Below are 71,547 nucleotides of genomic sequence, written 5' to 3'. Positions count from 1 at the left end.
CTGGCCGAGTCTCCTGTCAGAGAGATCTTTAACTCCCACCTCCGGCAGAGCTTCGACTGGATCCCGAGGGAGGTTGGAGATATTGAGTCCGAGTGGACCATGTTCTCCACTGCCATTGTCGAAGCGGCCGCTCGGAGCTGTGGCCGTAAGGTCTCCGGTGCCTGTCGAGGCGGCAATCCCCGAACCCGGTGGTGGACACCGGAAGTAAGGGATGCCGTCAAGCTGAAGAAGGAGTCCTATCAGGCCTGGTTGGCTTGTGGGACTCCTGACGCAGCTGACGGGTACCGACAGGCCAAGCGGGCTGCAGCCCGGGTGGTTGTGGAGGCAAAAACTCGGGCCTGGGAGGAGTTCGGTGAGGCCATGGAGAAGGACTATCGGCTGGCCTCGAAGAGATTCTGGCAAACCATCCGGCGCCTCAGGAGAGGGAAACAGTGCCCTACCAACGCTGTTTACAGTAGAGGTGGGCAGCTGTTGACCTCAACTGAGGATGTCGTCGGGCGGTGGAAGGAATACTTCGAGGATCTCCTCAATCCCGCTGTCACTTCTTCCATTGAGGAAGCAGAGGATGAGGGCTCAGAGGTGGACTCGTCCATCACCCGGGCTGAAGTCACTGAGGTGGTCAAGAAACTCCTCGGTGGCAAGGCACCGGGGGTGGATGAGATCCGCCCTGAGTACCTCAAGTCTCTGGATGTTGTGGGGCTGTCTTGGTTGACACGCCTATGCAACATCGCGTGGCGGTCGGGGACAGTGCCTCTGGGATGGCAGACCGGTGTGGTGGTCCCTCTTTTTAAGAAGGGGGACCGGAGGGTGTGTTCCAACTATAGGGGGATCACACTTCTCAGCCTCCCCGGGAAAGTCTATGCCAGGGTACTGGAGAGGAGAATACGGCCGATAGTAGAACCTCGGATTCAGGAGGAACAGTGTGGTTTTCGTCCGGGCCGTGGAACACTGGACCAGCTCTATACCCTCTACGGGGTGTTGGAGGGTTCATGGGAGTTTGCCCAACCAATCCACATGTGTTTTGTGGATTTGGAGAAGGCATTCGACTGTGTCCCTCGCGGCATCTTGTGGAGGGTGCTTGGGGAATATGGGGTCCTGGGTCCTTTGCTAAGGGCTGTCAGGTCCCTGTACAACCGAAGCAGGAGCTTGGTCCGCATTGCCGGCAGTAAGTCAGACTTGTTCCCAGTGCATGTTGGACTCCGGCAGGGCTGCCCTTTGTCACCGGTTCTGTTCGTAATTTTTATGGACAGAATTTCTAGGCGCAGCCAGGGGCCGGAGGGTGTCAGGTTTGGGGACCACACAATTTCGTCTCTGCTTTTTGCAGATGATGTTGTCGTGTTGGCCCCTTCTAACCAGGACCTTCAGCATGCGCTGGGACGGTTTGCAGCCGAGTGTGAAGCGGTGGGGATGAAAATCAGTACCTCCAAATCCGAGGCCATGGTCCTCAGTCGGAAAAGGGTGGCTTGCCCGCTTCAGGTTGGTGGAGAGTGCCTGCCTCAAGTGGAGGAGTTTAAGTATCTAGGGGTCTTGTTCACGAGTGAGGGAAGGATGGAACGGGAGATTGACAGACGGATCGGTGCAGCTTCTGCAGTAATGCAGTCGATGTATCGGTCTGTCGTGGTGAAGAAAGAGCTGAGCCGCAAGGCGAAGCTCTCGATGTACCAGTCAATCTACGTTCCTACTCTCACCTATGGTCATGAGCTTTGGGTCATGACCGAAAGGACAAGATCCCGGATACAGGCGGCCGAAATGAGCTTTCTCCGCAGGGTGGCCGGGCGATCCCTTAGAGATAGGGTGAGAAGCTCGGTCACCCGGGAGGAGCTCAGAGTAGAGCCGCTGCTCCTCCACATCGAGAGGGGTCAGCTGAGGTGGCTTGGGCATCTTTTTCGGATGCCTCCGGAACGCCTTCCTGGGAAGGTGTTCCGGTCCCGTCCCACCGGGAGGAGACCCCGGGAAAGACCTAGGACTCGCTGGAGGGACTATGTCTCCCGGCTGGCCTGGGAACGCCTCGGTGTCCCCCCGGAAGAGCTAGAGGAAGTGTCTGGGGAGAGGGAAGTCTGGGCATCCCTGCTTAGACTGCTGCCCCCGCGACCCGGCCCCGGATAAGCGGAAGAAGATGACATGACTAGCCTATATTATAGCCCCACATGTATAAACAACCCAATGAAAGTGGAAATATTAAAACCCTTTATAGCCTAGATTAGCAATATACACTGCTCCAAATAAAAAATCAGGAAACACTTTATCTTCAAAGTATAATACCAAGCCAATTAAACTTGAAATATCAGTTTGTCCAGTCAGGAAGCATAAGTGATTCTGAATCAATGTCAGCTGTTTTGGTACAAATGTAAGTGACAACAGGTACACTGGTTAGGCAACAGCAAGACAACCCACAAAAAGGGAATGATTTTGCAGTTGCTCTCTCCTTAACCTTCCTGACTGATTCTTCTCTAATTTAGCATTTTGCTAGTGTCCTTGTCACTACTGGTAGCATGAGGCGGTACCTGCAGCCCATTCAGGTTGCACAGGCACTCTAGCTACTCCAGCATGGCACATCCATACATGCCATCGCAAGAAGGTCTGCTTTGTCTCCCAGTACAGTCTCAAGCATGGAGGAGATACTCCTGTTTTACGAGGAGAGCTGGACAGGGCCATAGAAAGGCATCAACCCAGTAGCAGGACCGGTATCTGCTCCTTTGTGTGAGGAGGAACAGGAGGAGCACTGTCAGAGTCCTACAAAATAACCTCCAGCGGGCTACTGGTGTGCATGTTTCTAACCAAACTGTCAGAAACAGACAATGAGGGTGGCATGAGGGCCCAACGTCTTCTGGTTGGACTTGTACTCACAGTCCAGCACTGTGCAGCTCGATTGGCATTCGCCAGAGAACACCAGAATTGGCAAGTCCACCATTGGCATCCCGTTCCCTTCACAGAGGAGAGCAGGTTCACACTGAGCATGTGACAGACGTGAAAGAGTCTGGAGATGCCGTGGTGAACGTTATACTGCCTGCAACATCATGCTGCATGACCAATTTGGCGGTGGGTTAGTGATGGTCTGGGAAGGCCTATCCTTGGAGGTTCACACATACCTCAACATGCTAGCCAACGGTACCCTGATTGCTGATATGTACCGGGATGAAATCCTCAAACCCATCATCAGACCTTACGCTGGTGCAGTGGGCCCTGGGTTCCCCCTGGTGCAGGACAATGCCCGTCCTCATGTGGCCAGGGTTTAGGCAGTTCCTGGATGACGAAGGCATCAATGCCATTTATCAATGTTGCGTATGAACCAATGTTCGTAAACAATGCATGCAATCATTTCTAAGCAAAGTGTGGGATTTATCAATTTTTACTTATACTTGAGAATATGCGTAAAATTAAGCACACCTTTTACCATGTATATGGACGGCACCTAGTCGTAGAGAGTGTAACTTCTAACAAAATACCATCCACCAACTGGAGAAAGGATTGGCATACTGGACCAAATGATAAACTATGAGGAAAAAGACAATACATTAATAGTTTATTCATGTATTGCTTTTACAGACACTTAAGCTAATAATAGTTGTCTCAGGGTGCTATCAAATTCATAAACATGAAATCATTTAAGCCTAATTGAATAATCAAGTCAATTAGAAATATAATGGAATGTAAGGTTGGAGGCAATTAAGTTAAACCAGTTAAATAATATAAAAGGCAATGCTGATGATTTAGTTTTTTGCTGTGGCAGTTCACAAGACCTTTGCCTAAACAGAAAAAAGAACTAAACGAAAACTATTTCATTTTGTTTGACAAAAACGAGACTAAATTATGTTTGTGACAAAAGACTTATACAACTACCGTAGTTGGATAGGAGGAATTTATTTTCATGATGTGCTTTCAGATGTCATCCAACAGTGTGAGAAGTGGGTATACTCTAATATGTTAACTATCTTTAAGTTTTAGAATTTTCTGTTTTCCCTCGTACATTCCTAAGTGATATTTCCATCCATGTCAATTGCTTGAACAATAATGTGGGTGCAGTACACATTTTGTACTCTCTGAATATATTTTGGAAATGTCACCTGTATCTATAGCCTACTGTGCACAACGCTGTGCTTAAAATATCAATAAATATTAGTCGGCTATAAGAACATTTTAAGCTGGACTGTCAGGTCCTGGCTGGGGTGCCTCTAAGCATCTGCCTGGAGGACACAGTCAAGGCCTGACTGAAGAGGTGCCTCTTGGCATCTCTGCGCTCATGTTTCATTATTCCCAATTGGAGGCAGATACTCCCTATTGTCTCTGATTGAGGATGCTATTTAAGTTGCTTTAGTTGTGCTTTCATTTGTTGGTCATTGTTTGTAGTTAGCGTTGTGTTTTGCTGCTCCTCAGTTCACGGTCATATTCTCCTTTTGTTATTTTTGTTTATTGGAAGAAAGTTAAGAAAAGTACGTTCTACAGCTCTATACCTCATGTCCTGCCTACACTGAACTGTGGCATAGACATTATATGTTCCATCAGACTTCGGGTAACGTGGGACAAGATGCATTGATTCCTGAACCTAGACCTGCCCCATAATCTCCTTTTCATTATGGAGGTGGAAGAGCTATGACCGTCATCCCCATGAGGATGTCACCCTCCTACAGCTCATGGATAAGCCATGTCATGACATCACTGTTAACCAATGTCACGTTTGGATTTGCCATGCCCAAAAATTATTCCCACAGTGCAGATATTCATTGGGACATCTACATGATATTATGGTCAAATCCCGATAGATTGATAAGATAGAATTGATGCAAATTGGTGTAGTCTATGCTAAAAACTGACATTTCCTTCATTTCTGATGGACTATTACAGTTGACAAGACAAAAAAAACTAAAATATGTCTTCACTGATCACACTTTTGATTATGGGATAGAAAGTATGGAAATAATTTTTTGTCAATTGTGATGGGTAATGTACAGTACATGTTTTGCCTAATGTGAAAACACTGAAATAAACTGTAACAGATTACCACTTGGAGTCATTTTAAAACTCATGTTTCTTGGAATAACTGATTATTAAAATGATTTAATTTAAATAAATTGAGTTTTGATGACTTCACAAATGTACCTGTTGGGTTTTAACCCTATAAATGCTGGATAGTGTGCATATTGGCCGCTTCAGGGCTCCTATCAGTCACCAGACAGAGTTCAACTTTTTACTCTGTAATGCATTACAGGCAGTCATAAGCTGTACATTGTTGCACGTTTGAAGGAATTAAGTTTCTGAAATAACCCCAAAAAAGGTACGTTAACTATTATAACTATTATAATCTGACATAACAGTGGGTTATTAATCACTTAGTAACAAATGCTGAACAAACATGTACTATTCCCATCACACCGTAGAAGTAAGAATAAACATCCTCTTCAGTACAGATTAATTTTGTCCCCCAAAACGTAAACACTAAAACAGAGCAAGCTAGCTGTTAAGAATTTACGTGTATCAGAATCTATGAAGAAGGACGAGGCTTCGGTCCGAATGAAGATTTAACAAAGTAGATTTATTAATAGAAAATGATAAGTCAGAATAATTGAAATACACTGCAGCGGTCAAATACTTGTTTTAACCCTCAAGCTTCCACAAATAATCGCCCCGAATCAAGATTAACCATTGGTTTTGTTTCTCCCGCCACAGGGGCGGTTACTTTTCACGCTCGTGGGTAAAACCCATCCTTATTGGCTCTTCGTTGGCATGGTGACATGTTGGACGAATCTCTGTTTTCCCTGTCCAATAAAGAAGGGCATGCTTTAAACTCTTTCCCCTTGGGGTTATTTTCAGTCACAGATCAACAGGTTCTTGCATACAGATGTAAAATCTTAACAAGGTTACAGTAATTTACATTCTATTGTCCTAACCTAGACTCGAACATCAGGGGGTGGGAGACAGCAAGTTTCTTCCTGCTGTATGAGAGGCAGTTTCATTTGTATGTTAATTGTTAGGTTTTAATCCTGTCCCTCTAAATAAGACAAAGGACAATCAAGGTGAGTGTGAGACAGAAGGCTGTTCAGACCTATTAGCTAGACAGGGACAAGGAGTGAGAATTACAAAAGCATGGAGTTTTAAACTTTGATGGTTATTGTATCCAATCATATTTTCTAACCTGGCTGCAGCATACAATTTAATAAAACAAAAACAGAAATACATGGTTATTAAATCAGCATTATTAAAACGTCATTTATCTCAACGTAGCACATCAAGTTAGCAAGCTAGCGAACACAGATAATATAGCAGCTTCACATCAAAGCGTAAACATTTACAATTCGGTACTCATTTCAGGCTGAAAACAACTCAGGGATAGCTTAACCTGCTGCCACAATAACAAAACAAAAACTACCAACTTACATCGTCTCTGACTTCTGAACAAGCAACTGCCGTAATGGGAGAAACACGAGGCGATCGTGGCGATTTATTACGCAACTAACGTAGCCGTAACTATACACACGGTAGCCTCTGCAGCGAGAGGAATTCACAACAGTACCCATTGTATTTCATCAAAAGCATAGTGGTTGAATCATTGATCTTGTGGTTAAAAATGTTTGCAAACCAAATTAAAGCAAGATTTAATGATTTAGTATGATCTATTTGGAGACTTGCACTTTTGAAACACTGCACCAAACTATTGACTCCAAATCGACTGAAAAAACTTAATTCTATAGCCCTACTACAAGATTAATGATGAAACTAGCTACATAACTAATATGTTGTGGGAGTTATATTCACACAACAAATGTATTTTTTCCCCTTCTGATTCCCAGTCAATGTTGTCATAACTGATTTAAAAAACAAAGCATTTGAGTAGTTTCAAATGTTTTAGTTGTTAAAATAAATTCCATTTCACGGTCAGTGAATGTTTTTGCATTAATTGTTGCCCTTAATCTGCTGCGGATGAATGTGCTCTTCAACCAATTTGAATCATCCAATATTTATGCAGAAAAATGTGTTGGTATAACAAGGCTATGTATGTTTGTGTACATGAAAATCTGTGATATTTTTACTATAGGTTACAGAGGCAGTTATTTTGTTTATACTAAAATGTGACTAAACCATAAGGGCATTTTGTTGACATAAATGCCTCACTGTTTTTGTCATTTTGACAATAACTAGGCTAAATCATTATTCAAATGATATTGTGACTAAAACATTAAGCTATTTTGGAATAATCAAAAAAGGGTGCCCAAATAGACATGTTAAGTATTTAGACCCTATAATGTTTTTTTGCTTAAGCTTCAAAACTTTCCAGGAACACAATGGGCTCCATCATGGTGAAATGTAGGAAGTTTGGAACCACTAAGACTTTTCCTAAAGCTGCAATCCAGCAAATCTGATTGGGTGTGAAGGGCCTTGGTCAGGGAGGTGGTCACTGTAGCTTCAATGGTCACTCTAGCTTCAGTGTCTCTGCAGAGGTTGTAGAAGCTGCCAGTAGCCCAGACTTGAATCCAAATGAACACCTCTGTGGAAACCTGAAGATTGCAGTCCATTGACGCTCCCCATTCAATTGGACAGAGCTTGAGAAGAAGTTATGAAAAAGCTGGTGGAGGCACACCTAAGAAGATTCAAAGCTGTATAATACAACAAAATGTGTAGAAAGTGAAGAGGTCTGAATACTTTCCGAAGTCAGTGCATTTGTATGTTATTGTCAAAGGTTTTAGAACACCTCAATTTTTACTTAAGTTCACACAGTTTAATGTCTTAATGTACTCAAAAATTGAAGTAAAGAACAAAAACAACTGGAGAATGTTTTAAAATTATTGTTTAATGAAATGTAATCTACATTTTTGACTGAAAGTAGCCAACCTTTGCAGACATAACAGCCAAACATATTTGTAGCATTCTTTCTACAAGGGAAATCAAATATTGTTCAGAAAGTTCTTCTCCCAACACTGTTGCAGAAGTTCACACAAATGTGTGTCACTTGTAGATTTCTTCTTCCTGTCTTCAGTAGTCCACTGGCCTATCTTCAAGGCCCAGGCAAGCCTCTTATTTTGCCATCTTAGTAATGGTTTTCTAACTGCCACTCGACCTGTCAAACCTGAGGCTCGAAGTCTTGTCTTCACAGTTGAAACTAAGACTTGATTGCTTCGAAGCTGTGCTTGAAGCTGTTTTCCTGTGAGCCAGGCAAGCTGTTGATTCTCAGAAACATATCTTCTGATTCCTTTGTGGCTTTGGATCTGCCAGACCTCTTCCTGTCAGGACCTCTTCCTCTTCCTGTTAATAAAATATGGAGCACAATTATGCATAGTGGAAGTCAGGATTTTGAGGGTGGAAAAAGTGACACTAGATGAAAGGATAAGGGAGTTAAAAAAGCTGACATTGACCAAAAACACAAAAATAACACATTTAAATTGTATAAATGATCAAAAAAAATTAGAAAGATTGAGGAAGTGTGATATGAACTAGTTTTTAATGGACATCAAATGTTGGTTACTATGTTGCTTGGTAAAACTTTGTAAATGACAAACCACTAGCTTTGAAGATAGAAGCTCCATTTCCCAGCTTGTGTGAGGAGATCGGTATTGCTCACCAAAATCTTCATGCACTTGCACTAACCTACCCATATCTTACCTTTAACTTCTTTCAAACTGGACACAGAGAAATACAAATTGTAATTCTGAGTCACCGGAATCTGGGTAAGTAGGAAATCCAGATTCATCCCTTCAGAATGAATGGTGTAAAAATTCAGCCATCTGGGCTGTAGACCATTGCTCCTTTAAATATATATATATTTTTTATTAGCTTTGCTATGGCTTCAAAAAGAATACTTATGTAAATATGATTTAAGTTTTTTCTTCATTATAAATGAATAAGTGTCCAAAAACCAGTTTTTGTATGTCTATTTGGGGGATTGTGTAGATTGATGAGTTAAAATTATTTAATTAATTTTAGAATACAGCTTCCACATAAAATATGGCAACAGTGAATACCTCCCTAATACACTGTACAACATTATTAAATTCAGTCAATGTGCACAATGTCTCCCTTATTCTTCCCAGGTTTAACAACCTACCATCACACAGAGACAAGACCTGCTCTCATAATGACTTTTGATGACTCAACAAATGCTGCTGTATTTTGAGGGGAAAATGCAAATAACATTTGTAAGGATTATTCTGTGCATGCATTTACTCTCCCTAATCATCTATGTTGAGAGAGTTCTACAGTGTAGAACCTACATCCACAATAACTGGAACTCACCAGCACAGATGCTGTTTGCATCCTCAAGCGTTGCTCTGCTGGAATCCGCCAGTGCTACTGACATGCTGTAGATAGGGTCCATTTCTAGATGTGAAATGAAAGCATTTCTCTATTAGTGCCAGTGTATTCACCCCCTTTGTACATTTTCCAAATTTGTTAACATACAAACTGGGATCACAAATTACTTTTGATTGATAACTATGCAGCACAACAACACAGAGTAACCACTTATAAATACTAGGTTTTTTTATAGACTGTGTATAGTGTCTCACTTGTAATTCGTTTCCTACCGTTGTGCCTGAAATCCAGTATGGTTATACCTTGTACAATGGAGGTAATCAACTCTGGCCCTCAAAGCCAGTTCCATTCCATTTCTTTATAGCAAACCTCTAATCAGGGACTTATTTAGACCTGAGACACCAGGCAGGTCCAATTAACGATGAGGTAGAACAGGAAACCCGCAGGCCCCGGTCCTCATAGCCTAAGAGTTGATGATCCCTGTAATGTACATGGATGCCCCAATGGCCTCATTACGTATGCTGGACCCTGTGCATCATGGGGTGTTGAGGTTTGTCACAAACTCTAAAATTCTCACCCATCACTGTACCCTTTACATGAGAGCGGGCTGGCCTTCGCTAGTTCTACGGATATAGTCACTGGTACAATTTCATTTACAAGTGAATTCTTAGGTGACTCCCATTTTACCTGTAAAACCCAGCCGACTAATAATGAATATTGCCTACACTCCCAAAAAGGAATTTTTTTGAAAGCCTGTACTGAACAGGAGGAAAAACATACATGTACGGTGCTCCCTCTACCTGAAGTGACATACAAAAAATCTATGAAATTAAATTATTTAAAATCTATTATTGATAATGATAATGGCTGTAAACACTTACATCTTGAGCTCTACACAATGTATGCATAATTAGGAACTGTGTTAATCTGGGTTTTAACATTGTGATTGTATGTAACATCTGGAAATTCTGTGGACATTTTAAGTGACTGGGCAAGATGAAGATTAATGCAGTCGAAAACAAAAAAGCTATCTGTATCTGATGAAAAGTACTTAAAGGTCACTTCAAAGGACAGAGAAAAATCCAGTGAAATTCTTGCTGAGCATCTGGTATCAAGTACACGTTTCACTTGAGAGATGAAGCATGTTGGAGAAGCTTTTCCACAAGCCATTCTTGTGAGAAATGCAACAACCAAAACAGAGTGAAAAACGCAAAAGACAAAGTATTGAATGATAAGCAATGGCAGAAAGTTTTATGGACCAACTATTTAATGTTTGGTTATCAATGAAGCCAGACCATCAGAAGCGGTACCAAGAACGTCAGTAATACCTGCCTGCAGACGTCTGTGAGGCACACTGGCGGCTCTCCTATCGTCTGGTGGTGCATGTCAGATAATGGCGTGGGGATCTGTAAGAATACAATGGAAATATGAATGCAGAGAAATATAAATGTATTATAATTAATCACGCAGCACCGTAGGGAAAACGACTGATTGGCTTTCAGCTCAATTTCCCCTAAAAACATGCAAATATGATTAAAGGGATATTTAATATTTTTGTTGCTCTATTTACATACATCCTATATCCGTTAATACGGGATTAACATATCTGCAACCAAAACGTTGGACTCGTCTTGTAATGAGGAATGATCAGAAGCAGACACTGTTACAAAATCTCGGAAAGATTAGCCAGTGAGCTCAAGGGGATCTGTGAAAAGTATTACCACCACAACTGGACAAGGAAGTAGGGATCCTGTAGGCTGTAGTACAGAGAAAATGAATCAACCTGGCTATCCTGCTATCATGTCATCGCCGATAGGAACATTGTTGCTAACAACTCAATTTACTGCAGGTGGCAAGATAATGAACTTGAATGTGCATGAGCACCCACACGGAGGTGTTATATATAGACATATCTTTCGAAAACATTTTTAATATATGCCTATATATTTGTTAAACATATACTAATATGTTTATATGTATTACTAATGTATGACCGTGTGTCATACATATATTTACATATTTGATTTTGGCCATTTTCAAATATGTCTTAAATAAATTACAAAATTATAATCGGTAATATGCATTTAGCATTTACATCTAACTGACATATTTACATATTTGTATAATTTCCTGTCATGTGTTTATGTTTTCTTGTAATTTCTTTGAAGTACGTTTACAGAGAGGAATAGCATTCATGATACTGTGTTAAAATGTATGCAAATTGTGTTCAGAATGAGTCTTTTTCTATTGAAAATAATGAAAAGCTTAATGTACTGCATATTCATATATTTCATTATTTAAACACAATATTCAATGTTAAAATATATGACATGCATTGTATTATGATAAGCGCAAGTTATATACAGTGGGGAGAACAAGTATTTGATACACTGCCGATTTTGCAGGTTTTCCCACTTACAAAGCATGTAGAGGTCATTCATTTTTATCATAGGTACACATCAACTGTGAGAGACGGAATCTAAAACAAAAATCCAGAAAATCACATTGTATGATTGCTGTTCATCAACTTTTTCCCTACATTCAGCGTAGAGTTTAGACATAGGGAGCACGTACCTGGGGTCAATTAAATTGATAAGCTTTTTGAAACCTTCCTTTTCAACTGTGCTAATTGGTAGCATGTCCTTAGCAATGCAATGCATAATAGCGTTTGTGATGTCTTTTCAATGTTTGCTCATAGGGCATAAACGCTTTTTATCAATAATGTCTTCAATGGAAGCTGCTCCTTCTCCATGGCTATCACTGCCACTGTATTCGCCTACATTACAAATGTTTCGTGGTTAATAGAGGCTATTCCATCACTCAAGGTCCTAAGTGGTTTTAGGGGGAGTATCTCTCTCCACATGCATATTGTCACTTCTCCGCACGTACCTGCTGCATCACAGATGTGAACTGGACTGCTCTACCTAATTATTTTATATCGACATCATAGAAAATGTATCTAAATGCTTTCATATTGTTATTGAGGGAAGTAATTACCTCGATAATTATTGATATTGATTAATCGCCCAGCCCTAATTGATTATACCAGAGATTAATTGCACACATCAAAGGATTATTGCAAACCTTTACAGGAAGGACAGAAAAAGTCACTTTCATCAACAGTGCCAAGTGCCATACCTCAAGTAGTCTCTCAATAACCTGCTAGTTGACAAATAACAACATGAGTGCAGTACATTTTAACAGTATCATGAATGCTATTCCTTTCTGAAAAGTACTTCAAAGAAACGACTAGATAACATAACCACATGACAGGGAACAATACAAACACAGAAATAGAAAAGGAGAAAAAGAAGGCTAAAGTCAAAAGTAGAGTAAAATCCTGAAAGAATCAATGAAAAAATTTAGCAAATTAGAAATGTTGTAAATTCTGAGTAACACACCATCAGGGCTTTGAGGTACTCACTTCTGAACCTTTCAATTGTAGAATTGAAAGGTTGGCAAAACTTTCTGCTTCTGAGATTCACACCTAGCAGCTAGACATGACAACACAGCACCTGGGAAGAAATGTGTATATGGTTACCACAACAGGGCAGGGTCCAACAACTTGGCTAACTCATAAACCAGTTAATAGATAGAAATGGCTAGGTGCAGATAATATGATTAAAACTCAGACTAGCCAAGCAGATGCTAGAGCTACATTATTACAGTGCAGAGACAACAAATAATTTCTAATCCTAAGGTTGAGGGTTTATCCTGGGTAAGGACCAGGCTTTAACAAATACATTCAAGAGTTGAACTTAAGAACGTAACTTACATCCAAACAAACACCACATTATATCTAACTGAAAGAGCAAAGAGTTCAAATAGGCTAATAAACAGTACAAAATGCATACATACGTACCTTTTGATCCAAGGAGACTTATATATACACACACAACACAGTGTGTTATACATCATTGAAGGATATCCACCAGTGGGAGAATTATGAAGACATTATAAAAAAGTTTCTTATTGTCCCAGCCTCGCCAAAAATGAAAAACATCTCATCAGAAAAATTATTTATTGTTAGTGTGGTCTAACCTACTGCCTCCAGTGCACATCTACCCGTGCAACGTGGATTTGAGTCTGGCTTTCTTTTCACATCTGCCTCTAATAATAAAGTATAAAAAAAATCTCCTAAAGAACATACTTATTTAAAAATATATATATAAATGTAAGGATTTATTCATGAGCTATTTTTACTGGGAAAATAAAAGACAAATCACCAGTTATTTAAAAAATGTAAAACAAAAAGGCTGATGTCAGGCAAGTGACATATACACGTTTTAATTGTAGATGCTCTATTCAGTGCAGTATTTGCAGTATTTATTTTGAAAAGAAGACTTTACATGAAATTAAATGAATGCTAAAGGAATTATCAGATATAATTAAGATTTATTTTATTGTCTTAATTTACTGAACTTTGAAAAGACCGATCTTGTTAAAAATTACTGGGGATAAAGGCCAGTCATTTTCTTTACTGTGTAGACTTATTGCATGAAAAAACAGCAATTCATATTCCCATCCATACATGAAGTTAATTGAAGCAATTCTTAAAAATTACTTTTTGAATACCATTATATTAAATTTGCAAGGTGTGTGTTGTTATTTTGTGCCAAGTACTCTAATATAATAAAGATTTAGGTCAATAGTATGGATGAAAATAAATATAATGAACATCTGAAGTGTCACAGTGATCAAAGCAGATGTACTGCTGCACCATGGGTTCAAATTTGGTTTACTGTGCCTTCAGCAAAGTCTCTCACTACCTTTCCCTACTGTCACCATCTAATTAAGCATATAATGCCTAGAAATATATAATTTAAACAATAAAAAGGGTCATAGATTTCCTCTAAACATTAAAATGTCCTGGAAATGATTTTTTTTAAATTCCTCACTAGATCATGCAAGTTCAATGCCCTGCCTGCAACTGAGGTGTTCAATAAACCTTGGTCATTTTTTGCCCCAAGAACATGCCTATGAAACAAGAGTTGGCATATCACTGCAGAGTATCTTTCTTCTTTACCTAAGGAGGTCAACATTCGATCAACATCTTTTACTTTTTTCCACAAACCACGGTACCGTTTCAACTCATTGCACAAGTACTTTTCCATTACAAGAACCATTCCATCATCCTTTAACTTATTTTTGGAAAACAAAGTTTTGCTTTTAAATTTTCCCAATGTCCTCTTTTGACTCACTGATGTTGTTGGTTTATGTTGTTCTGAGTATGCTATTTTTGAAGACTGTCTAAATGAATACTGGGTCTGGATTCCTTTCGCATTTGGCTTTATCTTTGCCTTACCAAGTGTTTTTTTATTTCTCTGCGGTGGCAAAGAGTTGTATTTGGTCTGGAGTGTGAACTTATTCAAAGATTGACGTTTCCTTAAGTTCCTATTAACGTCTGGTTTTATTTCCAATTGTTTAGCTAACACCCTGTAATTGTCTGGCTCATCTAGTGTCTGCTGTTTATCCACAGTAGGAATGTACAGTGTCTCAGATGTTAGGTCAGACAAAGCGTTTGGGTTAGCTTTTTTTGTTTTACCAACTGAATCTGGTTCCATTTCAACTCCATCATCCTGTAACCCCTTTTTGGCAAATGAAGTTATGCCGTCTTGCTCTTTAAATGTCCTCTTTTGATTCTCTAATATTTTAGGTTCATGTTTTTCAGAATGAGAATTCTTTACTATTCTTAGAGAAAGTGATTGTGGGGGCAGTATTTCTTTCATCTCAGGCTTCATCTTTGCCTTTTCTGGAGTTTTCATATTTCTCTGAAGAGCACATGATAGGTCTGTGGTCTTGAGTGTCAAAGCTTCAGGTTTCCTTAGTTTCCCTGGTTTCATTTCCATTGATTTAGCTAACACTGCCTCACTTTCTGGTTCATCCAGTGTCTGCTGCCAGGTCATAAGCGGAGTGGAATGTCCAGGCATATTATGATCTTTTGAATACTGAGATAGTGTCTTGGTTGTTTCCTCAGACAAAGCTTTGGACTTTGTTTTTCCATCCGACTCATTGCACAAATGCCTCTCTCTTTCAACATCCTTATCATCCCTATCACCTTGTTCTTGATTTGTCCTCTTTCGAGTCACAGATTTTGTAGTTTTATGGTTTTCTGCATGAGCTTTTCTTAAAGATGGTCTAGGTGAAAGCTGGTGCTGTATTTCTTTTGCCTTAGGTTTCATCTTTGCCTTTTTTTGTGTTTTTGTATTTCTCTGCTGAGCCAAAGAGGTGTATTTAGTGTTTAGTGTACGCTTAGCTAATGTTTGAGGTTTCCTTAAATTTCTATCAATCTCCAATTTCCTTTCTATTGATTTAGCCAATGCTGTGCGGTTTGTTTTTCTTTGGCCAGCCAATACTCCATGCTGCTTCACTGCTTGCTGTAATTCTTTTAACAAACACATTTTCTTTTGTTTGTCAAAAGAGAGAAGCCATTCCAAAGTGCGATTCCTTTTAAACATGCCAGTGGCTTCCAGTGCAATACTGATTGCATTTGACTTTACCTTTTGCAGATGTTTCAAGACAAACAAATCTTTCTTGAAGCAGACATTTTTTACTACTTCTGATGCTAGTCCTTGATTGCCAGACAGTGCTTTACAACATACTTTCAGAAAGCTGGCAGAGAGTAATTCAACAATTTGAACTGTCAATTCAAAAAAGTCTGTGTCTGTACACATGGTAAGCCGGTCAAGCACAAGGTCTTTGGTAACCTTGATGTCATCAAACAACTGTGCAGTTCCTTCAACAATGTCTCTTCCATTATCCTGCCATTTCTTGAGCTTGGCAATAAGTGTTTGGTATCTTATTTCCATTTCCAAAACATTTCCCTCCCAAGACAAGGCTCTCCAGAGAGGATCAATGACTAGCTTTGAAATAAGGCCCAGAGCCCGGCATCCTGCTTTGAATAGTGGAACCTGCAAATCAGCAGTAAATTCTGCCAGCACGTTCTTTCCAGTTCTCCACTTTTTTGAAAACTCTAACACATCATCATGGATGCTGTAAGTCACTGCTCCATCATTAAACAGACTGTCAAATCTATTTCCACTGGATGGAGAAAATTGTGGCAATTTCAGTTCTCGGATGGCAACGTTGACAGTATTTACCAAACGCACAGTTTCAGCCTTCAACTCTGTTTTTCCAGTGCTAGGGGCATTGCCTAATATAATCCTCTCCCAGATTAAAAGAGTTGTTTTTGCCTGGTGAGCCAAGCAATCAATCAAATGTAAACCACAAAATAGCTCATTCACAAGTGACATCATTTGTTTGTCAGAGTAACTAAAGTTACTATATTCTTCAACAATATATGGTAGTATGTCTGATTTGTATTTCGCAAGAATTTGTTTCAATTTGTTTTCAGGAGCAAAATATTCAGCTACTTTGGAAAATATTGGCAATTGCTGCAGATCACCAGTCTTTAAAATTTTATGGATCATTTTTCGGCAAATATCTACATGGCTCTTCTCTGAGTCTTGCTCTACAACAGTGGCAGCTACCTGAGAAAGATTATGTTGCTGCATCGATGCTACTGCAAGTTGAACATTAGCCTCTTGCCTTCTTTTGCAAATGTACTGATTTTTAAAAATATTCCTTATTTTTTTCCCAATACTGGTGGTGAAGCACAAACTGTTAAGACTTTGCAGATTCATATTAAAATTATATTCTAAGATATCACAGAGGCTGCATGCATAGATTTCTTCACTTAAATGTGTTCTTGCAAATTTATGAACCTCATACATCACACCATCAGTAAGAAGCACCAAGTCAATTTTCTGTTTGGCTTTTGACTGCCTATTCATATCAAGGTCTACACCAATTGCCTTGCATCGTGGGTAAAGATCCAACATTTCTTGAGAAATTGAAACATCTGTTTTCTTGGGAAATTCTAGGAATACTTTCTTTGAGAACTCAAGACTCTCTTGGGATGATGAGATTTGTTTATGTTCCAAAATTATTTTCATCAAATCTGACATAATATTTAAAGACAACTGAGTTTTCCCACTTTGCAAATCCAGTTCAAAATTGTGCTGTAGAACATCACAGACAATTTCCTTGTAAGAGCCGCACACTTTTGTGGCAAAATTATCCACTTCAATCATTACATCTTTGCTTAGCAAGTCCAAGCTAAGTTTCTTCTTGGTCCTAGATTTTGATTTCAAGTTAAAGTCAATATCTATTTTTTTACAGCAGGTGTAATAGTCATTTGACACTTTGTTCATTGTAGACCCCAAGGGGGAATGGTTGATAACAAGGCTGTGAGTTGTTCTGTCATCACACAGTGTAACTTCTTTCTTTTGAGAGATCATGGCACACTGAAGAGATGGGTCTAGATCAGGCTTGTCCATTATACAAGTATTAACAGGTCCATTCTCCTGACCAGCTTTAACAGATTCATTGTCAAATGATGGTGATAAGACCAGTGGACAATCTTCAACCCTCATGGCAATGTCAGCACATTCACCCACCAAACCAAGGGTCGGCCTGCTGATTTCATCAGCGTTAAGTGTTACTTCTGGAAGTTCAAAGACTTCTGCTAACAAATCAGTTTTTTCTTGCACAGACATAGATTGTCTAATCATTTCTATTAATCTTATTGACATAGTGTGACCTGTAAATGCATGCTGTTGCTCATGTTGCAAATTGAGTTCAAAGTTGTAATCTAAAATATCAAAGACAACTTGCTGGTGACATTTATTCATTTCTTTGGCAAAATCATAAACCTCAAACATTACACCATTAGTTAGTAACTCCAAATTTAGTTTCTGTTTTTCCTCAGATCCAACATTGAAACTTAAACCTATTCTCTTACAATCTAAGTATTTAAAATAACTTCCAGAAGTTTTTAAAGCTAAACTGCTACGCCACTGCCACAAATGTTGATGCTCTGACTGAGCAGACTGATCATTCAGCGCTTGACATTTGTCTGTAACTATAATAGGTTGAGTCTGAATATGACAAGGATGAAGCACTGGAGTTGAACTACAGTTATTTGTTGTAGCAGGTGAGCTTGGCCGAGAGTGGATGGCAATACTCGGGCCTGAAGAATCATCTTTACTAGCCAGTACTTCCTGATTGAGTGGGGCATGTACTTGAAAGGTTTTCATCGCATGTGTAATTGTTTGTGTGGTTTGATCTTTACAAAACATACTTACTGTGTCTGATGTAAATATGCTTCCTATTGAAATATCACACAACTCCTCTTTGACTAAATTAACTACCTCAGGGAATGGGTTACCTTGAGGAGTTTTAACAAAAACACTTTTAGCTTCTTTACCACTCAAGTTCCCAGTTGGTCTTTGAAACTGGTCTACGCCCGGTGATACTGCGTTAATACTCGATAGGTTCTGTGTAATTTTCAGGTCCTGAGCACCAATAATTGTTGCTTTAATCACCCCATCACCAGCCCCAGTACCTTCGGCCATGTCTGGCGACGTTTCTTTCAACATCAGTCCGACAAGCGTGACTGAGAAATCGCCTCTCTCTTTGAGTTGTGAGTTAGCCCATTTAGCTATCTAGCTAACTAACAGTAAGGTTTTGCTTGCAAGGCACTTGAAAGTTGATGTAAGTAGCAGACAACGTTTTAACTTCCTGTTATAGATGGGAATATAAATGCAAATGGATAGATAAAAATACGAAACGTATTCAATATTAATGCTTCTATGTAGCTTTTTACGACAACTACCTAGAGTAGCTAATCGTTGGGTTGATGTTAAGTCGGTTAACTTCTGTAACCAAAGTGAAGTTTATCTGACCTTACAGCTACTGTCGGTTGATAGATGGAAATGCACCTACGTTCTCCTGCGCAGCATTTGATAAAGCGAAAAAAATCACCGAAAATAGTTTCTTGGTAAAAGTATTTTGGACTCAACAAAGCAACGAGATTACATATGAACACGATGCATCAGCGTCTTGTTAACAACATTTAAAAAAACACTTCCGGGTCTTCTTATTCTTCTCTTAAATGAATGGCTGATCGCATCAATTGAAGGTGCATATACCGCCACCTACCGTACCGGAGTGTGAGGCCGCTCAAGGCCTGCCTTTCCTATATCAATCAATCAAATGTATTTATAAAGCCCATCAGCAGTTGTCACAAAGTGCTTTTACAAAACACCCGGCCTTAAACCCCAAGGAGCAAACAACAGTAGCATTGAATTTCAGTGGCTAGGAAAAACTCCCTAAGAAGGCCGAAGTTTAGGAAGAAACCTAGAGAGGGACCAGGCTCACAGGGGTGACCAGTCCTCTTCTGGCTGTGCCGGGTGAACATATTAAGAGTAAACAAGCCTTTCAAGCCTGGTACTCCTCAGGTGTGGGCCAAGACCTCATGTCCTCCTAAGTTTAAAACAGCAGGAGACACAGAAAATTAAGAAAATTGATTCCTTAGATCTACAAATATTTATAGTGGAGGGGGAGAACTGACCCTACTACCCCAGCACAATAATGTAGCAGCATAAGACCTGAGACAGGGACATTCCAAGAGCAAAATTCAGACAATGCCAATGACTGAAAATTGAATACATATTGCCTCGTAGCTCATAAACTATTGAATACTCCACAGAGAAAGCAATGTAGGAAATGTTCAGGAGAGTGTGTAGAGTAAGACAAACCTGTATAATCATGTGGAATGGCAACACAATATTTTCCACACCCTCTTTAGGCCCCAATGCAAAACACTATAATAGACAATACATGTACATATTGCTCTATACAGAAAAAAACTGTTCTATACGCTGTAGAGTATGTATTGTAGGAAATGTTCAGGAGAGGGGATAGAGTAATTATATGCAAAGACATCAAGGCGCAGTTTGTATTTGCAATTGTTGCTAGCATTTTACTCCACCCATACCATTGGCCACAAAGCAAATGTATATTGCCCTATACAGATAAAATAGGTTTCCCGTGTACAGTATATTATAATGTGTTGCAATGGGGGAGGGTTGCTGGATTTAGCGCAAAGAGCCCATATATAACTAAAGAACACCAGCAAATTAACAAGAATAACATCAATAATTCATCAACTCTTTTTTTAAATATGAAATGTTTACAACAATAGTTTACTCCATCTTCATTTCTCAATGTTCTCCACCGTAGAATATTATTCATCCTTTGTGAAGTACTATTTAAACAAACCTCTCTTTTTTATATGTATATTTTCCTCTTATTATCTATAGATTTACAAAATACACTAAGCAAAGCGTAAAAGTAGATTAATTTAATATTATTAATATTGCGTTTTGCCCCAGACTTGTATTTTGAAGGCAAAATCTAAAAACTGGAAGAATTGAAGATGGGTCGTGACTGGATCTTCCAGCATGACAACAACCTGAAACACACAGCCAGGGCAACTAAGAGTGGCTCCGTAAGAAGCATCTAATGGTCCTGGAGTGGCCTAGCCAGTCTCCAGACCTGAACCCAATAGAAAATCTTTGGAGGGAGCTGAAAGTCCGTATTGCCCAGTGACAGGCCCAAAACCTGAAGGATCTGGAGACGGTCTGTATGGAGGAGTGGGCCAAAATCCCTGCTGCATTGTGTGCAAACCTGGTCAAGGACTACAGGAAACATATGATCTCTGTAATTGCAAACAAAGGTTTCTGTACCAAATATTGAGTTCTGTTTTTCTGATGTATCAAATACTTATGTCATGCAATAAAATGCAAATTAAGTACTTAAAAATCATACAATGTGATTTTCTGGATTTTATTTTTGATTCCGTCACTCACAGCGGAAGAGTATCTATGATAAAAATGACAGACCTCTACATGCTTTGTAAGTGGGAAAACCTGCAAAATCGGCAGTGTATCAAATACTTGTTCTTCCTACTGTAAAAGGAAGACTGCTATTATGCATTTTAATACATTTGACTAGTTCTTATGCGAGTGTAGGTATTCATATTATAAATAAATAAATATTCGGGGGGTGCCCTGTTAGACTCGCAAACGTAACAACATCCCGCAAACATAATAAATCCACAAATGTAATACAAATCTATAGCTTTTAATGTAACAAACCCACTTACACAGTGGTTCCCAACTCCGGTTCTCGAGTACCCCCAACAGCACACATTTTTGTTATAGCCCTGGACAAGCACGCCCAATTCAACTTAAAAAGAGCCTGATAATTAGTAGACAAGTTGAATCAGCTGTGCTTGGCTGGGGCTACAATGAAGATGTGTACTGTTGGGGGTACTTGAGGACCATGGTTGAAAACCAGTGCACTAATGTAATATGTTTCCCACAAACGTAATAGAAGTTGCCTACCACAAATTTAACACCTCATAACTATTACGTTGGCAGGGATTCGTTACGTTTGCAGGAACATCTTCAGCTCTCAAAATTGTAATTACTTCCCACAAATAATAAGTAATAAATTACTAATATAATCAATATGTATCTTAGCCTATGCAAATTGCTAACATTAACATTATTCATTAACATTACGCCAAGTTTGAATATTTCGCTAGACACCAAACTGACTAACGTTTCTTATTAAGTTTTCCTCCACCACAAATAGCATATGAATTTTATGGCTTTTGCCACTGGCTGTTTTAACAGCTTATTAGCAGGCTTACTAGAATCTACTCACTAACGAATTGGAATAATCATAAGAATTGAGCAATTACCAACAAGACTTTACACTGCCAAAGCTATTTCATTTCATAGCACAACTTTCATTCGTGAATGACATTGATATAATAAATATCAATATAGGTGACTTTTTCATCAAGTGAAAAGACGAGAGAATCGTGGAAACCCCTACTCTTTTACTGCCCAAGGGGGTGATCTAGCCTATATTACCTCAAAGAGAATGCATGGATGCGTACTTCAAAAGTCCACCACAAATACTCGCAATATAAATGTCAACAGTTTTATTTTAGGCTTACTATAACCTAGCAACTGAAGGTTGTAGCCAGCAAGGTTTTAGTCTATCCTGACCCAAAAAGCATGCACAGACGCGTACTTCGGAAATGCACCAGACATAGTTGCAAAATAACTATAAACAGTTATTTTAGGCTTAGTATAACATAGCAACTGAAGGTTGTAGCGAGCAAAGTTTTTGTTCATCCTGAACAAATCCTAATACATAATTTGTTTCGCCTGTGTTGAGGCTCGAACGCCAAGCTTAATGGGTGAAAGCCCAAGTCCTTAACCACTACGCTATTTAACAAGGGGTAGTCAGTCAGATTAGCGTCATGCTGGCAACATTAGAGATTCCGTAGCAACAATAAGACTTCCGGTTTTCGGATTTTGCCTTCAAAATAGAAGTCCGCGGTAAAACGCGGACTTCTATTTTGACACTTTGCTTAGTGTATATTGTAAATATTTATTCTAGGAAATGTTCAGGAGACTCCATAGAATAATTATATGCAAAGAAATCAAGGGGCACTATGTATTTGCAATTGTTGCTGGCATTTTACTTCACCCATCCTAGATCCTATTGGCCACAATGTAACTCAATGGATATGAAATATATATTGGCCTATAGAAAAAAAAACTATTCTATACGCCGCAGTGAATGTATTGTAGGAAATGTTAAGGAGACTCTATAGAATGATTATATGCAAAGAAATCAAGGGGCACTCTGTATTTGCAATTGTTGCTGGTTTTTTACTCCGCCCACCCCATTGGCAACAATGGAACTCAATGGATATGAAATACATATTGGCCTATAAAAAAAAAAACTATTCTACACGCCGCAGTGAATGTATTGTAGGAAATGTCAAGGAAGGTGGATAGAGTAATTATATGCAAAGAAATCAAGGGGCACTCTGTATTTGCAATTGTTGCTGGTGTTTTACTCCGCCCACCCCATTGGCCACAATGCAACTCAATGGATATGAAATACATATTGGCCTATAAAAAAAATAACTATTCTACACGCCGCAGTGAATGTATTGTAGGAAATGTCAAGGAAGGTGGATAGAGTAATTATATGCAAAGAAATCAAGGGGCACTCTGTATTTGCAATTGTTGCTGGTGTTTTACTCCGCCCACCCCATTGGCCACAATGCAACTCAATGGATATGAAATACATATTGGCCTATAAAAAATAAACTATTCTACACGCCGCAGTGAATGTATTGTAGGAAATGTCAAGGAAGGTGGATAGAGTAATTATATGCAAAGAAATCAAGGGGCACTCTGTATTTGCAATTGTTGCTGGTGTTTTACTCCGCCCACCCCATTGGCCACAATGCAACTCAATGGATATGAAATACATATTGGCCTATAAAAAAAAAAACTATTCTACACGCCGCAGTGAATGTATTGTAGGAAATGTCAAGGAAGGTGGATAGAGTAATTATATGCAAAGAAATCAAGGGGCACTCTGTATTTGCAATTGTTGCTGGTGTTTTACTCCGCCCACCCCATTGGCCACAATGCAACTCAATGGATATGAAATACATATTGGCCTATAAAAAATAAACTATTCTACACGCCGCGGTGAATGTATTGTAGGAAATGTTCAGGAGACTATAGAATGATTATATGCAAAGAAATCAAGGGGCACTCTGAAATCAAGGGGCACTCTCTGATTTGGCATGGGGACAATGTTATCCACTAAGGCACGGAGATGAGAATTACCAATGATCAGGACAAATTATAAGGAAAGAAAGTTAGAGATTTATCCCAATAATTACATTTTTTTTTAAATATATATATATATATATATATATATATTTGAAAATTTGTGCACATCCTAAAACCTTCATAGTAAATTCTGAATGTGGGCTGTTAGGTTTTATCTAAATACAACAAATATGGGGCATTACAACTCCAAACTTACATCAAACCACTTGCAATATAAAAGATGATGTACTAAATGATAACAGGATAGGGTACACAGTACATATAGTTAATCAAACCAGTTACTCAACATTCTACCCAAGTTTATCTCCTTCCGTCTTGGCTGTCTTAGAGTTTATGATGCTTAGGATGGGCATTGTATTACGAATGTTGCCAATTCTTTGTAGTCATGACATTCCTGTCATGACTGAAAAGTCTATATTATTTCCGGCTGTCTAGAACGAGAACATTTGCTTGGAGACAAAATGTTGCAAAATGTTGGTCCTGGAAGGGCAAAACACTTTTCTGTTTTGTTTCTTAGAGGAAGTTAGCACTCAGACCAATTCAACTGTACTCAGATGGTATCCCCGGTCAAAATAAGTCAGTAATGTGAAAATGAAGACCTGGGTTTTGGCCCTACGCGACCAACATTCAGGGCAGACATATGCTATAAATTTGTTAACATAGAGATATCCATGGTGCTTTAAAGACCTCTCTGGGAATATTGCTATGAATACTTTAAGAGTTTTATTGTAAATAATCTAAATAAGCCAATAAGGAGAAGCTGTGTGTATTGATTTTCTGTCTCTACATTTGGCTATAAAAATCCTTCAATCAATCAGAATTTTGCTCAGGCAAATGAAATTAACAACATATGCATACCAACATGAATCAAACAGCAAAACCAACAAACTGAGAAGAAATTGCCAACCTGATGAAGAAACAAAGCCTCTTAAAAAAAATGTAACAGTGATTCAGAACAAATGTAATCTGAAACATTTGCAGACAGTCCCCAAACAAGGACTGTCTGCAAATGGGGTTGGTCCTACTAACCTGGTTATATATTACAGGCCTATCAAATGAGAGATTTGTGAACGAGATGCTACCTGGCAACTAAAAGGACGATTGGGATAACTATAGCACAAGTTCATTTTATAGTCGCTGGACAACACAGACTTTCAACTCCCTCCAAAGATTTTCTATGGGGTTGAGATCTGGTGACTGGCTAGGCCACTCCAGGACCTTGAAATGCTTCTTACGAAACCACTCCTTCGTTGCCCGGGCGGTGTGTTTGGGATCATTGTCATGCTGAAAGACCCAGCAATGTTTCATCTTCAATGCCCTTGCTGATGGAAGGAGGTTTTCACTCAAAATCTCACGATACATGACGACAAAAAAAATCATTCTTTCCTTTATACGGATCAGTCGTCCTGGTCCCTTTGCAGAAAAACAGCTCCAAAGCATAATGTTTCCACCCCCATGCTTCACAGTAGGTATGGTGTTCTTTGGATGCAACTCAGCATTCTTTCTCCTCCAAACACGAGTTGAGTTTTTACCAAAAAGTTATAATTTGGTTTCATCTGACCATATGATATTCGCCCAATCCTCTTCTGGATCATCCACATGCTCTCCAGCAAACCTCAGACAGCCTGGACATGTACTGGCTTAAGCAGGGGGACACATCTGGCACTGCAGGATTTGAGTCCCTGGCGGCGTAGTGTGTTACTGATGGTAGCCTTTGTTACTTTTGGTGAGATCTTGCGTGGAGCCCCGGATTGAGGGAGATTATCAGTCGTCTTGTATGTCTTCCATTTTCTTATAATTGCTCCCACAGTTGTTTTCCTCACACCAAGCTGCTTACCTATAGCAGATTCAGTCTTCCCAGCCTGGTGCAGGTCTACAATTTTGTTTCTGGTGTCCTTTGGACGCTCTTTTGTCTTGGCCATAGTGGAGTTTGGAGGGTGACTGTTTGAGGTTGTGGACAGGTGTCTTTTATACTGATTACAAGTTCAAACAAGTGCCATTAATACAGGTAACGAGTGGAGGACAGAGAAGCCTCTTAAAGAAGAAGTTACAGGTCTGTGAGAGCCAGAAATCTTGCTTGTTTGTAGGAGACCAAAAACATATTTTTGGTAAAGGAATTTACCAATACTTTCATAAAAAAATCCTACAATGTGATTTTCTGGATTTTTTTTTCTCATTCTGTCTCTCATAGTTGAAGTATACCTACAGGTCTCTCTCATCTTTTTAAGTGGGAAAACTTGCACAATTGGTGGCTAACTAAATACTTTTTTCCCCCCACTGTAATTACATGTTGGTGTTTTCAGTAGTAAAAACATTTTGTACTGTTCTGATGGAGCTAAAAGCTGGAACAAAAACTTCTTACAGAGAAAGTATGCAAACATAACCTTTCTTTTCAGTATCACATTCACACATTAAACATTAATTTTATATTATTACAGATAAAATCCTACAGCTACATCTCTAAAGGTAATACAGCAGGCTAATGGCCAGTTAATATAAGTAATTGACAACTACATTAGATCATTGGCTGAATTGTTAAGTAATCACCAAGTGGTGATAATCACCTCCATTAACAAAAGGAATAATGGATCTAAAGGCTATTCAGCAATTTGGAATGTGGCCAATGGAATGGGTGGAGTAAAACACCAGCAAAAATTGCAAATACAGAGTGCCCCTTGATTTCTTTGCATATAATCATTCTATAGAGTCTCCTGAACATTTCCTACAATACATTCACCGCGGCGTGTAGAATAGTTTTTTTTTTTATGAGTCAATATGTATTTGATATCCATTAAGTTACATTGTGGAAAAAGAGGGTGTGGAAATATTGTGTTGCTAGATGTAGCACACTGTTCCCTATGATTTGACAGGTTTGTCTTACGCTACACATTCTCCTGGACATTTCCTACACTGCTTTCTCTGTGGAATATTCAATAGTTTATTAGTTATGAGGCAATATGTATTCCATATTCTGTCATTGGCATTGTCTGAATTTTACCCTTGGAACGTGTTTTAACACCCACTAACACCCACTTTTTATCGAAATTACACGAAATGACCCGGAAGTGTTTCTTTAATGTTGCTCACAAGACGCAGATGTCAGTCAGTCACTCTCTCATTAAGAGACATTCGCTCATCTTGGCCGGCTCCACTTATATGCCATCCGGCAAACACTGTCCTTTCACTTTTGTAATGAAAGGTTTAGAATCACTCCTAGTTAGTGGGATTATTACATTAAAAGCTGCAGATTTGTATTACGTTTGTGCGATTTTGTTTCGTTTACGGGTCTGTTAAATTAACACGTACATTTGCGCCTGTTAATCCAACACCTACAAATGTTACCAACCCCTGCTAGATAAACGTTTGTCTGATTTAATATGCAAAATGTACCACCGAAGCATGCTCCACCTTTTATTATGTAAATATAGTACTCACTCTTTACTATTCAAGACTCTGAAGAAAGCTCGCTAGTTTGTTAGTCTTCTTCTGAGAAAAAACGAGACGATTTAACTCGGTTAAAGTAGCTAGCGTCTATTAACCAGATAACAGCATAACGCATAGGTCTTCAACCTTCTCCTGGTGACCCCAGCCATTGCATCTATTAAATGTATCCTAGAGCAACCACACCTGAATCAACCTATTAACTAATTAACAAACCCTTACCTGTTGAATTAGGTGAGCAAGTTCAGGGTTAAACTAAACTGTGAGGGGTCCCCGAGGAGAGGGATGAAGACATATGGCATAACGTGTACAGGCTAATGCATGCTATCACATTAACTAGGGAAGGTCCGACCAAAAGTTCTTATAGGCAGAAAAGGGGAATGACTCTGTGGCAGAGGCCAGGAACAGACTGGGAGATGCATCTGGTGGAATTCCTGCTGGAATAGGGTGTTGGGTTGGGAGGTTTCAGGTCGTTTGGGCCAAGCTTCTTGTCTCAACTGTCCTATCCCACAATGGCTTTGAGGCACCAGAGTTCTCTTCCGCTGCGAATCTCCCGAAACCAAATTAGTTCAAGCTTTTAGGTTACCCCATAGGCAAGATCAAGAAATTATTATATAACATGCTTAATATTTTGGTCATTTTATTTTTATTGATGCAAATGTCTGATTTTGTTTTTTATGTATTTCACTGTACTTGACTTTGATTAATGTAAAACACTTTGAGCTGCATTGCCTGTATGATAGGTGATATATAGATAAAGGTTATTATCGTTATTATTAATGTATATGATTTCATACTATAAGCGTGTAACAAGCCATTGTGATATTTCACCTGCAGGTGTCACAACTGTGCAGTGGGTTTAAAAAACACTTTTTTACGCCTTTTTTACGGCCAGTTTGACAAAAGCCCCAAATGCTTTTGTCACAAGGAAAAAATCATTTATAAAAATAAATGTCTTGCTTACTCTCTCCTTCTGTCTCCTTAAAAGATGAAGTTGAGAAACCTAATTGATAAATGACGCTTATGGCGTAAATTCATAGTGATTATATAGATGTTTAATTAATCAGATTACTTTCTATCTCTGGTAAAAATCTAATGTCATGTTAGGCACGGTGCAGCAGACCATGTTGTTTTACAAAATTCGAGACTCATTTACAATGAGCAATTCCATCTACATAAAAAAATACATTAATAAAAAACCGAGGTATTGTGGGCGGGACGTAAACTGTGGATCCAATCCACGCATTTGTGCCTCGTCGTATCCAGGAAGTTGAGGCCAAAAGGTTTAGCAAGAAAACGTTTCCTTGTATCTTGAGACTTAACGTTTCTGGCTTTCTAATATGGACTGGAATGGAGATAACGATGTAAGCAGTTTTACAGTGATTGTTCGATCTTTGATGAAGTCAATAGGAATATACTAATTAATGTATATTACATGGTTGCTAAAGTATCAATATATCGTAGTAGCTACCTAGCATTTCTGCAACTTACTGCTTAACTGGCAAGTTTGAGGAAATGCCATTGACAAAACGCAGTACACTGTACTGTAGTCGTGCAAGCCTGAGAAAATATGGTCAAGGCTATCTAGCTAGCTAGTGAGCCAACTAAACCAGCCTTAGGTCGTATGATCACTACAATTTTTCAAATTGTCGAAAATGTATCGGATAACAATCATCATCACCTATACAGCTGGCGTTGTTTTATTAGTATATATACTCTAGCTAACTAACGCGTGTGAACTGGGGAACAAACTAGCTTACTATTTAACATCAGCTATGTGAAACCAAAGCCTAGTCTAGAACCAGGTTTAACGTTACGGGTTGTTATCATTAACTGCAGCAGTTAGTAGCAGAAATGGACAATTAGCTATTGCTAACTTTAAAATATAGTAACGTAGTTAATCGCTAAGATTAGTACTACAATACTCAGTTTTTTGTTTATCAATGGAAAAATATTCTCGGAGTATGCTCAGTTTACCTGATTTCCTTGAATGCAGTATGTCCTTTTCTGGAAATTCGGTTTTTATTTGTATGTTTTCCTGCCCAGAGGACCAACCACAGAGCATGCTCATCTTTACGAAAATGTTGCCCATAGCAATAGGTCAACACTTAATGTATATCACTCCATACCGCCTATTTTGCAAGTGTATACTCACCAGAATAACTTATCCATAGATTAATGTTTTGGGGGTATTACAGGGTAAGAACCACGACAGTTGCCATGGCCACGGCGGCCATTCCCATGGGCCTGCGGTGCATGGATTCGGGGGTCACGGTGGTGGGATGGCGCACGGGTTCATGCCTGCTTTCCATGGCCAATTTGGCCCAAGAGCTGAGCAGATGATGGACCCCACACAGCAGCCTAAGAAACGGTCACATATGGACGACAGCAGCAGCTGGGACATTGTCAAGGCAACACAGTAAGATATATACATTTTGTCACATGAACTATGTCGACCAGGTAGTGTAGTCCTGGCCCTTAAATTAAAACTAAATGGCACAAGATGGGAAGTTTTGGGGTGGTGGGGGGATGCATTCAAGTCAATGCCATGGACATAATTGTGCTTAAGCTACAATTTATTCTATAGAATAGTCTCTCAGTACACCAAATAACATGAGTCATGCCTGATAAGGTAGACACCAGTTGACAATGTAAGGTGCTAGCATAACCTCTTGAGCTTTAGGCTGATGTATATATTGTCTGTAGTCAAGCACAGCTAGTAACTGAATCCCATGTATGCGTTAGGCTAGAGTAACTAAATTCACAGATTTTAAATAGGATGGTCCTGTGGTCTAAGCTGCTGCCTCTTATGTACATGTACTGCTGCAGCATGGGTATAAACCTGGCCCACTAATCTTTCACCACTGTCATTATCTGATAAAGCATAAAATGCCAGAAAATATTGATTTATGAATGACTAAATTTAAACAAAAAGAAAAAGGTGCAGTGGTCTCAAATTTTTTTCCGGAGCTGTAGTTAAACTTGTTAATGTAACATAATAGGCTAGTTTTTATTTTCAAATGCTATTGGGGAATAACATTGCAGTCACCAAACCGATGTTTTGTGTCTTGGGGTAACAGGTCATTCTAGAGCAATATATGTGCAATAATCAATCTGTGTTGAAATATCCAAAGAACAGAGCATGTCCTAATCCCAACAAATTACTGGATGCATTTATTTTTTTCCTTGTTTATAACCTGCAGGATGATAGTCGGGCTTTTTCAAATGGTTTTCATTCAATGAAAATACACTGCAAAATCCATAATCACTTCTGACCGGCAAGTTTGGTCTTTTGGGAAAATGTGTTAATTTTATTCTCCCAAACAATTCCATGATTTAAAGCAGTTATATTAAATAAACATAACAGTGGAAAGCACTTTAATAAAAAATCTTTAAAGTTTTCCTCCTCTACCAATTTCTTGATGTCCAATTTGATTTAATGTCCTCTGATGCTCATCTCATTAAGCTGTGCTGCTTCACTTGTGCATTCACCTGCTGACAATAACAAAGACAACAACATTTCAGGGTTCAACAATAATGATGGCCCGCTGGCCCGGGGCCAGTAAGACCTAAAGTTGGGCCAGTGCTCAATTTCCCCATTAAAATTCAGAGTGTTTATTAAAACATATTCTTGTCATCTTTGTCCTTCTTCCCGCCTTGATTTTTGCTTGTTCTCGCATTAAAATGCGTATTTGGCGCTTCTTCCCCTGGGTTTGGTAACAAAAGTACAGCTGTCGTCTTTTTGACCAATAATATTGTTGGCTTGTCTGTTTTGACCAGTCATAGTTCATAGTGCATTCTAGAGCAGGACCCAAATGTGGCATCCTATGAGCCAAAGCAAATGCAATATATCGTATTTTTTTGGGAAAGAACAGGTTCCATGGGTCGAAAACGATAATGGCAAGGGACACATACTGCCGTTCATATTGTGCGTTCCTGACGAAAGCCGATAATGCAGGGTCATTTATGTAGAGAACGAACAACTACTTAAAACCTGCTCTTAAATCCCTGTAGCATGTCGCGTGTGTCGTGGCAAAACGGGCTGTTGACAACCCTGCGTCTGCACCAGTGAATGTCTGCCGGCTCTTAATGAATAAGGTGGTTTGTACCCAAATTGAAAAACTAATTACGGCCACCTAGCATGTTGTGAAGAGGGAGAAACCATTAATGGACTACGGCCATGACAGACAGAAACCATACGGACATGGCTTGTCGACAGTAAGTGTCATGTTAACTACGCCTTGTTAACTAAGCGCTTGCTAGCAGTGACACACAAGAAGTCAGTCAACCAACTAGTGCAGTGGTTCCCAACCAGGGGTACTAGGACCCCTGGGGGTACTTGGCCTCTCCACAGGGGGTACTTGAAAACACTCATGACACCATAGACTTACTAGTGAAATGAACATGAGGGGGTATTTCAGGGTTACTGAAAGCAGTGCAAAAAATGTTGGGAGACACTGATCTACTGCAAGTACTGTATTGCACCATATTTATATTACCATAGATATATTAACAACATTTTTTTTTTTCATGTTTTGTCACATCAAATAAGCAAGCATCGTCATGAAAAGATGATAATGTTATTTAAAGTAGCTAATATTTTGATAACCATTTATTAAAAAGTAATGATGTGTGTTTCATCATATTTATGTAAACATCAATTGCTTGAATCAGCTCTCATACCACATGCAAATCTTTGGTATAAATCAATATTCTGATGATATATTTCCATACTATATATCTGTAAAATACAATTATACTATGTATTTTTTATTCAGTTCTGGCTAGTAAAGATACAGTCTGGGCCAGTAGAATTTAGGACCAAGAAAAAAAGTGACTTGAACCCTGCAGTTGAGCTTGCAATCGCTCAAAACAACAAACGTTACAAGGCAGCTCTTTCCAACGTCCACTTCACCAGCTCCAACTGATGCTGAGACCGTTTTCACTACCCTATGCAAGACTAGTGTTAAATAAAGATATTCCTGTGGCCGGCTGCACCCACCGCTATCTTCACTCTTGTTACTAAGCAAACAGAGCATTCTGGAAGTGTACCAAAGGTCATGACTACATGGCTTAGCAAACTGCATTGTGGGTCAGGTTCCACAACAACTAATGAGTGTTAAAGTGCGATGCTCGACGTTTCTGCAATTTTGAGGTGTACACCTTAGGCATGACAGGGATACCATACTGTATCGATTCACTTGGCAACAATTCAATGTATTGTTGCTGCTTCCAAATGTTGCTTCTATGTGGTACGATTCGATAAAACATTACGATATGCTGTACAAAAACCTGTCCCTGATACGCCTCTACTCATTATAATGCCTGTTATTTTCCTTCAGAATCAGAGAATTTTATTGCCCAGTAAGTTTCACAACAAACTAGGAATTTGTTCTGATCCGTTGGTGCACCAATTTTTTATCAAAGAAATCAAACCAAATAAGAGTAGTGCACAGAGCATTTGTAGTGGACTGAGAATAGTGAACAAAAAATTATACCAAAAAATACCTAAGGTGCTATAATTGTCCAGTTGAGGGTTGTTCATGTATGTGGGGAGGGGTTATAGATTGGTCCAGTTGAGGGTTGTGTGTATATGTGGGGAGGAGGGGTCAAAGATTTGTCTAGTTGGGGGTTGTGTGTGTATGTGGGGAGTGGGCTGTAGTCAGTTTGGCTCCGGGGGCATGTTCTTGAGGCCTACTGCTGTACGAAAGAAACTGTTCTTGTGGCGAGAGGTTTAGGTCCTGATATACCTCAACCTTCTACCAGAGAGGAGACTTCTAAAAAGTCAATTTCCAGAGTGAGAGGGATCAGTCCCAATCTTTGCCGCTCACCTTCACGCTGTTATGCAGTGTATATCACCGCGCCTACTTTGCATTTGGCTGGAATACAGTCAGAAAGATCTGTATGTCATTGTGTAAGTCAATTCTAATCAACGTCCTTCAGATACCCTGACATGTACACGCCCATCCCTCACACTCTCAGTCCCTCACACTCTCAGTCCCTCACACTCTCAGTCCCTCACACTCTCAGTCCCTCACACTCTCAGTCCCTCACACTCTCAGTCCCTCACACTCACAGTCCCTCACACTCACAGTCTCTCACACTCTCAGTCCCTCACATTCTCAGTCCCTCACACTTTCAGTCCCTCACTCTTTCAGTCCCTCACACTTTCAGTCCCTCACATTCTCAGTCCCTCACATTCTCAGTCCCTCACATTCTCAGTCCCTCACACTCTCAGTCCCTCACACTCTCAGTCCCTCACACTCTCAGTCCCTCACACTCTCAGTCCCTCACACTCTCAGTCCCTCACACACTCTGTCCCTCACACACTCAGTCCCTCACACACTCAGTCCCTCACACTCACAGTCTGAGGGAAGCAGTGTTGTTTTTCCGCTGTGGCTGAGTCTACCCAACATCAAATAATACACTGCTGGCCTGTACTCAAATAGCTTACAGGTGAATTGAATTGTGCTCTCATTCAGCGGATGAGTCTTGCTGGTGCAAATTGAGCCTGTTTATGGGGTGAGGTTTGAGGACTTGTGTCGAACAACGAGTCATTCATTTACTTTGTAGTGTTGGTGTGCCATAGTAGATTTGCCAGTGTTTTTGGCAATTAAGTTTTGTTCCCATATGCTCGCTGGCTACCCACCAAAGTGGCTGGTAAAGTTAACTGATTTGCTCGCATTTGGCGGATGACAGTTAATAATTTGATTCCCTCTTCTCAACCCTTGTTCTCACGAAGCACTGTCTTACGAAGCGTTCATCTCAGTATCTGTGTATACTGTCTACAGAAATGTTTTCCTGTAAAGACACTGCATTCCCCAGGCAACCTGCGAACAAATACATGCATATTCTTTGCACTGTCACTTGCTCAATTCTAAAACGAATCTAGAGCGTTTGACTGATGTTATCATTTGAGGTAGTTGAGGAGACTAAACTGCTATGTGTTGATATTTTTTTTTTTCAATGGTTGCTTCTAAAGGGTGCATCTATCCATGATAAAGCATTGCTCTGCTTTAGTAACATCACAATCAACCAAACAAGTCTTACTGGTTTTAGTTGTCTCAACCGGAAATATGCCCGGCGCTGCTAAGGACAAGTCTGGTCAGTTGCTGCTGTGGACAAGTTGACAGATCAGAGCAGCATGTACAGTACCAGTCAATTGTATGGACACACTTATTCAGTCAAGGATTTTTTTCTTTCTGGTACTGTACTGCCTCTCAATATCTCTGTTTTCTAACCCGCTTTTGTAAATGCCTTGGCAGTCATGCATGATAATAACTAGCTTAACATTTACCAAATGCAGAGAAGACAATGGGGTCAATTAGCAAAGTAGTTCCCAACCTTTTTCAGTTACTGTACCACCAAGTTTAGCTCTGTAGTACCCCCTCATGAGCATTGTTCCAGTAAGCCTTTGGTCTTGCGAGTCTTCTCAAGGTCCCTTTCTGAATGGACCAAGTACTCTCAGGGGTCCTAGTACCCTTGTTATGGAAACACTTTAATGAACAGGACCAATGTTTATTCCTATCTAGATTTGGTGTCCTTGAACGGTGTAAGGAACTGGTGGAGGCTGGTTACGATGTGAGACAACCTGACAAGGAGAACGTCTCCCTTTTGCACTGGGCAGCCATCAACAACCGTACAGAGGTGGTCAAGTAAGAGCCCTACATCAGACAAGTTTGCTTAGGACTCCCGGCATCTCAATTATATTTTAGCTTTTCATTTAAAATTGTAAGACTTTTGTATTTCGAGCACTGATCAATCTAACTTCTTCCCTAAGGCAGAAAATGTTAAGCTGAAGGTTTCTGTTCAAAGACATAATCGTTTTTAAACCATGTAAACCTATCTTGACAGTGTCATTTTATTGCCTTAGGTATTATATGTCGAAAGGGGCCGTCATAGACCAGCTTGGTGGTGACCTGAACTCTACACCCCTGCATTGGGCCATAAGGTAATTATTGGTAGCCAAAGACACACCTCTCCTTTGGAATCAAATTACCCAACGTTTACTAACATTTAGTCATGTGTCACAATGACATTACAGCAGTTTTGCAAAAAAAAGCGGCACACTACTCCGTTGACCTTTTGCGGGATAAAATAGAGTACGCGATAGAGGCAGTCCTAGGAAGGTCTTCAAGCATGTGATTGAATGTGCTTAAGGGCTAATTGTGGTTTGGTGATTTCTGTTCGGTCGTCCGTGGACAGGCAAGGCCACCTCTCCATGGTGATCCAGTTGCTGCGGTACGGAGCCGACCCGTCGGTGTCTGACGGCGAGGGCTACCGCAGCCTGCATCTGGCCATCCTCTTCCAACACATGCCCATAGCAGCCTACCTGATGGCCAAAGGGCAGGTGAGTCTCTTCCTCTGTCTTACTCATGGTGGTTTTTCATGGTGGTTTTCTGTCTCACGCATTTTCCCTCTCCCTCATCCTCTCTCTGTTCCATCTTTCTCTTTTTGTTTCATCCTTTTATTTTCTCTTGGCGAGTCAATTCGCTGTGTTCTTTCCTGTTGTAGGAAGTTGACTTTCCAGACTCAAATGGGCAGACACCCTTGATGTTGGCAGCGCAAAAGATCATTGGGTATGTTTCTCTCTAAGCCAATTATTTTGTGGGTTTTCTAATGCTTACTGTAGTAAAACTGCCCACAGGACAAAGGGGGCCCAAAGTGCCCCTGGGAGGCGCTGTTGCTTCACAGGCTGATGTTTAAGCTGCTTCGTCCAGGTTAAAGCAACAATGCCCAAATGAAGCTTAGCTGTGCAACTTTGGCTAGTTTGCTTTAAAAAAGAAAACATTTTAGGCCTAGCAGACAGTCTCATCCATAGTCACTTAAACATTTTAAGTAACTGCAATGTTCTGGAACAAAATTAAGAGTTTATTTCCTCTTGCCAGCTTGTATTCTATCTGCCAACTTTTTGGTTACTGTTTAGATGCCTTAACCTCTAAGCTAACGGCTGCAACCTGCTAACAAACCAGCTTATATGTTTAGTGTAATATTTAGATTTGATTGGCTGATTCAGAAGACAGGTTGAGTTGCTTTAACCTCAGTAGAGTTTCTTAAACATTAACCGGTCAGGCAGCAGGGCTCCTTTGTCCTTTCAGGGCACCTTTGTTTCCTTCTTTGCCTGTTTTGAATATAAACTACCAAGGTGGGGAGGTGAGAAGTCAATAAACAAATAGTTTCTTTGCAGGCCCGAGCCCACTAACTTCCTGGTCAAGTGCAATGCATCGGTAAGTGCAGTGGACAAAGTGAACAGGAACTCTCCGCTCCACTGTGCCGTGCTGGCGGGAAACGTAGATGCCGCACACATTCTGCTGGAGGCCGGGGCCAGCGTGGATTCCGAGAATGCTAATGTGAGAGACTGATAAAACACCACACACACAAGAGGTGCCTTGTTACTGTAATAAACTGCTTGCTTAATACAATTTAAGCAATAAAATATTATTGTATAATACCTACCGTATACAGTCTCTAAAAAAGCAGGTGATGTGAGTCATGAATGCTGATTGGCTGACAGCCATAGTATATTTAAGCAATAAGGCACGGGGTTCGTGTTTTACAGCCAATATGCCAAAGTTAAGATATTCTTAGGCAAGATGAATTGTGGCGTGCCTGGACACGGCGCTTAGCCATGGTATATTGACGTTACAAGCCTCCAAAGACGCCTTATGGCACATACAAATCAGTTACCAACGTAATTAAAACAGTAAAATGTGTATTTGATGTCACAGCCGTGGTAGATGCTCTACACAGTTTATGAGAGGCCCTATACCACGGTTATGACATCACATCACTTTCTACTAATCTAATTCTGTCGGTAACCGTTTTATAAGAGCAGAAAGCATCTCCGGGTCTGATATTTTGCCAATATGTCAAGGCTAAGCGCTCTGTCCAGGCACTCCGCCACAGCTATTCACCTCACCCGCTTGCAGCGTTTTGCATAGATATACATCAGCTGTCAGCCGGTCTGCATTCAGGATTCAGACCTCACAGTTGATAGCAGCATATCTAATGATGATAACTAAGGATGATGTTTTCTCAGGGTCACACACCCTTAGACTTGGCCCACCAGGTGAATAGCCCCCTTCTCATCCACATGCTCAACCACGTCAAACAGGAAAGGATCCGCTCCAACTCCCGCTGTCTGCGCTTTCTTAACCGATACAAGGTATAAAAGCCACGCCAGCTTTTCCCCGCCTACTTTTCTGAGCCATGGGGTGGGGTACCATGCTGTCTGATACTCCAGAAATGCCTTCAATATGTTGGCCCTTCTTTCCACTATCATACGTGTGTGCAGATTGGCTATGCTAGGGACCGCCAGACGTTCCTGCAAGTAACATTTGACGGTTTAGGGCAAAAGTTACTATTGGAGTTAGGTTTAGGGTTATGGTTAAGTGTTTGAAGATTAGCTTCTGTGTTTCTAGGGAAAATAAGAATTTGAATGCGAATAATATTTGGGTCACAGCAGTGACAGTAAAGTGTGTATGTGTGTGATAGCAGTGGAGAAATCCAGATAACAAAGATTAACACCTGATTTAGACAAACTGCTTTTTTTCTTCATAGTGGTTGTTAATAATATTTTTGTTTTTCTTAAATTGTGATTACTTCCATGATTCTTTGTCTCTCTAGGTGTGCACACAGTTCACATTCTCTGCTGCGCTGTTAGGCAGCGTGGGAGCGATAGCTGACTTTAACTCGGAGTCCTGGCTCCTCAAAGGGCTTCTGCTGGGTGCTGTCATTGCCGTGATCAACCTGGCACAACGGTGAGTGCCATCCATCACAGGAAACTAGTGCTTTGGGTTGACAAACTGCTACTTTATTAACATGCCTTAAGAGAGGCGTTCGTTTTCATTGCTAGTTTACATTGTTGTGCATATTTTTTTGCTTCATATTTTACTTAACGCTGTTGTGTAGATGTTGCGTGCCATGTCATAAGAATTTCACTGCTCACAATTGCACTGTTGTGCATTTGACAATAAAAATACTTTGACTAAACTCAGTGACCCCTGTCTAGAACCCTGCTGGTATTGCTAGTAATCTCCACATGATGGCGCTCAAACACCAACTCTTGGTATTATTCATACATTCGCTGCTTGGTTCAGTTAAGACACCCAGGGGCATTATTTGTGTTTCTCGGGTTGGGACGGTTAAAGTTTCAGGCCAGTAGCCAAAATAGAGGTTGTTTGAGACCCCAAGGCAACCAATTGCTTTTATAAATCACTCTGCAGAAGAGTTAGTGGGAAACCGCTCATGTAAATGTGTGCGATTTTCTTGCAGACAAATGACAAGCCCTGCCCTGATGTCCCTGGTTCCTGCCACAGCTCTGATGGCATCTGTCTTCTGGATGATTGTCACCTGGTTCCTGTGGTTCCTTCCTGATATCCTTTAACAAAGGGCTTTTATACTATCGCTCTCCAATCCAGCATAGCAATATACAGTGCTGAAATTTCCCAACATGCAATGGTGTACATGAACACTTAAAAAGCTCTGTGGTTGTTATATTTCTTTGTTCAGGGTGTTCAAACCTTCCTTCCAGCAGTTTGTCCAGTAGGAAATCTGTTGAACCAAATAGTCCCACGCAATTTAGTCCATAGAAGAAACGTTTAGCAACAAAACATCACCCCCAACTGTGGTAGGATTTAAAATGCCTCTGCTGAATAAAAGGGTCAAATGTTCTGTCCTTAACCCTGCTGCTCACATGGTCCCAGTGCCGCAGTTCAGGGGCTGTTTGCTCTCAACTCCACGGCGCTCCTCTGCTGCTACTTCCGTTCCTGTAGAACCGACCCCGGTATCGTCAAGGCCACTGAGGAGGAGAAAAAGATGGTTAGGAGCTGGCTTGTTTTCGTTTTTTTTATCTGAGAAACATTACGGACAGGTCAGAACTTCTGCCAGGTCTGCCTTAAAACTTCTGCCAGGTCTGCCTTAAAACTTCTGCCAGGTCTGCCTTAAAACGGTAGTCTGCATTTGAAATGGCCACTGGTTTCATCTGCTTTTATGAATTGTTAGCAATCTTCTGTCTCAAACAGAATGTGGTGTTACTGGCGGAGGCGGGCTGCTTGGATCCCAGGATCTTCTGTACGTCCTGTATGGTAAGCCTCAAAGACAAGACTGGTCGCAGTCCAACACCATTATCCAAACCGCTCTTAAAGCTGACTGACTGTTTCCGTTATGCAGATGAAGAAGCCCATGCGGGCCAATCATTGCTTCTCATGTGACGCCTGCGTGGCGAAACAGGACCATCACTCAATCTGGATCAATGGCTGCATAGGTAACAACAATTCCAGTGGTTTTATAGTTCTGCGGCTGGAACAGTATTTGGGTATAAATCTTAACATAATGCTAAGTTGCTTGTGAACTAATGCTTGCAATGTTTATTATTTGGAGTTTCATGTTTTTTCCCCTTGCTGTCTTTAAATGTGTGCACTGATAGTTATTTGGAGAAGTGTCAGCTACATTCCTAAGCACTCGAGTTTCATGTTCTAACAAACCCATTTTGATCTCCTCTTTTTAGGAGCCAGGAATCATCACTACTTCGTTCTGTTCCTGTTTTCGCTCTGCCTGATCGGGGCGTGGATGTTCTACGGATGTCTCGTGTGTGAGTGACATTTAATCATGCAGACAACTGCACTGTCCTTGGTGGTGTACATACATGCTATTTTCCTGTGTGACATTTTCTGTGTGCGTGTTTTTACCAGACTGGTCCAAGCACTGCCCGTTGCACTACCAGGAGGAGGGCATGTGGAGTGCTTTATCTGCCCTGGTAGGCTGCTCTTCCTGGGTGCTTGGCATCTTCTGTCTGGCCTTCTTCCATACCTCCTGGGCCTCCATTCTCCTGGCCTTACAGCTCTACCAGGTATGGCTGTGTGGGAACAGGTTTCACTCTGTGACATTAAATCAACAAATTGTGTGTGTTTTTTAATGGCCTGAAGTGGGGTAAACATTTCCATGTTTAGGACCTTTCTTGGTCTAATTCATCATCTCAAATGCCCAGCCTGAACCCTAGAGTGGAGATTACGCCCAGGCAGCGCCTCGTCTCTGTCTGCCACGACATCCCTGCATTGCTGATGTGTCTATCCATGGTGACAGCTCTGTTGGGCTCCTTAACACGCTGCTCAGGAGACAGACGAAAGAGCTTTGAATTCACTACTTCTCATCACTGCAAACACCTCAAAAATGATTCGTTCCTAACTCCTAAACCATCCCTGCTGTCGATTTTTGAGAATATTCCGATCTTCTCTGGTAATCCTGTTCTTACAGCACGTGGGGACCAGAAGTACCTTTTAAAGTTTTTTAAAGCCTTAACATTTTTTTAGAGGTTAGGTTTTGAGGAAAACCTTCAATTGTGGTTCTTTTTAGGTTTAGGCATTAGGGGTTTCAGTTAGGCGTTAACTTTAGGTTACGTTCAGGGATAACCGTTAGGTTATTTGGGTTAGGGCTTAGGGATCAGTGAGAAGTTTTTCTGGTCCCCACAAGGATATAAACACAAACATGTGTGTTCACATCATACTACCTCCACTTATATAACTGCGGGCGTGTTTGCTTTGAATCCTTTTCTGAAATCCTGCTGTGTATATGGCCTGGAGGTAAAAGAAATTGACCGTAGTGCTACGTGCACTGGAGCTTCAAACGCTAATTGATATCTTTGTTTTGCTCGAGCAGCCGATGTTTTTGCCGTGTTTTTCTTTTAGTTTGCTCCGAAGGAAACGCTGTGTGTATTATTTATGATGGATGTGTTGTCATCTGTGATAAAGCAGTCTTGCTTCTGCTGCCTTTACCGCCCCCCTGCTGGGTCCCCTCACAGGGAGATGCCTTTCATTGCATTAATGATGACGGGCTGGTATTTCTGTCGTTTTGTTTAAGGAATATTCACAGATCATAATTTTTTTTAACTAGTGTTATTTTTATTTTATTAATTTTTTTTTACCACAAGGACTTGCCACCTAAGTGTTTGCAGGCATAAGCACATTAGAATGTTAGTTTAATATATCTCTGTCTGTCTGTGTGTGTCTGTTTGAACAGATTGCTTTCTATGGCCTGACCACGGCTGAGAGGGCCAACTTGATGCTTCGCCAGAGGAAACTCCCACAAACCATCTCGCTCAGGCAAAACCCATACAAGTGAGTGGTGCTTTATAAGGACAACCTGCTGACTTTAGTTACCTCAGTGACTAAACCAGTTAATTTCCTCAAGCTAATAAGGAATGTAGCCCAGTGCCTCTCTCTCACCTTCTCCATTCCTCAAATGCTCTTTGTTGTCTTTCTCCCTCTCTCCATAGTTTGGGTGTGGTGAGGAACCTGCTTTCGTTCTTCCAGCTTCGTTTCTGCGGGCTGTTCAAGCCGGTTGTGGTCGATTGGACGAAGCAGTACCCACCTGGCCGAGAACACATGTTCAGCCACCCTGACATTGTCTAAGCTCCAGAGGTTCTGAGGACATCCATCATGATTCTGGATCAAGTGGACGGACCTTAAATATTTTTGTTATCTTTTATATATCTTGGACTGTTTGAGAAGAAACGCCACTGTAAATGGACATTTGCATGGAGGGAAATGTAAATATATACATTGACTTTTTGTACAGACTGCTGCTGCCTTACACTGGTACATATTATGAGAAGTCTAGATGTATAATTTGGATGTAGTTAAATTGGCCTTAACTTGGCTTACAAACTTTAACGGTAATTGTTTTGATGAATATATATACTACTGTTCAAGTTTGGCGTCAGTTAGAAATGTCCATGTTTTTGATATAAAAACAATATTGTCCATTAAAATAACACCATATTGATCAGAAATAGAGTGCAGACATTGTTAATCTTGTAAATTACTATTGTAGCTGCAAACAGCTGATTTTTAGGATTGTCTACATAGGTGTACAGAGGCCCATTATCAGCAACCATCAGTCCTGTGTTCCAATGGCACATTGTGTTTGCTAATCCAAGTTTTAAAACCAGTAATTTTAAAAGGCTAATTGATCATTAGATCAATTTTGCAATAATGTTAGCACAACAGAAAACTGTTTGGCTTTTTAAAGAAGCAATAAAACTTTTGACTAGTTCAGTATTTTTAGCATCAGTAATTGTGGGTTCAGTTACAGGCCAAAATAGCCAGAAACAAAGAACTTTCTTCTGGAACCCGTCAGTCTGTTCTTGTTCTGAGTAATTACGGCTATTCCAGGTGAGAAATTACAAAGAAACTGAAGATCTCATACAACGCTGTGTACTAACAGCACGAACTCCCTGCACAGAACAGCGCAAACTGGCTCTAACCAGAATAGAAAGAGTGGGAGGCCCTGGTCCACAAGTGAACAAGAGGACAAGTGCATTAAAGTGTTTACTTTGAGAAATGCCAGTTTCAACACCAGTGCCATTCCTCATTGTGGGATGTGCTTCAGGAAGTATGGGGTAAAATCTCTTCAGATTACCAAAAACAAATTGACAACTAGAATGCCAAAGGTCTGCAAGGCTGTGATTGCTGCAAATGGAGGATTCTTTGACTAAAGCAAAGTTGGATGGACATCATTATTATTTAAATTAAAAAGGATTGTTTCTAACCTTGTCAATGACTATTTTCTGTTCAAACAGATTTTATGTATGTTTTCATGGAGAACAAGGACATCTCAAAGTAACCCCAAACATTTGAATGGTTGTGTATGTATACAGTAGTTCTATTTTTATCCTTTTTTATGAAAAATTATCTTTTAATTATCTTCTAGTGTTTTCAAGAGGCTGTAAATAAGTCATTTATATTAATGGACCAATGCAATATACAGTTTGAGCATTGTCTTGCTTTGCTTTGTCAGCTACTAAACTGTTTTTATTAAAGCATACAGTGCATGCGGTGTCTCTAGAGATTTTTCTAATATTGGCTTTTTGGTACCTGTTCCTATAACTTTGCAGATTTTTCAGTCCAACCTTTGTCTTGACAGTGGACAAGCAACCAAGTTGATAGCTCTCCCCGAAGTGTGAACCTGTTCCCTTCCTCCTTGTGGATGTAAAAGGAATGCATTAAAGATTAAAGATTTTTCGCCACTGGTTGTAAAAGTGCCACTGTCATAGATATTAAAAACATATTACACATCAAACCAATAATGGGAAGTTTAAAAAGTAGTTTGCTTAAGTCCCCGGAACTGACATCTGATGGAGACATATGTTCCAATCAATGCTGGACAACAGAAAGATATTACAATGGTAACATCACTTATATTTGAATGAGTTTTATGCCTTTTGTCCTCGCAATAATACATATTTCACTTAGTGTATACTGTATGTCAGTGTTTTGTTCTTCATGTAAGCTGGGCTCCTAATTTACTTGTTATCCAGAGAAAACAGCTTGAACAAACAAATGATGCATACTGACACCTCTTTTAATTGAACCCAGAGAAAGATGCCATTGAAGACACATCCATTACAGGTAAACATTTTAAATTGGCATTTACACAAAACCCATCTTAATCCGTTTCCCACAGCTTATTTCCCTTAAATTAGAAAACGTCAACGCATACCTGCTCCAACATAATTGGGAGAGATTAACACAAATGCGTTTGGTAATTAGCGTTGCTTTGTTTATTTAAATTCAAAAGGCATATTAATGGGTGCAGCAAGAATCCTTATTAAGAATTAAAAACAGACTGAGGCATGTGGAGCTGTCTTCACAAACAGTGCATTAACTGCAGAACAGATATGACTTCATTTTATTTATTTTTGTTTTTATCTTGTTTTCTTTGCTAATGTGGGAAATAACAGTATAATTAGCTGGATCATTGTAGTAAGGTATGTAAATAGCTAAAGGCAGCATGTTTAGCAGCATAGTTGGAGCCTATTGATTCTGCCTCAAAGCTTCCTATTTCGTTGTGCTTCTATTCCAATGTATTGCTATTTTGAAAGTTTTTCATTTATAATACATGTATAACATCCAATGTCTACTCAACCTATAATAACCATCTGTAGGTAACATGCGTGCATGAGTGTGTGTATGCCCCTGCATGTGTGATTGCTATTGTAACATTGAGTGTGACTGCACTAAACATTTAATGTTTGAATCCCATTTGAATGTACATTTGATTTGTGTATTCAAAAATGCATTTAAAACTGTGTGTGGTTGTCCAGATTATTGTTATTGTTGTACTCTGTGTGTGAAGTCAGTTCGATCAATCATGACTGGTGCAGATGAGATGTCATTTCACCCATTGCCTTGAAAACAAGAAAGGAATACCCAGTTTATAGAAGCTAGACATCCCTTGTTTCCTCATTGCTTGGTGTGTTGTTACAAGCTTTGAAGGATTTACAACTATTTACAGTTATATGGGTACAAATCCAACAGACACTGGACGTTGGTAGGGCAAGAGAAAGGAGCTTTAAGAATGTAGAATTTGAGCTAATGGCAAAAGCAAATATTTATGAATATTGTCTTCTAAAAGTTGTTGTAAATGCGCTATATTTAAACTAAATGAAACACTCTCCAGAGGGATTCATTCCCTCACTTCTGCTATTCCCATGTTCCCGAGTCCTCGTCCTTTAGGTCCAAAGTTTTTGGCATAGCAAACTGCAAAAAAACAAAGAAAAATGGAATTCAAAGTTTGTCTGAAAATATGAATGACCAAAAGCAGATTCATAGTCTAATCTGTGACTGAGGGTCATTGAATTTCTACTGTAGCCAGTCTCAATCATTAGTCCAAGAGAGTTCTGTTGGGCAAACTAGTTCTCTCCACAGCACATAGATGGAGGGAGATTGTTTGGTTCTGTAATCATGCAGGTACTCAACATGGGGGCGATGGATAATGGATTATGATGAAAGGGATGTCTAAAATAGCATATTATGGAAGTCACCCCAGAATTTGTTGTCACCCCATTATGTTGAAGTGTAAAACAGTGGGTTAGGCTTACGCAGAGGTTATGGTTAGGGGTTCAAGGTAAGGACATCCCAAGCAATGATACTGCATAGCAAAAGCCATGAAGAACTCAGGTTATTTCCTTAGACCACTGTCTTTCCTCCTCCCAGTAGCAAAGAAGCCTCTCATAACGTTCATACTTTTGATTGCTGGGGAGAGGTGGTAATCTCCATCATAGTGGATTCATTTGGTCAACTGTGAGAAAACTAGGACTTCCCTAGAAATACCTACTTTGATCCAAATTGTAATCCGTTAATCTGCTCACCATAGAATCTTTCAAAGCAAAATGGGAAGGAAAACTGTGCTCTTAAAATACCTGTCACATTGACACGACGGCTTGGAAGGCATAACTTATGAATCTGTTAGACATTGTCTCATACAATTTAATATTTTACTGTGACTGCACTACTACAAGATTAAGCTCCATAGCATATTCCCTGAAAGAGTCAAGCCTTCGGAGGGTATACAACTTCAATTCATGCAAATGAAAAATGTGTGGTGCAAATCCAACACTGCAGCAATTGGGAAGAAATAACAGGAACTGGATATGCAAAACAACAAAGCAACAAAAAGACTCACACAACTTGCAGAAAATTACACAATTTTCTCTTAAAAGTTATTTGAACAGGTATTTTGTCCATTCAACATATTTATGTTCTTTATGTGTAATTCCACAATTAAAAGAATATTTTGCACCTTCAAGTGTTATGTGCTGTTAATAGGAGGGAATCTCAGTCAAATCCATGCTCATTCCAGATTGTGACACAACAGGTGAAAAGGTTAAAAACAATGTATGCATTCATCCTTAGTAAATATATATATTTTTAAATGAGAACCAGTGTACAATATTTGTTTGTTTCTCCTGTCTATCTTAAAATGGAAGCCCTAAGTGTAATTCGCTCTGAATAAGATTAATAAAATGTAAATTTCATAATGATATGTGTGTGTTTGTACCTTTACAGTACAGTTCCCCATCTTTGTCTGTCACTGTAGTAGACTCCAGGCTCTTTCCACACAACAAACAGCGGAAGCAGGTTTTATGCCACGGCTGAAACAAGAAACACACTGGTATGTCAGAATTTGATGGTCTTTGGACCAATTTGGACCAATAGATGCTTATAGAAGACTTACCTTTCCTGCTCCCATGATCTTTTCTGCAGCATAGACAGATTTCGAACATCTTTGGCAGCGATCTGAACATCCAAACTTCTGTGTAACCTTACTGGAGTTAGAGTTTGTGGATGTGGGACGAGGTTTAGAGCTTCTTAAAGAGGAAAGAATATATATATAAATATATAAACATTGAAACCAAAAGGGTTGACAGTTTATTCTACATGTTGAACTGTTTAAAAAGCTGGATGTATAATGAATACATTGCATTTTGTGAATGTATTTATAAAAATACATACATAAACGTTCCCCAGTTCCAGCTTTCCCAACCAGTTTGAGACAGTTGAAGGTGGAAGGTATACCTTCCACCAAATCTTTCACACCAAGCTATTTTTGTGTAAAGGCTCATGAGGGCACATTTACTCGCCTGACAACCTCTGTAGCTCTGTAGGTACAAGAGGGGGTTCCTGGCCTATTGGCCATGAGGCTTCACAGTCACTTGTCAGCTATGGGTACAGCTATGGCTCTAATCTAGATTGTAAAGGTCAGTTTGGGACCTCATCAGAGGAGGCGTTTAAGGCTTCCCAGGGAGCAACTTGGGGCACATGCCGGAAGGAAAGGATGATGGACCAGGCAAGACTGGGACAAGGAGGTGGAAGAAGATGGCCAGAAGATGGAGGGTGCCGGAGCAACCACAAAAGCTATGACCTCCGGCACCCTTCTCTCCCAAACCACCACCGAAAGGCCACCTTAGATGTGATGCCACCTCGCAAAATGGTGGTTTGATTATTGGTTTTGATTTTTCCCACACCTCCTCGCCACCACAATGGATTTCAAATGAAACAACCGAGATGCAAATGAACTGCAGACTTTCAGCTTTTATTCAAGGACTTGAATAATAAAAATATAATAATATGGTGTGAAACGTTTAGGAATTGCATACACAGTCCGCTAATATAAAGTGAAATTGGACAAATGAAAACAATCATAAATAAAATGTTCATTTGAAATACTTTTTCGAGAATCCTTTGCAGGCAATGACTGTTTGAAGTGTGGAACATATGAACATCACCAAAAGCTGGGTTTACTCCACTGTGATGCTTTGCCAGGCCTTTACTGCAGCTCTCTTCAGTTGTTGTACGTTTGTGGGTCTTTTGGGCCATTGCAGAATATTCCACTTCTTTGCCTTAAAAAACTCCTGGGTTGCTTTTGCAATATGTTTTGGATCATTGTTCATCTGTAAAGTGAAGGGCCGTCCAATCAACTTGCTGAATTTTTCTGAATCCAAGGAGCCAATATATCCTTATACACTTCAGAATTCATCTGGCTGCTTCTGTCTTCTATCACATCATCAATAAACACTAGTGACCCAGTGCCATTGGAAGCCATGCATGCCCATGCCATCACACTGCCTCCACTGTGTTTTACAGATGATGTGGTATGCTTCGGATCATGAGCCGTTCCAAGCCTTCTACATACTTTTTTTCCCCCATCATTCTGGTACCGGTTGATCTTAGTTTTATCTGTCCAAAGAATGCTGTTCCAGAACTGGGCTGGCTTTTTTAGAGGTTTTTGGGCAAAGTCTAATTTGGTCTTTCTATTCTTGAGGCTTATGAATGGTTAGCACCTTGTGGTGAACCCTTTGTATTCGCTCTTGTGAAGTCTTCTCTTCATGGTAGACTTGGATAATGATATGGCTACCTCCTGGAGAGTGTTCTTCACTTGGTTGGATGTTGCGAAGGGTTTTTTCTTTACCATGGAAAGGATCCTATGATCATCCACCACTGTTTTCTTCCGTGGACGTCCAGGCATTTTTGTGTTGCAGAGCTCACCAGTGTGTTAAACTGTTGATTTGGCCACTCATAATGTTCCTGCTATATCTTAGATGGATTTATTTTTTTGCAGCCTAAGGATGGCCTGTTTTACTTGCATTGAGAGCTCCTTTGATCACATCTTGTGGGTTCGCAGCAACAGTTTCCAAATGTGAATGCCACTCCTGGAATCTACTCCAGACCTTTCACCTGCTTAATGGATGAAGAAATAACAAAGGCATAGTCCACACCTGTCCATGAAACAGCTTTTGAGTCAATTGTCCAATTACTTTTGGTCCCTTAAAAAGAGGGGGCTACACATCAGAGGGCTGTAATTCCTTTGTAAATTGCCAAAATAACAAATCTTGTGTCATTGTCCAAATATTTCTGCACCTAACTTTATATACACACCAATCAGCCATAACATGACCACAGACAGGTGATGTGAATAACACTGATACACCGATCAGCCATAACATTATGACCACTGACAGGTGAAGTGAATAACACTGATACACCCATCAGCCATAACATTATGACCACTGACAGGTGAAGTGAATAACACTGATACACCCATCAGCCATAACATTATGACCACTGACAGGTGAAGTGAATAACACTGATACACCCATCAGCCATAACATTATGACCACTGACAGGTGAAGTGAATAACACTGATACACCCATCAGCCATAATATTATGACCACTGACAGGTGAAGTGAATAACACTGATCTAGTTGAATCTAGTTATCATGGCACTTGTCAGTGGGTGAGATACATTCTGTTCTCAAAGTTGATGTTTTTGAAGCAGGAAAAATGGGTAAGCGTAAGGATCTGAGCGACTTTGACAAGGGACAAATTGTGATGGCTAGACGACTGGGTCAGAACATCTCCAAAACTGCAGCCCTTGTGGGGTCAGTGGTCATTACCTATTTAAACTGGTCCAAGGAAGGAAAAGCGGTGAACCGGCGACAGGGTCACGGCCTGATGAAGTGACCTGGTCTGATGAACCATGTTTTCGTCTACGTCACATGGATGGCCTGGTGCGTGTGCACTATGGGAAGAAGGCAAGCCAGCGGACGCGAGGTGATACTTTGGGCAATGTTCTGCTGGGACACCTTGGGTCCTGCCATTCATGTGGATATTACTTTGACATGTACCACCTAACTGAGCATTGTTGCAGACCATGTGTACCCTTTCATGGCAACAGTATTCCCTGATGGCACTGGCCTCTTTCAGGATAATGCAGGATAATGCATCTTGCCACAAAGCAAAAATCGAAAGGAATGGTTGAAGGAAAACAACAAAAAGTTCAAGGTGTTGACTTAGCCTCCAAATTCCCCAGATCTCAATCCAATCGAGCATCTGTGGGATGTGCTGGACAAACAAGTCAGATCCATGGAGGCCCCACCTCACAACTTACTGGACTTAAAGGATCTGCTGTTAACGTCTTGGTGCCAGATACCACAGCACACCTTCAGAGGTCTAGTTGAGTCCATGACTCGACGAGTCAGGGCTGTTTTGGTAGCATAAGGGGGACCTACACAATATTAGGGAGGTGGTCATAATGTTATGGCTGATCAGTATATATACATATATATATATATATATATATATATATATATATATGTATATATATATATATATATATATATATGATCTATATATATATATATATAGTTGTGCTCATAAGTTTGCATGCCCTGGTAAAGATTTTGACATTTTGAGTGTCTTTTATTTAAGGATAGTGATCAAATGAAGCCATTTATTTTCACATAGTTGTTTGGTTCACAACTATACCACCTGCCAGAATTCTGGGCCTCACAGACAACTATTACAAAAGACTGCACACTGTCATTGATGCTAAAGGGGGCGATACACAATATTAAGAACTAAGGGTATGCAGACTTTTGAACAGGGGTCAGTTACTTTCTTTCTTTGTTGCCATGTTTTGTTATATGATTGTGCCATTCTGTTATGACCTACTTTTAAATGTGAATCCCATAATAAATAAAAGACATGTTTTGCCTACTCACTCATGTTTTCTTTACAAATGGTACATACAGCTCTGGAAAAAATTAAGAGACCACTGCACCTTTTTCTTTCCTTTCCACAAAAGTTGAAAAGGAAAGTTTGAGTGAGGAACAGAAGCATTCAAATTGCAGTGGTCTCTTAATTTTAACCCTTCTGTTCCTCACTCAAAACCTTCCTTTCCAACTATTTTGAAAGGAAAGAAAAAGGTGCAGTTGTCTCTTAATTTTTAGCTGAGCTATATATATATGTATACCTGTATATTTTATGAGGTAAAAAGGTAGGGTCTGGGAGCGAGGAGGCACGTACTCTTGACTTTGCATGTCTAGGTTCCTTCCTGGAGGGTCAGAGCTGAGGGCCCCAGCACCCTGGCCATAGCCGTAGCCTTTTGGCCCATACTTCTTGCCGTAGCAGGACTTGCAGTAGATCTCTGACTCGTGTGCTGCAACTGTTGTGCTGTCCAGTCCTTTCCTGCAGGTCACTGTGATGAAGAGATAAACCAAACCAACCCTGAGAATATTGACACACTGTCTACACTTAAACACAGTTACAGGAGAAGGAATGTTGTGGCCATGACAGTTATAGAATAACCTCATTCAGTTTGTGAGGCTGGACGATCCAAAAAAAACGAATGGTTCCTCATACCTCATAGTTGCTGAGGTATCACACCCCGATACCTCAGCAACTATATTAGGCTGTACAGAATGAAGCCTTTTGTATAACTAAGCCTCAAAAGTCCAAACCCGTAAAAGAATAACAGTCTAAACAATGTCTATCATCAATTTTCTCCATCGGGGGTCCTTGGTCAGTGTCTATTTCTAAGCACTACAGGCTATTTCTGAAGATCCCCTGATGGTTTGGGAAGGACAGATGGACAGACAGACAGGCAGGCTGGCAGCGGACATACATACACTACAGTCTCTCATTTGCCAGCCAATTATAAATGTATTTTAGTGCTCCCAGCGGTGCCATCACCCTATCAGCAGTGCACAGCCCAAGGTCCAGCTCCAGTCTTTTGCGTGTAATGAGGTGAGATTTAAACATGCTATTTGTTTAGAGAGGAAAACACGACCATTTAAGGGGGTCCCTTTTGTGTTGCTGCACCTCTTCCCCCCCTTTGGTGCCGCGCACAGTCACGATCCAGTGAGCTCTAAAACACATATCTACATACACTTACAGGCTCTCTGGGTAAGAAGCAGCTGGAGGCTCAGATCACATTTAAGGCAAAAAGTTATCTAAGCAAAACACGGACAGACTGGTTGGTGATTGTGACGGTTGCCTATAAAGCGAAGGGATTTGCTGGTCTGTTGGTTGTCGAGGCGGAATTAAACAGACAACCTTGACGCCAAACAAAATAAAGGGATTATGTTTAGGGTTTCATGGTGTGATTGCAGTGATAATGATGGGTGGGGTAAGGCAATTGTTCCTAACTGCAGTACAATGTTTATCTTCAATGTTTATCTTCAGTAAACAGGAGCCAGCAAAATCCTGTCAACTACCTTGTATTCCAGTATTTCCGGCTTTACCTTGTCCATTAGTCCTTTGAGGGGGTTCTTTAATCAAAGACAATGCATGCGTGAGTGATTTAATTTTATGCAAGCAGGTGGTTTTATGGATGTCATTCCTGTTTTACTACTTTGTAATTATCTTGCTGACGCCACTATTCCTGTATGACTAGTGAATTCGACTCACTGCAAATAAAGCAGGTCTTATGAAAGCTCCTCCCATTGCACTGGATCTCTTCAGCATGGTACACAGTCTTCTCGCAGGCTGCACACTTGGCCCCTCCACCCCAGTTTGGCATTCTTGCTTCAGGGTCTGCCTCAAAAAGGGGGTGGGATGGAGGATTTAATACAATCAAGGGTGGACACAAAACAAGTCCTGATTAATGGTCACCAGTATACTAAGAAAACATACATTGCAATAGGTCCAGACTGCGTTTTTTTGTAAGTCCATTAACAAATGTCTACATTTGCATTATCTATGATGATGACAACCATCATGGCACTGTAACAGGAATGTTTTGATAAGCCTGCTATCTCAGCCAGTTCGGTGGACACAATTCTAACCCATTCATTTCAGAGATAGTCTGTCACCTCATAGAGCTGGTATTTGGTGATAAGACTCCAGAAATAGAGCCCACTGGGAAAATGGAAGAACATATGCCAGTCAAGTTTCCACACTGGACTGCTGAAAGCAGCCCGGTCACTAGCACTTAACTCACATGGAAATATCCATCATGAATTCTCTCTATTACGTTATCACTGGCTGGCTGTGGTTCTTTAATGTTAATTTATTTAAACAGATTTCAAGAGAGTATGATTAAATATAAACCATGAACCTTTGACCAAATATTTCAAGTCTGGCACTGATTGTTGGATCCTTGCTAGTACAAATTGGTAATAAAAAAAATACGTTGGGTTAAATTCATGAATATCAAACAAATAAATATGTATGAATATAAATGTTTCACTGCCATACCTGCACAAGTCTGTGGATGTATCACGAGTGGCCAACTCTTCCCCCCAGTTCTGTCTCAAAGCTGGTAGTACCACAGCCCCAATACCAGATAACTGGGTTCTTAAATACTGTTCATCTCTCACTTGTCACGTAAAGTTCAGGGATGACGCTCGAAATAAAGCATCCTCCTAAAATAACTTGTGACAAACACCAGAAAGTGAATGCGAGCCCCCCACCCCACCTGTGAATCACAGTTTGCAGAGAACACACACTAAGCTGGGATTTGGAACATTCATCCACCATGTGTCCTGGTCTTACACCACCCACATGCATGAGTTATAGACATTTCCGGAAATGTCTGGGTTTCAGTAATCAAGAGAAATGTAATTATATTGTACGTATATCTTTGGCTGATGGCAATTCATTTAAGAGGGTTAGGTACACAGAATAAAATATGTCTATAGGTGTCTTGGAAATTGGTTGGAAAAGGTATACACCAAAGCCACCAAACATAACTGGCACTCATAAAGATCACAAAATATATCTGTATAAAACAGAGAATTAAAATAAGCTACTGTATGTTTCTCAAATGATAACAATTTACCTAGAAATCAAATCATAAAATAATTCATATTGTCACCCTTGTATTTCAAGCAAGCAAACCCATCGTGATTGACCTAATTAGTTGTGAGACATTCCACCAGGTTTTTTTTTTTTTTGTAATACACAACTTTTCCAGTCTTTTGTTGCCCATGTCCCAGCTTTTTTGAAACGTGTTGCTGGCATCAAATTCAAAGTGGGCATGTATTTTTCAAGAAAAATTTCTCAGTTTCAAAATACGATGTTGTCTTTGTACTATTTTCTATTGACTATAGGGTATAAATTATTTGCACATCATTGCATTCTGTTTTTCTTTACATTTTACACAACATTCCACATTTTGGGAAACGTGGTTGTATACACATTGTCTTTCTCTAATTGTTTTACATAATACCATACATGGATACAGCGCTTTGCTATGGTACATTGGAAACAAACTCAAAAAGATGCTTTACTGTTCATGTAAACAAGTTACCAACACAAAAAGAACAGTAAATGATGTGATGTCAAACCGATGGTATACACTCATACAACCTTTATCCAATCAACATTCAGCATTCAAACCTGGTTTATAACTAGATTTTGTTATTTTTGTAACAAATGCATGATATTTTAATTATTTGTTTCCATTCATTTTTTAGTTTTTTGCCATTCCCCATGGTTGTAGATGACAAATGTATTTTACGTTATCTACTGATTATACCATGGTAGTAGCAAGCAAATGGAAGGCGAGAAAACAGTCTCTGACGTACTTAAAAAATTTGAATGTTAGTACAGATTTAATTTCTTATTTTATTCATAAGGATCCTTAGCGGTGTCCATAATTTAGACACTGGTCTTTAAAAATATATATAATACTTATATCTCTAGCAATTGTTTCAGTATAAAAACCATATTGATTTGCATAAGATATAGCTCCTTACCTCATATGTTCATTTTATACAGGCTTTTTGTTCAAATGTTTTAAATAAGGATTAGCAACTCTATATCAATTTCGATCTCTACTACTCACTAATTCAAAAAGAAAGCAACATATCATTAGTTGTGTATTTATCAACAGTATACATGAACAGATAATAGTTTATTTATCATTTTACATTCTATGACATCAGAAATTAATGTAATGCTGAAAGTCCATTCCCTATAAAGTGAGCTCCAATTACAATTGCCTGATCAGCCTTGGTTAGGAATCCATTGCATACATTCATCTCTTACAATTTCATCACATACACTTTGGCTTTTTATGGCTAACAGTTATCCATTTACACAGTGCAAAATTGTAATCTCAGCAATCTTACCAGGATTTCCTTACACACATTCATACAGATCAACAATACTTCGAGTACAAGTTTTTGTAAGTTAGGTGCACCACAGTGTTCTGAGTATACATTGTAGTTCTTCTCAGTGACATGTTGAAATGAAGATATTCACAAATGTTCTCAGAGGAATGCTCACCCAGCATTGTACACATTGTCAATGAAACCTTTAAAACTGAAATAATACAGACTTAGACAATGTAATATTTTATCTATGGAATCCCTTCCCAGTTTAATACCAACTGGTTTATGATCCCCAGTCATATTTCCACACAGACTGGTAACAAAGCATCCTGTAGTAGTATTACATGGTAATATCCAGCACATGGCATCTCTTTAAAACCCTAAGGTAAAGAGTATTTAGGTTTGGTGATTAGACCACCACTGGTCTCTCAGTCAGAGTTATATTTAGAGCTAGCAGTGACAGGAGGCCGTTTCAGTGTGGAGATTCTGCACCACGTTCAGATACTTTGTTGTCTTGTCTGTGCGTATTGAATTACCAAATCGGCTAGTTTCAGGATTAAATCCTTTGGAGCCAACACAAAATCACTCAACTGACATTACCCTCTAAAAATAAGACAGAATGTAGAAATCCATGCAGAAACACACACAAACATGTAAAGACACACACAAGTTGTGTAGCAGCAGTCTTTAGGTATCCTGAGTGGTCACCTCCAACTTTCTCTGAGGGATGTAAACAGGTTTGGCACCGGCCGGCAGTGTGTGTCCAGGGCCGGTTGGGGTGGTGGGGACGACGCTAGCCAGCGGTGAGAGGGAAACGGGTGTGTGGAAGAAACTGTGCTGGGGGAGGGCCGTCCCTTTGGGCGTGGTCATCTGAGAAAGGCGCAGAGAAAGACGACGACAGATGATTAAGTTGGCAGACAAAAAACAATAAAAGGGTGTTTTCTATCAATATCATGCAGAGTTTATATCATCGGGAGGCAGTTTACACATGCACTTAACTAACACACAAGAGCGAATTGGGAGGGTATAATGGAGTTTAATGGCGTGTGAAATGGTGTGTAACACAAGGAACAAATCTCACCTGCTGAAGGCTGACTAGAGTTAGTGGTTGACCGCCTTGTCCGATCATCTGGTTTTGGACCGGCACCGGGGACATTGGTTTAATGAAGACCATGCCGCCCCTCTGCTGCAGGCCCAGATGCGGAGGCAAGGGACTGTGTATGGAGCAGGGGGGCTCCGGGGTCTGGGCAATGCCGGGACTGTTAGCAGGCCCAGAACCAGGCCCGGGGATGAGGCCAAGGTTCTGAAGGGTGAAGTTAAGGATGGCAGGGCTGGGACTGTTGAAGCGGTGGCCCTGGGTAGGGAAAGGCGAGGCGGAGGTGGGGCGATGGATGCTGGTCGGGGTGTAATCCTGAACCGGGGGAGATCCAGAACCTGGGAAGGAGACAGAAGACATTATTAACAGCCTTGCATTCCAATTGTTACAAAACCTCACTTTCAGAATGGGAAAACTCTATTTGGCATGAATGGCACTAATGATGCAATTACTGATTTTAATTAGTAGGAAAATAAATTCAGCGTGTGTAAAGTATCGGAAATAGTACATTGGAATTACTGTCCACCATTTAAACTTTTAAATAGCTAATACAGGTTTTACATTTTATTTTCTGTTAAAATACAGTAGGACATTCAGAGAAAAAAAGAAAACAGTAAAAGACACACTAATCAGCCATAACATTATGACCACCTGCCTAATATTACACAAAAACTGCCCTGACCCGTCAAGGCATGGACTCCACTAGACCTCTGAAGGTGTGCTGTGGTATCTGGCACCAAAATCCGACCTGTTTGTCCAGCACATCCCAGAAATGCTCGACTGGATTTAGATCTGGGGAATTTGGAGGCCAAGTCAACACCTTGAACTCGTTGTTGTGTTCCTCAAACCATTCCTGAACCATTTTTGCTTTGTGTCAAGGCACATTATCCTGCTGAAAGAGGCCAATGCCATCAGGGAATACTGTTGCCATGAAAGGGTGCACCTGGTCTGCAACAATGCGTAGGTAGGTGGTACGTGTCAAAGTAACATCCACATGAATGGCAGGACCCAAGGTTTCCCAGCAGAACATTGCCCAAAGCATCACACTGCCTCCGCCGGCTTGCCTCCTTCCCATAATGCATCCTGGTGCCATGTGTTCTCTAGGTAAGCGACGCGCACACACCCAGCCATCCACGTGATGTAGAAGAAAGCATGATTCATCAGACCAGACCACCTTCTTCCATTGCTCCGTGGTCCAGTTCTGATGCCCACGTGCCCATTGCAGGCACTTTCAGCATGGGACAGGGGTCAACATGGGCACCCTGACTGGTCTGTGACTACGCAGCCCCATACGCAACAAACTGCAATGCACTGTGTGTTCTGACACCTTTCTATAAGTACCAGCATGAACCTTTTCAGCAATTTGAGCTACAGTAGCTTGTCTGTTGGATTGGATCACACGGGCCAGCATTCGCTCCTCACGTGCATTAATGACAGGTGCCATGATAACGAGATCAAGCTTTTGCAATGGCCATCACAATCCCCTAAGCTAATCACATTAAAAACCTGTACAGGGAGGAAATTGAGGAAAAAGTACTCTGAAGGATGTTTCTTTATTGGTCTTAAATCCTTTACTATGTGTTCTCCCACCTCATCAAAGATTGCTCAGAGCTGTTATCTTTAGTACATGGAGTACTACATGCAGGAATGCCTGTAATGGCGGTAAGCATGCCTTTGAATTAAATATTAATTTCTAATGACCACTGTCTTTTCTTTGAACAATCTTCACTCATTGAAAACTTGAGTTTTGAGTGTAAGATCTAGCTGATGAACAGACTTCCCTGGGAGTCAATCATTTGTGAGGGCGTGTCAATAATTGTAGAAAGGTGTGTATACCTGCAGTGGGTGTGTGGTAGAGGTTGTAGGTGGACACAGAGGCCTTGCTGCTCTCTGTGCTGTGGGAGTCTTTGTAGCTGAAAAGAGACTGCTGGGAGATGGGGATCAGGTAGCACGTGGGGATCAGAGTCTTAGACAGAGCAATGGGAGAGAAAAGGAGAAATACAACTGTTATTTAAAGTTAGACACATACAGCATCCAAAATCAACTGTTTATAAAAGTTGGGGTCAACTGAAATTCCTGTTCAGTAATACCCCTCCCCAAAAAAAGGGTGAGGTGTGTGCATGGAGCAATTGTCAGGAATAACGCAATATAAAGGATTGAAATCATACAGGCCACAGAGTGATTTTATATTTTACTATCTGGGTAAACTATTTGAACAACTATCGCTAACGTGCAACTAGCAATCCTTATGAACACAATATTGTGACTGTAGTCTTAAACCAGATTATTTTTTTCGTGTTCACTGAAAGTAACCTTTAGAAAACAAATGTACAGATCATATGTAGAAGATCCTTATTCCACTTTTTATTTAATTGTATACAAAGCCAGGGAATCAGTCAACTAACTACAAACACTTTTGGACCAGGTGAATACAATTACTGAAAAGTATTGGTTGTCAGACAAATGATCCAAAAGAGAAAAAAGATCTGTCTCCCACTTGGCTCTGGAACCGCTCAGCAATTATTATAGTTACCTTATTTTATATATCCAATTGCAACAGGGTCATTTCCAAACAAATCCAGTTCACTTCTGCCTGCCAACAGTATAGCGCCCTCCCACTGCAAATGCAGCCTCACACAACACATTTGATACAGGAATATGGGAGGAAGAATACCAGTCCCATTTAAATGCACACCGCATACCCGCTTTGTCCGTTAAAAATAATTATGTAGGCATTCGAAAAATGCATTGCGTACCCACAATGCCAGGACTCAACAGTGTGACAAAAATGTAGATGCGCAAACATTTTCACACGTGCAAAGTTACCAATTTTTACCCAGAAAACCAACACTTGAGTGGTTATGGTGTTTCTTCTGTTTTAATTCATAGCTTGTAACTACTGACACAAATAAGTACTGAAATCATAATGCACTGCACAACTGAACAAGCCAATCATAGCCTAGCTTAGGCTGTTGCTAGAACTACCTCATTGGGATGAACACAGTTCTACGACCCTAAGCCCTACACCCCGTGCTCTTGTGAAGATCTTGATCGACTTATTTAAGTAATATGGTGGATCTTGCGTCTACCCTATCAGAGCCAGGTCAAGCTTTTACTAGACTGCTTGAACACGCAAACCCCTCTGAGATCTTCACAGGTGAGTAGGGTGAAGGGCATAGGGAAAACAAATGCTGTCACCTCGTTGCGCCCACTTTATTGAGACCAGCGGCGATAATATAATGTAATGTAGCCTGCGGAACAATTCTGAAGTAAATGCAGTTTTCATGTGTTCCACTGCAAAATCTCATAAACAAACCTTGCACGTGTCAGACATTTCAGGCTGTCAGCTGAAGTCTAATCAAAGCATCAGACATTTTCCCAACCATTATTGGCTTGATAAACCAGGAAAAATACAATTGAGGAAACTGAATTTGGGAAAACCTAAAAACATTTTCTGATAGTAGTACCACTATCTATAGAACATCTACAAATGTAAATTGGGATTCTCCAAAAAGTGTAGGGGCCTACGATTTCCGCAATGTGGAAAATGCTGACTGAATTTTTTTTTTCGTGAAAATTCTGAAATGTATTTAAAAATAATCGAAAGTAGGCCTAATTATTGTAGCAACCTAAACATTTTCATAATTGTAAAATAACAGAGTAGACCCAGAAGGGGTGGGACCCATACGTCACCTCACAATTTGGCTGTCACATCGAGAAACATTTGGAAGCCTTCAAAAATTAAAAATAAATCGATCTCAACCACAAAATTCAGAGCCGAGCAATAGCCAGTATTAAAAGTCAGGCGATAAGCTGTTTTGCTAATTCTGTCAACATGCAATTGATTGGACCTGTAAAAAGAGGCAATCACTTAGTCTAAAGCCCATGTGAAGGACAAGGGAAAGCACTGTGTTAGCCAGAGCACACCTCTTCAAACGACCAGTACTTGTGCAGGCGCACAAGCAGATTGAAGACGAGAATTTATTCAGTAATTTGTGGCTGTGTGTGCCGTCCGACATCCCCCTAGAAAAGCTAGGAAAGATAAGTCCGTTCTGAAGAAGAATTGCATACAGGGAGAAGCATTGCCCGAAAATGAGAGCAGCCTCGATCAAACTCACACCTACCCTGTGTGTTTGACCAACATATGAACAGCTTATTATTATATAATTGCAATAGCATACATTTCCATTCTGCAATGTGATATTCCAAAAGATGATCTATCGTGGTGAAATAGAGTGATGCATAATGTCAGCAGCTTAATGTCTGCCTCTCCATCTAGCCAACTATGCCTGTATCTATATTGTGTTTACACTTGAAATTGAAATAACATGCCTAGATAAAAAAAATAGTGTAATGTTGTGTGGCATCATTACAAATCTACTGTCATATCATATTCAGTTGTTAAAATATTATCCTTCACATTATTAGACACTATTTATTTATTTAAATTAGAGTAAATTGTAAAACACAGAATTCAGAAAAAATTTAACGGAAAAAAATGAATTTTGATTTTTTTTTTTACAGATATCACAGGGCCCTAGAAGTTTAACTACAGAATTTATAGGGCCCCATTTAAGATGAGTTTATATACTGACTGACTGGAAAATGGAGTGCAATACTTCCTCTTTTACAATAAAGACCTAGGGAGAAGTTGTAGGGGAGAGAAAGATGTGCCTGACTCAATGCAAAGAAATGATATAAAGTGGCTTACCACATATTTAATTTCTTAAAAGTAGCTCTCATATCCGAAAAGGTTGGAGAAGACACATTAATTTTTAGTATGTTCTAGCACTGTTATTGTCCATAATTGTTGTGCTTACTTGTCAACACGACAGACAAAAACCTACCTCAACAATGGAATGTCAACGGCTGTCAACCATCATTTATCGAAGACGGCCTCTTCCCATGGTCAACCCTGTAATACTACCATTGATATATGTATGTATCCATAATAAACAAAAATTGTAGCGCACACATTTAAGTCTGTTTGGAGAGGCAGCAACCCACACCTGGTGACAAACATAGCGTATTAGGCGCTACTTTTACAAACCCTGACTCCTGAGGCAACTAATAACCTACACTCAACTACTTAATCACCCAAGAAAATTGACTGATTGATGGAATCGATCGATGCATCACCAGTTTCACCTTGTGTGTGTGTATATATATATATATATATATATATATATATATATATATATATATATATATATATATATATATATATATATATATGTGTCTTGGGGGTGCGTTTACCTCTGTGTGTAGCGGCTGTGGAGTCAGCGGGATCGCTCTGACTGGCGTGAGCCCGGCCTCGCCGTCCCACGTGGCAACTTTCTCCTCCTTCTCCAGGAAGGTCTCTAGGCTCTGCTCCAGTGTTTGATTGACTGCTGCCGCCGAGCTTCCTGGGGTGTTGACGAACTCCGGTTCCAGGTGAAGGGCCCGGGACGAGGGCCTGTTCGAGAGAAGACCCCTGCGTCGCGCCTTCAGACGAGCTTGGAGGATCTCGCACAGCTTAGGGGACGTGTCCTGGAGCACCAGAAGAAAGAACCAATGTGGGTTAGCTATGTAGGAGTGTAACCACATAACAGGTTTCTATACGTTTACATCAAAGACATATCAACAGCTTTTTGAGCAGGTCGGCTCAGGTACTAGAACAAGCAACCTTTCTGTTATCCCCAAACACCCTGAATGCTACCTATTGGGAATATTTCAACATCGTCAACGTTTCTCATCTCACATTCTGGTTAGAGTAGGTCTAGCTGAGCAGAACTAGAGATCAAAACACAGGTCTTACTCTGGTGTTCGGATCTATCCTCTTGGCTTTTGAGGGGCTTCCCTCAGAAGATCTCTCTGAACACATGCGTTTAAGTCCCAAGGGGCTTCCGGTGAGCAGCTGGTTCGCTGCAGGCGAGTGGCCTGGGACATCACTGGGGCTGCGTCCTGTCTTTTCCTCAAAGGTCATGGAGCGCACAGCGAGGCTGGTCGGTTGAGGCCTGGCCAGGGAGTGTGGCTTGAAGGAGGAAGGGTGCATGTAGATGGTGTAGGATCCGCTTCCTTGGTGTTGGGGTAGCAGCACAGGAATGAGCGGCGAACACTGGGATGGGTGAAAGGACATAGGCTGGGTTGTGAAGGGTGCCTGCGGGGTGAGGTGGATGGTGCTGGCAGGGGGTTCCGTGGGCGTTAATACTGCTGGCTGGGGTGCTTCTGGGGTTTTAGCAGGTTTCTGTTGTTCAAGCTCGGTGTTTACGGACATGGCCTTGGTCATCGCATCAGTAACACAGGGCTCAGGAGTTCTGTCAATAACTCTGTAACAAGACAAGACTTGTTGTACTATTTGACAGTCTGAGATGTTTTCCCAATGCCGTTAAAAAGTAAACAGGTTCATCCACAATACTAAAGGATACCATAATGCAAAGACAATCAGGTAGTGCTTACCTCTTAGATTGCTGGTCAAGCTGGATTTTACAGATGGCTGCTAGTTGGGCCATTTTTGTGGGAAAAAACTCACTACTCGATGAATCAACTGAAAAGAAACAAACCAGAACAGCCAATTTAGGCACTAAAACATAAACAACAAAAAAGAGAAACACATCTCCTGGAATACCTCCTAGTGCTTACCTTTAACCGGGCTGGTGGGAGCAGAGTTAATCTTGCGCCGGTCATCCTGGATGCTCTTGGCCAGTTTGATTAGGGAGGGGTGGCGGGTGAAGCTGCGTTTGCTCCCTGGAGAGGAGAAGAGGTTTTTGGCACAGTTCTCCACAGACGCACGGGACTCAAGGCTCCTTTTGGTGATGGTTGTAGTGCCTGCAGTGTCTGAATTGAAACACAAGATTCAGTCTGGTGAACTGGTTGAGGTATGGTTTAATGGTAACATGGAGTCCTATTCATTTAATATAAAATTCAGTTGAACATTAAATCACATCCTCCATAAAACAGATTAAACGTTGGCTGCGTTTTGAAGACTTTCCATTTTTACAGTATATGTATGGGAGGGAAGTGTGGCATAACGAGGACCTACCTTTCACATCAGGGAAATCCTCAGGTCCCGTCCACTCGAAGGCCGGCTTCCTCCCTCTCTCTTCGGTTACGTGGACCTTCTCAATCAGCTTCAGGCTCCGCAGCACGTTGGCTATGTCATACAGCCTGCGGACCTTGGCTGCAAACAAAGACACACTATAAGACTTACTGCAGACAGAACGCATAGTAAGTTATTAACATACTTGAGCGAATCGTACCCGTTGCAGAAACTTTTTCCCCCATAAAAAAGTGTGTTCTAGCTAGTAATGTGCTTAAATATCTGGTAGTTGGTAATTCTGTAACACATATAAGATCACTTTGCCTCACAGCATCCATACTCACTCTTGAATTTGCTCTTGTCCTGGTCGCCAACCTGGTCTTCACCGATTAGGATCCTGGCAGCCACATCTAGACTGACCAGCCTTGGTGTGGACACCAGGAACAGCATGACAAACTTCTGGCTCATCACCCTCAGAGACTTGTCTTTTCTGCTGTTCACTGATGCTGATTTGGACAGAGGGGAATATCAGGTTTATTACATGTCAAATACTCAATTTAACGCTATAAAAAAAGTTATACAGTACCAATCGAAAGTAGGGCTGGGTACTGACCAGATCCTGTTAGAACCGATTACCACTGACATGCTCTTTAAAATTCTGTTCCAAATGTTGGTTCCAAGGGGAATGCTTTGTTAAATATAAAATAAAAAGGGTGTGCTTCATGATAACCCATTTCTTAAACTCGTTATTTGACGGGGCTTGGGGCTTGTTGAACATGCACAAGTTGACAGAGATAGTTACTGGCTGGGCCACTTGCTCTACAACCAGTAGCAAGCCAGAACTCCGGTGCTGGCTAATGGAAGTGTTGATAACTTGTGCGGGTATAACTGGTATAGTAGCTACAGTAGGTTTATTTGAGCAGTATGTTGTGTGGATCTAAAGTCTGGCTGCATTTTGTTTGACTTAACAACGATTGAGCAAAACATTCTCCAACCAATGTGGTTGCACACGGAAGTTACAAAAACAGATGCAAAGTCATGTTATAAACTACATGCAATAGGACTTTTCTGTCTAGACTTTGTTCTGCGTATGAATTTGGTACCAAAATTAGGAGCTGAAATATTTAAAAAAAATGGTACCCATCCCTAGTCAAAGGTTTGGACACCTACTCCTTCAAGGGTATTTCTTTATTTTATCCCACTAACAAATGCTAGTTCAACTAAGTGTAAACCAGATGGGAAGGTTGTGGTAGCCATGCTTGTCGAGGGTGCCTTCTTTAAACGAATTCTAAATAAATGACCTAAAGTGTCGGCAGCAAAGCACCCCTTCACCATTTCCTCTATGCCTCACCGTGGGAACCACACAAGCTGAGAATATCCAGTCACTCTGCGTCTCACAAAGACATCCGAGGTTGGAACCAAACATCTCATATTTCTGTTGCACCCGACTAATGGTAATTTTGTGTGCATCGTGGCCCAAGCAAGTCTCTCCTTATTGGTGTTAATCAGTAGCTGTTTCTTTGCAGCAATTCAATTATGAAGGCCTGATCCACACTGTCTCCTCTGGAAAGGTGAAGTTCAGATATGTCTGTTACAGATTGCAGCATTTATTTGGGTTGCAATTTGTGTTGCAGTTAATTGCTGATTTCTGAGGCTGGTAACTCCAATTAAGGTATCTCTGCAGCAGAGGAAACACTGGGTCTTCCTTTAGGAAGCATTAAGGAAAGAAATTCCACAAATTAACTTTTAACAAGGCACACCTGTAAATTGAAACACATTCCTGGTGACTACCTCATGAAGGCTTGTTGAGAGAACGCAAAGAGTGTGTAAAGCTGTCATCAAGGAAAAGGGTGCCTCCTTAGAAGAATCTACAATATGAAAGGTTTTGGTCTGTTTAACAATTTTTTGGTTGCTACATGATTGATAGATGATAGTTCATATGTCTGAATTTTCTATTTTATCATGTGGAAAATAGCAAAAATGAAAAGAACATTTTGAAAACTGTCTTCTAAAGTGTGCAATGTCAAATACTGGAGACAACATGTTTGAACAGGAGTTCAAAGGACAAATGTTTGTATTTGTAATCATGGCCAGGACATTATTGTTCAATTGAACCAATAATACATGTTTTAAAACACCTCACCTGCTTTAAACTCTACCCCAGGGAGCTCCACGAAGAACATCTCTTTCTGGCCATGCTTTCCACCCTCTGCCTCGTCCTCGTTCTCCTTCTCCTCGCTGTCTGAATCAAACTCCTTTTCAAGGCTGCGCTGGCGGATCAGCTGCATCTGTTGCCCATAGCGGTGCTCCTCGCCCACCTGACGAAGCTTAGCCAGGGTCTGCGGCAGGTTGGCGCGCCCGTGCCACGTGTAGCGGTTCTTGGCCAGCCGGCTGACCATGTGAAGGCTCTCCAGAACATTCATGATGTCGTAGATGCGCCTGCGCTCCACGTCTGTTCAAACAGAAGAGAAAACAAGCCAAATTAAGAGAATCAAAGTGGTTTGTGTTTTTTTATGGTTTGTAACCGCGTACTTACATCACCAGCATATAGGACTGTGGGAATACGTGCTGCATATTGTACTATAAAAAACAATATTTGAAAATCTAAGGTGTGTGGCACAGTTGAATAAGTCAATAACTCGCAATACAGCTGCACCATTGCATATAGGAGTTAAAATCCTGGCTGCGGCATACTGACTAGCTGGGGGTTCCACAGATGGTGGTTCAAATTAGCTCAGGACCATTTGGGGTAGAAGGAAAGCTCAATAGCTTTCCACCCAGGGATAATATACCAGCCGATACGCCATGGCTGAGCGAGCAGTGTGACATAAAGCCCAAAGATATATGGAAATGTGCTTGTCTTGATCTTCGACTCAAAGGGTTGCTGCATTGAGGCACAACCATAATTGTGAATAGTACATAACAGAAAAAAGGGGAAACTAAAATATTTTTAGAAAAATGGGGAAACTAAAATATTTTTTTATATGAAATAGGAATAAAACAGGAATAGTATTAAAAACATACTGAGCTCCGTGGCAACATCATCAAGACTGATGTCATTATTGAGGGCCAAGTTGGGGTAATCAGGGTAGCGAGCCAGGAACTTGTGACAGAGTAAACCGAGACTCTTCTCCTTCCTGCTGATCTGTTTTTCCACTTCTTCTCCGAGCTCACAATCCTACAGGTGAAAAGGAAAAAGATGAAATGGCAATAAATATATGCCTAGGGTCTAAGCTGCATACTAACTTGTGTGTGTGTGTGTTTAGGTGGATACCATTGTTTTACCTGTGACGAGTCGACGGCATTCCCTCCCTCGTCCACACACAGCTCCTTCTCTCTGTTCCTGATCTCAGGGCTGGCAGCGCTTATCAGCATTTTCAAATTAGAGGTTGGGGTCCAGGGCTCACCAGTTCCACCAGTTCCTTTAGTGGGGGTGGTAAGGGGCCCCATGTTGGATTGGATCTCTGTTACAGTGTTTTGGTTAGAAGCTTTCCTTGGTGATTTTGCCAGGGCTTGTGGCTCTGCAAAAACATTACCCTATTGGAGAAAGTAAATATTTAAGATTGTTTTAAGCCTAATGGATGTCATGGTTAGATTTAGTTATAAAACAGTCATATGCCCGTGAACATAAACACAATATAAACCACTGAGAAAGTTATCTATTAATAGCTTCTACTAACCTTGTGGTTAGAGATGGTGGTTTGTGCTTTTTGTCTCAGATGTTGGGACTCAGACAAAGCGCTTGACATTTTCCACCTACATTTAATCAAACACAGATTTTATGACTGATATTAACAGCTAACGAAAATGGTAAAGCTAGCTAGCTACTAGTTTGCTAACTTAAATGTTAGAGTACAGCAAACCAACTCCACTGTTAGGTAACAAGCTGACCGATGTACAGTAGTTTATTGATTCACAAAATATAGTCCCTTTTTTAAAAGTGCATTATATTTGTTCGGTGAGAACATAGTAGTTAGGCTTCAATAAAATAATACTGTCGTAGTTACGCTGACCAATAGCTTATTTTCTTGGTTGAATAGCTAGACGAAGATTTGATTCTGAAGCGAAGGTTTTAAATCAAATGTAATCATTTATTAAAGTTGATGCATTGCGGTAACTGACATGCATTTTATCGAATACTCAAGCGAAACGAGTTCAAAGGCACGCCTATTAAAGGAATAGTAACCAATAAGAATGAAGCGGGAGATGACCTCAAGGAAATTTGGACTGTCCCGCGCAGGTAAATATTTTTTTAAATATTGGCGCGGAATGTCCACATACATTCCAATGACAAAACATGAAACATTGAATAGAAGGAAAATACGGTTAACTTGTTCACTTTACACAGCTTATACTGCACAAAGGCAAGTCGGAATGAATAGATTTGTTAACTAAACATGTCGAGATAGATTGTCCTTTTCCATTAGTTTTAACCAGCTATTGCGCGCGCGGGTTAATGTCACCACTGCCCCCTATTTCTATCTGGCTAGATGTATTTACATGTATAAAGCAAGCGAGCTATGTCTTGTGTAGAAAACTAGCTACAACAAGTCACAAATACGATTTTTTTTATGAAGAGACATATGAAATGTAATATAAGAAACGCAACATAATAAGTACATAACACCCCATGCAATTTAAAAGCAATCGCTAACATTAGCTTACCAGCTAGCCACAGTACAGTACAGTAAGGCGCGGGTTAACACTTTGCTCACCAGACTCCAACAAATGCTGTAGGTACTACACAGTAGTTAGATAGCAATTGTAGCTACATTTGGTGAATATGACCTGACTGGCAGTCCCATAAATAGAAATTAAGAATACAAATATATATAATGTTCATTACGTACCCTACTATAGCACAGGTAAATATGCGCCTCCGCTCAAATTCTTGTTCACATCCCCTTGTAAAGCCAAGCAACTAAAAGGCATCCATGATTTTAGAAAATCCGTTCTAGTTGATACAAAAAAAAATTATAGAAATGTTGTCAATATCCCATGTAATTTTGGAACCAAACGACCTGCTAAATCACTCAAAAGTTACACTGTAAACGGAGTTAAACTGGAGTGAGTAAAATAAGTTTGAGGACCATTTGTCCCGCCTAGTTTCACGCTCACCCAACCCCCCGCCCTCACCTTGCACATCCCCCAACCGAAAGAGCCAACCACCGCGTGAAAATATTCAAAGGCGGGGTCTTCTATCAACTGTTGGAAACATGGGAAGAATATCTTAAACAGAGAACTGAACTTAAATAACTTCCCAGCCGCAGCATACTTTTAATACAATTGTAAAATGTCGGTGTAGCCATTCTGTAAAAAACTTTACCATAACATGCAAATGTGTTCTACCTTCAGACAGAGTTATATTACAGATTTATAAACTTTAATAAAAAATATATATATATATTGTTTATCATATATCCATAAAAATACAAAATAAGTTGTGGCAGCAGTGTCATTTGTAACGATGAAATATTTGGACTGGTTTTGTTTTCTATTTTGATTTTTAATTAAGAGCCGAAGAGCTGAAGGAGATACAATTTGCACAAATTGCTCGAGGCATGAGACATTATATATAATGTCGCTAGGTGGCAACCCAATCATTCTATCTTTGAGTTTCTATGTGAACGAACAGCCCAGGGAAGCTCTCTGAGAGTATACACTGGTCGCGCGGGGCAGTGACGTAATGTTATCGATTGAGGAGAGAGAGTGGGACCTTGCTGAGCAGAGCCTAGCATGCACTGGGCTGTTCCAGCGAAGGAAATAGGGAGCGAAGGAAAGATAGCGGTATGCACGAGGGAAGGAGCATCTCGTCCTTGAAGGGAAACATTTGCCGCTGCTGATGTGTTAGGTGAGAACTGATTACTTAACATTTCCTTTTATAAATACACTGTATTCGTATGATTCGAAGTTAGGTTATATCGATTACAACATCTTTCCATAGTTTATTTATCTTATTTTGCCGTCGCCTCTTTACCAGTGCAAAGGAAATTTTTAAATGCAGCACCTGCTTCGGCAGGATATTATGCAGGTTGATAGCCTGCTCCATGTGTTTGGACTTTGGTGTGCAGAAATTGTTAAGCGAGTTGGTATGTTTTTCAACCTGATTTCAAATAGTTAGTCTACTAGTTAACTGATTGTAACACAGCTTGTAAGTATTGCATTCAGGCAATACTACGCACTTTGCTGTTCTCGCTATTGGTTTTTATTACGCTCGAGCCCAAGAACCTCCCATTACACCCACAAAATGTTTCACATTCAGAGGTAGGCAGCTTCTCTGTAATTCACCTTCCTGCGTTGGTGTCATTTACTCTTTATTTTCTGTTTGTTATTGAGTATTCTTAAATCCAATCACAACTTTTACCAATAATTGCATATAGTCTAAAAAATTGCAAGTGACAATCAATTTAATAAATATTATTTCATGGTGTTGTCTAAAATGGCAGCATGGTAAACTTTTGTCTTGACCTATCCAGATGTGCATAGGTCATAGTTTGTTGACTTTTATCACAGGTTAATTTGGCAGACCTGTTCCTGCTCTTAAGATGCCTTGGCCAACTAAATCTAGCCCGCCCCTCTTGACACAGTATCCTTTGCAAGTGTCTTCAATTTAACTTGTTTTCTTTTTCTAAAACACACACACGCACCTGCTTGCGATCAGGATACCAGACTCTTCAGGGGCCTGTGAATTTGAAACAGCATCAGTGGTTTAACATTTTTTTCCCAATTCTCTATCATTTTGTTCCTTTTATGAACTGGGGGTTCGAAACTGGATCCCTTTCAGTGATTTAACAATGGAGGAATGTTGGCCCTGGGGGAATCTGGGGGAGCCATGATCCTATCTTCTCCCTGGATTAGAGGCATTCGATCTGGGTGACAACACGAGGAGAGAGGGCCAGCATGGTTCTGGAGCTCCGGATCTCAAGGCCCCTGTCTCTCCCCTGATGCCCTGTCCAGGTCTACCTCAGTTGCCTAAAAAACTGCAACTGAGAGCTGTGGAGACAACATGACTTACTGAGTTAGCTCCACCCAGGACCCCCTGAGATAGCTTGTTGAGTGTGTTTTTTTTCTTCCACAAAGTTGATGGACAAATAGTGATTTCAGAGGAAAGAGTTGGGGGTGTGAAGGACATTGGAATAAGCAATTCACTTTGCTTTTTGGAAGGTATTATTTGTTGGAATTTTTGAAGAAAAGAGACTGTTGGATATTGTAGAAGGGAGAAAAAATGGAAACGGGAGCAGACCAACGTCAGAGAAGAAGAGCTGCAATGCATGGCCTGGAAGACCAGAAGAGGGTAAGTTAGCACAACCTCCTTTCTCTGGTTTTCCTCCCAGTCTCCCTTTTAGAGTTTTGTAAAATCTGTGTATCAGTTGCTTTGACTTGTGTTTGGGCAAAACCAAATGTTTTTTTCAGTATTTGCATTGTTTGGTAGAATCCATGAAGAAACTGGGATTTTGAATCATAACAGGCATGTTAGTCTTTTGAGCTTTTTGGTCTGCAGCCCGCATGGAAAAATGTAACACAATTGGATCCTGTGGTATGTCAATGTCAATGACATTCATCTGAGATGACTATACTTAGACAAGGTTAAAGTTTTTCAAAGTCTTTGCTGGGTTACACGCAATGATAAGTGCTGCGATTTATGGGTGGTCGTCGTGGCGGATGTCCCATCTGGCCTAATGGTGGCATCAGCTGCCACTGGGGTTTAATTGACTTGTGTGTTGATGCGTGTGTGTCTTTTATGGCTGCTTGGAAATGCATGTGGGCACCAGAAACATGAGGGAAAAAATGTGACATTAGTGGCCATATAACTGCTTAGGGTAAATCATTGACTTTCTCGTCATGCCAGAGGGTTCCCCCATCTGCGTAAAGAGCATAAAGTGAGAGCAAGGGGCCCCCATGTTTAATAAATGGGACTGGGTATTGTGATACTGACAATGATATTAGTATGCATGGATGTGTGCACACGTTTTGTGTGCATTTTGAGGTGGAATGGGAGAGCCAGTCAATGATCTCTTGAGAGACGGAGGGAGGCATATCCCCCATCTGTTTTGTCCTCTTGACAGAGGGTGATGCTAGTGAGCAGAGGGGGAGGACTTGCCTGAGAATGGAGCTGGTATCTGTCTCCTCTTCAACTACTATGCAGTTTAAAGTTGGACTGGGACTAATGGGTCAATACTTTGCTCGTCCATCCAACGCTCTACCAGTCACTGATGGCACAGTACAGAATAAAGTATAGTAGGACTCAGTAAGGCTCTCGGTAATTCTGATAGAACCTCCCGCCCACTGGTACATCCTCCCTGTCAGTCGCTCACCACCAGCTTCTGTGATTTAGTAATGTATGTTTGCACCAATGCTTTCTTATGACTCCTGGAAGCGTTGGAGGGAGGCCCCAATGATTGACCCTGTGTGGGCAAAATAAATCTGTGTTGACTCGGATTGTATTACTCTTCATCTGTAATGGTGTAGAGGCCTCAGCACTTCCCAGTCCTTGTCTTTTTTCTATCCCCTTAACCAATTTTAGCCAGGTACAGTTTTGACTAATGCAACAGCCATGTATTAAACAAAAAGATACTCAACTATTTAAAAATATAAGAAATACATAAATATTGGCTGTATTAATGTACTGGTTCTATGGATCCTGGTTACTGAGCAGGACTAAGTAATGTCCCAGTCTTGTTGTATTTGCTATCAAAAATGCGTCTGTAGCTGTTAACCGCTTCATTTGAAAATGATTACTGCACCTTTCATTATGTTCACATTGCTCTCCTATCTAACAATTTTGTTTGGTACTGCAGGGGTTCATTTAAATCTACTTGCGTGTCTGTCTGAAGTAAGTGAAGGTTAGTTTCACTTTTGATGCATCTACCCTGGCTGTAGGTGGTAGTAGTAGGCATTCCAAGTCTTTTCGGTCAGCCGGCTCACATGGCTCCATTACATCTGAAAGAGAGAGCTCATTTGGCTCACAAGAAGCAGCTCATAGTTTCAGATGCT

General features: G+C 40.5%; 4 protein-coding genes across 9 annotated transcripts; 1 reads left to right on the top strand and 3 right to left on the bottom strand.

The window, feature by feature from the left end:
* Nucleotides 1–7,762: 7,762 nt before the first annotated feature.
* LOC105008929 lies at nt 7,763–19,168 on the bottom strand. 4 transcript variants are annotated; one of them, XM_020056220.3, is made up of 6 exons: nt 13,103–19,168; nt 12,665–12,755; nt 10,569–10,646; nt 9,513–9,720; nt 9,223–9,306; nt 7,763–8,235 (listed from the first exon to the last, which is right to left on the bottom strand). In XM_020056220.3, exon 1 carries the CDS (start codon nt 18,678–18,680, stop codon nt 14,100–14,102), a length of 4,581 nt encoding a protein of 1,526 aa, XP_019911779.2. In that variant the 5' UTR covers nt 18,681–19,168; the 3' UTR covers nt 7,763–8,235; nt 9,223–9,306; nt 9,513–9,720; nt 10,569–10,646; nt 12,665–12,755; nt 13,103–14,099. The 4 variants fall into 4 exon arrangements, with proteins under 4 accessions (XP_019911779.2, XP_019911770.2, XP_019911769.2 ...); XM_020056211.3 differs by lacking the exon at nt 9,513–9,720 and having other exon boundaries at nt 12,642–12,755; XM_020056210.3 differs by having other exon boundaries at nt 9,223–9,720.
* Nucleotides 19,169–28,508: 9,340 nt separating this feature from the next.
* Nucleotides 28,509–42,806, top strand: zdhhc13 (zinc finger DHHC-type palmitoyltransferase 13). Its single transcript, XM_010901167.5, has 17 exons — nt 28,509–28,627; nt 29,462–29,682; nt 34,796–34,918; nt 35,137–35,214; nt 35,469–35,613; nt 35,778–35,842; nt 36,451–36,613; nt 37,303–37,428; nt 37,890–38,023; nt 38,538–38,638; nt 38,959–39,083; nt 39,287–39,349; nt 39,435–39,528; nt 39,772–39,855; nt 39,956–40,113; nt 41,280–41,377; nt 41,536–42,806. The coding sequence occupies exons 1-17, from the start codon at nt 28,604–28,606 to the stop codon at nt 41,669–41,671; spliced, it is 1,938 nt and encodes a 645-aa protein (XP_010899469.2). The 5' UTR covers nt 28,509–28,603; the 3' UTR covers nt 41,672–42,806.
* Nucleotides 42,807–43,601: 795 nt separating this feature from the next.
* csrp3 (cysteine and glycine-rich protein 3 (cardiac LIM protein)) lies at nt 43,602–52,687 on the bottom strand. Of its 3 annotated transcripts, none has more exons than XM_020056557.2 (7): nt 52,581–52,687; nt 51,792–51,917; nt 51,599–51,652; nt 50,409–50,580; nt 46,278–46,410; nt 46,101–46,194; nt 43,602–44,800 (listed from the first exon to the last, which is right to left on the bottom strand). In XM_020056557.2, the coding sequence occupies exons 2-7, from the start codon at nt 51,901–51,903 to the stop codon at nt 44,727–44,729; spliced, it is 639 nt and encodes a 212-aa protein (XP_019912116.1). In that variant the 5' UTR covers nt 51,904–51,917; nt 52,581–52,687; the 3' UTR covers nt 43,602–44,726. The 3 variants fall into 3 exon arrangements, with proteins under 3 accessions (XP_019912116.1, XP_019912117.1, XP_019912123.1); XM_020056558.2 differs by having other exon boundaries at nt 51,792–51,921; nt 52,581–52,678; XM_020056564.2 differs by lacking the exon at nt 51,599–51,652 and having other exon boundaries at nt 52,581–52,686.
* A 1,534-nt stretch (nt 52,688–54,221) lies between these two features.
* On the bottom strand, nt 54,222–67,648 carry e2f8 (E2F transcription factor 8). The gene is made up of 14 exons (XM_010901166.3): nt 67,404–67,648; nt 66,234–66,309; nt 65,839–66,090; nt 65,578–65,731; nt 64,697–65,005; nt 62,898–63,059; nt 62,557–62,694; nt 62,157–62,351; nt 61,974–62,061; nt 61,333–61,843; nt 60,792–61,064; nt 57,372–57,501; nt 55,521–55,873; nt 54,222–55,309 (listed from the first exon to the last, which is right to left on the bottom strand). Exons 2-14 carry the CDS (start codon nt 66,300–66,302, stop codon nt 55,127–55,129), a joined length of 2,817 nt encoding a protein of 938 aa, XP_010899468.2. The 5' UTR covers nt 66,303–66,309; nt 67,404–67,648; the 3' UTR covers nt 54,222–55,126.
* Between the last annotated feature and the right edge of the window lie 3,899 nt (nt 67,649–71,547).

Source organism: Esox lucius, chromosome 2, assembly GCF_011004845.1.
Source record: "Esox lucius isolate fEsoLuc1 chromosome 2, fEsoLuc1.pri, whole genome shotgun sequence".
Classification (NCBI taxonomy): Eukaryota; Metazoa; Chordata; class Actinopteri; order Esociformes; family Esocidae; genus Esox; species Esox lucius.
This window is presented reverse-complemented; position numbering and strand designations above follow the sequence as displayed.

Bases quoted from the DNA above. Each gene is read 5' to 3' on its own strand.
- e2f8 (XM_010901166.3), bottom strand. From the start codon at position 66,302: ATGTCAAGCGCTTTGTCTGAGTCCCAACATCTGAGACAAAAAGCACAA. The intron at 65,006-65,577 runs GTATGTTTTTAA...CTGTTTGAACAG, and splicing joins TGATGTTGCCACGGAGCTCA to ACGTGGAGCGCAGGCGCATC. The intron at 55,310-55,520 runs GTGAGATTTGTT...CGCCTTTCTCAG, and splicing joins CTCTAGTCAGCCTTCAGCAG to ATGACCACGCCCAAAGGGAC.
- LOC105008929 (XM_020056211.3), bottom strand. From the start codon at position 18,680: ATGTTGAAAGAAACGTCGCCAGACATGGCCGAAGGTACTGGGGCTGGT.
- csrp3 (XM_020056557.2), bottom strand. From the start codon at position 51,903: ATGCCAAACTGGGGTGGAGGGGCCAAGTGTGCAGCCTGCGAGAAGACT. The intron at 50,581-51,598 runs GTAGTTGACAGG...TCTTCATCACAG, and splicing joins CGGAAATACTGGAATACAAG to TGACCTGCAGGAAAGGACTG. The intron at 46,195-46,277 runs GTAAGTCTTCTA...TTCTTGTTTCAG, and splicing joins AGATCATGGGAGCAGGAAAG to CCGTGGCATAAAACCTGCTT.
- zdhhc13 (XM_010901167.5), top strand. From the start codon at position 28,604: ATGGACTGGAATGGAGATAACGAT. The intron at 34,919-35,136 runs GTAAGAGCCCTA...TTATTGCCTTAG, and splicing joins AACCGTACAGAGGTGGTCAA to GTATTATATGTCGAAAGGGG. The intron at 39,856-39,955 runs GTGAGTGACATT...TGTTTTTACCAG, and splicing joins GTTCTACGGATGTCTCGTGT to ACTGGTCCAAGCACTGCCCG.